Genomic DNA, 61,311 nt, shown 5'->3' on the forward strand with positions numbered 1-61,311 from the left:
TCCTATAAAAAGCAGGGTGCAATTATATTGTACACTATTTTACTCTATTTTTGCACAATCTACCTCTATAAAAAAACATTCTTGCTTTTGAAAGCTTTATATTTTATTCTTAATATAATAAGTGGCGAAGATGCAAATTAGGGCTTTTTTTGTTGCTTGTCTACATTCTTCGTGGGAAATGCAATTTAGAGCATCATATTAAGCAAGCCAATGTTAGCCTATGCCACTGACTAAGATGAAATCTCATAACCACCAAAATGATATCCTGGTGCTTTGTCGCTTTGATGGGCATGCTTTATTCACATTTAATCTCGTACCCTGAGAGGTGATTCCACCCACCTGTGCCTCTGATTCAGACTGCAATTTGGAAATGAGAAATGGACAGGTTATAATGTGAATAATGGTCATGTGCAAATAAAATAAATGATCAGATGGAAATTGCCTTGCCTAATGGCTTGGCAATTAGCAGCCCTATATAAAAAGGCCTTAATGTCATTTTGGGGAAAAATAAGAGAGAGAGAGAAACAGGCTTTTAAAACACTAAAAGTAAGGCATTTTTAAAGCTTTGAACAGATTATAAACAGTTGAATGTTCTTCTTTTAAATTAAACTGAATGTTAGAAACTGCAGTGTTTATATTATTAAGTATGTAGACTAACCATTTCATTACTACGAAAGCATTTTGATCAAACATCCAGCACACACCAAATGAAAACCAGTGTTAACTCAGCATTGTATTGCTCATCCTCGTTCGTTACTATTTGCTTGCTAACAGAACTAGGCTACATTCTCTCCCCCACACAGAGGAATAGGGAGAGGGTAATGCAGGGATTACATTCAACACCTCCTGTAGTTAAATACAAATAATAAGAAAATTGCATCTCATTGTCGATTCAATTATCAAACTCCCATTTAGATAAATTCAGCTTGCCACACATCCTTGACAGTCTGTTGAAGTGCTTCTGCACTAGGCCTTACTATGTACACTGTTTTAGCTTATGAGTAAAATGTCAATAATCATGTCACATTCTTCTGAAGCAGATACAGGCCAATTGCAGTGATAGAAACTTTTGCCTGAAGTACGCGGTAGAGTTAAATATTCCCTGTGCAGAAGATGAATTGCTTTGCAGTATTTACAGATATTTTTCTTCTACTATTAAACCCCTGTTTACTCATGGTGCAGAGCTGTTGGAGCTGACATTTTTACCTTCTTCACAGTGTGAGCTGACAGATACACGTGGTTGGCCCTCAGATGAGATTATGGTCAGTTTTGGTTGGAGATTTTGTACTTTGTCAAAGTATACGTGCATAGCCTTTTCTACATTGCCACAAATTATATGGTGACCTTTACAAAAGACTGTAAAAATTGTAGCACTTTGAATATGTGCTTGTGAGTACCTGCTTTCATTGAACAGGCACGAAAATGTATTGAATGAAAGGAGACGATCGTTCTGCTTTTGCAAAATGTTACATGTCTGACAGATTATTAACACCAGCACTGTATTATATCTGCATACTTCATGCAATTATCGCTTTTATTTTGTGGCTGTTGGATATGTTATGATAAATACTGAAGTGCTGGACTAACTGCAGCATTAGATATCTGAATCTGAAGGTATTCAATTCAAAGTTTACTGGGTATTTTCAATATTTAAATTGGTTCCACCTAGTATTATTGATAATGGAATTCTACAATTGAAATTCTGAGGTAAATGTTTTCACAGTTCTCTACTCTGCAATTTTATTGTTTAATTGAACCAATCCAATAGCCTTTTGGTTTTTGGAAACAGATCTGTATTCCCCAACCCTGAAGTGTGCAGTGTTGTAATCTGAAATTAAATTACGCTATTATGAGTGTAATGTCATGATTTCATTGTACTCTGTATCTGTCAGCTGTTTTATTTCACGAGACATTCTTTGAAATAAGTTGATTAATGGTGTGCAATTTATGTAACCATTGTTTCTTAAAAGATCATTTATGTGAATATAAAGTGTACTCTTCTACAGCGAATGCACGCAATTGCTTTACTTGCTGCATGTACTTACTGAAGTTGTCTCATCTAATTTGCACAACACTACAATCTTATTCTACCACTAAGACTTTATAACCACGGCCAGGGTTTGCTACTATTGCTGTCTTCAATAGCGTCAGTTTTAAATGTAAACTTCTCACACAGTTCAATACATCAATTTTTAGAAGCATTTTGATGTACAACATGTGATATTATATAATAGATTATATTTAATACTGAACTGACCTTGTTCTTTCTTTGGAATCTAAGAGGATTAAGCTAACTTCAAAGACTGCATTTAGGACAGTATTAATGGATGCATTTTACTAGGCGACCTTACTTGTGATAGTAATGTATGTTATGTGTCTGCCTCTGAATTGTTTCTCTTTATAATATTGCAAAGTGTTGTTAAAAACTAGTCCTCTTCATCCCCCTTGACAACTCAGCTTTGATCCAAGGGCACCAAACCCCACCCACACAATCACTTATTTTATTTCACCGTGCCCCTGCTTAACAAGGGTCAAGGTTGGCTTTACAAATTGGACAAACTTAGGCTTTCCTTTCTTCAGAAATGATTCCCCAATCCCCACTTTGGCAGTTTGAACCTTTCTGGATCAGGTAATCATCAAACTTTGTGCTACTCTTCTAACCCCTAATTAAAGGGTCTTGTCAAGGATTTGTTGGTATCTTGGAAGATCACTAACGTTCAATAAATCCTGGTACATAACAGTTCTCAAAAGAACATGTGACAGGTTTATGTTTAGGGGGAAAAAAGGAACAAAGCTTAATGTCCTAATTGTTTCAAAAGATCTCTTTAATCTGATCGCTGATACTCCTTGCTCTAGTACTGCTCATGTTATACCAAGAGCCTTCTGTCAAACTAAATTACTCACTTTCTTGTGGATCACAACAATGGACCAGCTTTACTGGAAGAGTCTAATGATTTACATATAGTTGCCCTTAGGTGCATTCCTGTCTTCAGGGATAAATATGATTTTGTTTATGACTGCACAAATATGACACCCATTAGAGATGCTGCTCATACATATCCTGTGCATACTTACCAGACGTTTCCAGGAATTAAAGTAGGTTCACCATGTATGAAAGCTGGCTTAAGTAAGTGGCTAGAGGTTATACAAAATCTTAGTTAAACACTTTTTACCTCTGGAGGCAAACACTAATCTGAATTATTACTGCAAAATGCCAGTAAGACCAATGTTAGGAAGATTTGTAGATTTTAGTTTTCTTCTCTGCGGGAAGTGGGTGGATTGCCATGGGGAAAGTCTCTGTACCGTCTGTCCTTGTATTATGACTGCACATAAAACAAACTTTTAAATGTTATTATTATTTTTTTTTTTATTTCTTGGCAGATGCCCTTATCCAGGGCAACTTACAACATAAGTGCAAACAAAGTGCAAAAATACAGTGAAGTACAAGGCATCAATCATTACAAATTCAATTTAGCTAAAACAGCAATTCAAAATAATACATTTTACAAATTCCAATTTACAATTTACACAAGTACAGTAAGTGAGGTCCTACATCCTGGACGGTGAAAGCTAAGTGCTGTCAAGATGTAGGGTCACAGTCAAGGGCTACGGGAAAGGGAGCAAGGAGGAAAACAATCAAGAACGCGAGAATCATAATAAAAACTGTGAAGTGCTATCTAGCAGGGATAGAGGACTAATATTACAAGTACTGTCAGAAAAGATGCGTCTTGAGTAAGCAACGGAATGGACTCTGCTGTTTTGACTTCAGTGGGCAGGTTGTTCCACCATTTAGGGTTCAGGGATGAGAAGGAGCGGCTCTGGAGGAAGGAGAGTGGAGAGGAGGCAGAGTTAGTCTTCTGGCACTGGAGGAACGCAGTGGTCTGGAGGGGATGTATGGAGAGACGTAATAATGTTATAATGATATAATGATGTTCAAATAGCCAGGCACGTGTTCAGGTGAGAGTGATGAGGATGTTAGCCTGATGGCCCTCACTCCCTAGTGATGCGTAGCCAGTGTTGAGGACAGTTCTGAGAAAGACACTGTACAGAGTGGCACAGTGCTGTGTAGTTGCTGTAATGCTTTGGTTTAGTGGTACCTCCCTATTGTTGTCATGGATATATGGACTGAACAAGCACCTTAGTTTAGGTTCAGTCTGAACAGTGTTTTCCATGTGTGTTTTGTCATATGTTTGGTATCTATATTCAACGATCAATTGATAGATATATACAGAACACAGTCCAGTTTGTATTTTCATTGCTCTCGTTGTCATTTTTAATCTTCACATTATATACAGCTCTGGAAAAAATTAAGAGACCACTGCATTTTTTTTTAATCAGCATCTCTACATGTATGGTGGCCATTCCATTCATAATTATATTTGGAATTTGGGAGAAATGTTGTCAGTAGTTTATAGAATAAAACAAAAATGTTCATTTTACCCAAACACATACATAGTAAAACAAGAGAAACTGATTTTGTCCAGAGCTGTATTCTCGTCAATTGTGTTTAGCAAATAAACATTTTACTGTCTTTAAAAAAAAAAACAATTGTAATCCACAAGTGTTTGTTTGCTTTGTCACCCTCCAATCTACTAGACTGTGAATTAATGTGGTTGTTGATACAACCCCTCTAAATTACATGGCAGGAAAGAAGACTGCTTATCCTCCGAAACATGCACCGTCAACCAGCCTGATTTTTTTCATACTAGAAGCAGTAGAGTTAAGTCATCTGACCTGAGGGACCAACACAGCTGCCAATGATTACACCTGGTAATCTACAGGGGTGCTGTTGATCAGAAAGTTGAGGATGCCCCAGCACACGTACTTTCATCTCGGACAAATGATATACCTCAAATTGGGGAATCCTGTCACAGTTTTAATGGCATAACTCAGAAGTGAACCAGTAATCGTTGAACTTTAAAGCTTTTTACTTCAAGATATTTTGCCCATTAAACTACCTGGGAGTCACTTGTTTTTAACCATCTCCAAATAAAAAGTTTAGTAAAAAGCTATTTTATTCAAAGCCCAGAATGCTAATGTCAAAAACCTGTATGTGGGTCACTGTTCTTGATAAGACTGTAAGAGGACGAGAATTATAATATACAGGTGAACATACATGGCAGTGTGGATTTTTCTGTGAGATTTCTGAATGAATTGGAACCTCTTAAGGTCACCTCAATGACTCAGTGATATTCTCCAAACATCTCTGCTTTTAACCCTTTCAGAGCTGGCCTCTTTCTGCCTCTGTTTGGTTATTTTTCTTTTTGAAATTTGGAAAGTCTTATAAATAATGCAATTTGTATTTTTAACTTACATTGTTAAAGGGGAACTCCACCAAAAATCCATAATTTCTCGGGTTATTTTGTAGGTAGAAACATTTTCTGTGGAGTGAGTTTTTCATGTCCATCTCATTCTATGTATCAGCAATCAGAGATCGAGAAATAGGTAATAAGTCATGGGGGTGCTAACTCTGGAGCTTCTTGCTGGAAGCCAATGGAGGAAATCAGAAAAGTCTCTAAAATCAGAAAATAACATTTTATTTTTAAATTATTTTCGTGACTTTTCTGATTTTCCCCATTGACTTCCAGCAAACCAGCTCCAGAGTTAGCACCCACGTGACGTCACAGCATATTTCTCAATATCTGATTTCTGCTACATAGAATGAGCTGGACATGGAAAACTCACTCCACATAATATGTTTCTACTTATAGAATAACCTGAGAAATTATGGATTTTTGGTGGATATCCCCTTTAAAGCTTAGAACATGACAAAAATTAATATCAAGATATTAAAAAAGTAAAAAAAAAACATGAACAATCTACTCAGCTGATGTAGAATTCTGACATTTAAGCAACTAAACAGTGATCCCAAGGACAAACGGGTTAATCGGGTAAACCTAGCTTGTGCACTTGAGACTTTTCAGACTTGGAGGTAGTGAATGATCACCGACACGTGGTAAGTGTGTAATGAGTAAACCGAACCTAGTAATTTCATAAAAAAAATTACAAGTTGTTTATGTCAGCTCTGCTAGTTAAATTATACTGCTGAATAAAACATTTTTAAAGTTAATTATGTTCAAGTCTAAAAGTCTTATCTGTACAGGTTTCCTAACTACCTCACTGAAAATCGTTGGTTCTGTAGCGTTATGTTGGGTGTATTTTGATAAGAGCATTTGGGCTCTGAGCTGAAGCACTGATCTAAAGAAGACCTCTCCCCCCCCAAAGTTATCAGATTTCCTTAGCTCATTTTATTGGAACTGATTTGCATCAAAGTGACAGTTTTGGGGAGGATGGCACCGAGAAGAGGCCAAATAGTTTGGAATTCTGCTATGAAATGTCTGGAGAAAGGGGCCTGTAGGTGATAAAAACTCTTTGAAGTGGACGAGAGCCGAAATCCCGACATAGAGCTACGAACCCAGGCCAACCGGCATTTCCAAAAGATGGCATGGATTGACATAGTCATAAATCAAGCCCCCCTCCAATAGGACACTGGGGGCTGAAACCAAAATCCAATCTCAAAAACTCAAGAACCAATCACCTATTGATCTGACAGACTATAAGGAACAGCGGACAGTCTTTATCTTTCTCTCTCTCTCACCTGAACCAGTAACTCGCTGCCACAGCTCAACCTGTAGCTCTGTTGCCAGAACCAGAACCAGAAACCAACCAAGTCTTTGCCGGCAACAGAAGAGTTAAACTGGGAGAAGGAGATTGAGCCGTACGAAGAATTCTTTTAAAGGACTTTATTAAATAAAGAACTTTACAGACTGCGCTGCCCGCCTGTGCCCACCTGATCAGTGGAGTTTTACAGCTGGACAATTGACTAAGTCGACTGTATATGAAAGTGTCAGTCATTTAAATAGCTATTGAGTCTTAAGAAACTTGACCCTTGGAACGAACAGGGCCCTGCTTTCCTCAAAGACTTTGTCTTCAAGTAACTATGGTGGAACCCTGCTTACAAAGAAGATTTTGGAGCCTTCAAACCAGTGGAAAATCTGTTTGGAAAGGACTCTACATTCGCGAAACCCCAACTTCCAGGTGCATCGACTGAGTGGAAGTTCTTGGACAAAGCCGAACCGGACTGCCTTTGTTCCAAACCACACGGACCTCGTGCCGTGTGCTGTTATCTGAGCCCGAAGACAGAGAGGCCTCTCTGTGACGAAGTTCAGATAAGTTTAACAGTTTGGAGTTCATGATTCATGACATTTGAGAAATCAATTAGAAATGTTAATCTGTGATTCATAACTCTAGAATGTGTAATATCATTTAGTTTTCTTAAATATAAATGTGTGTTGCATTAAACTGTTTTGTTGATAATTTTAGAAATAAAATCTGTGAACGCCGAGAAATATCTTCTCATTCCTGTGTAACTGTTTAGTCTGAAATTGACACAAGTTAATAGACATTAGATTATTGGTGGCCCTGCCTATCCTTAATCATTGAATAATAATCAGTTAAGGGAAATTGTGGTAACAAGTAATGATAGGATCTTTTTCGGCACCTAAATGTAAATGAGACTGATATATATGTAACGAGAAGTTACCAGACATAAATAATAACCTGCATAGTTATTTAATGTCTGACTAATAATACTAACGAGAGACTCACCTTCGTCTTACTAACCGGTATTGTAGTCAATGTGTTTATAACCTTTTTTGTTTAACGATTTGTGTGTTATCATATGCGATCCCATGGTCTTTGATTTGGTCACGGAAGTGATTTGTCTTTGATTTGTTGATCTAGAGTTGAATTTTAATTAGTTTTCCCCTTTTGTATAACTAGTGTAGTGCTACATTTAGTCTTTGTTTTTGAATAAATTTGACAATTTATATCTTTGGAATTGGTGTCTGCGTCCAATTATTACAGAAATTGAATTCTACAAGATTCCAGGATTCGTGGTAAGGTGATACTATAAATTCACTTCTTTAATTGAAATTTATAAGTGTACCTTACGCTACAGTTCTTTATCAGTTCCTACATCTCCCTTTATGGTAACACATTTTTAATAAAATAAAATAAAAATCTGAACAAATAAAGAATATGTATAATAAGTCAAAGTGGACAGTTTGGTGGAGAGACTGAATGTTAAAAACTAGAATATGTGCTTCTTGGATGTGTCATAATTGCAGTCTGCCTTGTCAGAAGTTGACAGCTCTATGCAGTGTAATTGCCCACTTTTCATTAACCATGCTATTGAAGATAGGGCCACACTATCTAAGGGCTACAATTATTTGTTTAATTTCAGGTTTAACTGCGTCACACCGTTACACAGGGCCAAGGATCAAGCATTTGAGTGGCTGAATGCTTCTGTTGCTGTCACTGTTAAAAGAAGAGATATGTGTCACTCTAATGGGTCTGGAGAGAAGGTAAAACTATTTTTGACTGGGTCTATATATTTGTAAAAACATGAAAAGAAACAAAACATATTAGGGTTAACGGACTAATATTTAAATTTGTGTTTAGGGTATATGAGTACAACACTTCACTGATTAATTTGAATGTACTCCAGATCCTATTTGGTATTAAAAACTTCTGCATACCACATAGATGTAATTGTTTCAAATTGTGAAGTAATTGTTTCATCAACATTTAAATGTATGTTTTCATAAGCAAAATAAATAAATAAATAAACTTAAAAGAGTCCCCAAAAGTAATTGGAATAATTTTCTAAAGATTTGTATGTTTTGGAAAATAGGCAATATGGGATCTGTCTGCACATGGGAAGTGAATGGTTCTCCTATAATCTTTTTAATTCATAATTAACAATTTCCAAACTAAATTCTCATGTTTTATTTCCTTTATGTACATAATTGCTCTGCTTCAGAAGGGATTTCACGTTAATCTGAATTTATCTTCAATTACGTTGGTATTCTACTCACATGAAATATGAGATTAAAACCAGATTAAATGCGATTCTTCATTTTATAAAACAGACTTTTCGTGATTGTATTGTTAATAATTTGACATTCTCACTTCCTCTATCTGAAATGTTGAAATTGCTTTCATGATCTCCCTCATGCTTCCATACAGACACAAGCAGTAGTTTGGTCATTAAGTGGGAACAGGTATATTTCTTAGACTCTGTTTGTTAAAGTGGTAGCAAAGAATAGCTTATTTCCACCAAGAGAAATGTTACTTTTTCCAGCATGAAGCACATCTCCCCGATGCAGACTGTCACCAGGGTGCCCAGTGAGTAATAAGCTCATACTGGGCGAAAGAAGAATTTAGACAGAGCTGAGAAACCAGGAGCATCTCTGTGCAGGTGTGAACTAATTTTAATGTCAGTCAAAAGGAGCTCTTATTCCCACTGTCACTCCTGTGTATGGACATGTTTTAGTTTGCGCAGGATAACAGGCTTTTGAAAGCTCCATAAAATCTAAGCATTGATTGACCTTTGGGGAAATGCATCTATAGAAATGGACAATTGATTGGTATCATTCATCTGGACTCTTGGAGCTTAAATTTTCAAGTAACTTCCAGCAAAACAATGGGGTCCCTTTATTATATAATAATTTTGAGCAAGCTTCACAAGTCTTATCAGATGTAAAAGGAATAGATGGTTTCAACAGATACTTAAATAATTTAAAATGCCTTAATGGAAGATTTCATCACTGATGAAAGCAGGATATAATATGAAATAATAACAGTATAACAATATAGGCTGATATATTGTGGTGCTGTGCTTGGAGGGGTGGAAAATGGATGCCTTAAAGGTCACTACACCCCCCAGAAGGCCTGGAGGATGAATCAACTGTGCGGAGCTCCTGACCAGAAGGTCTCCCCTAAACACACCATTGTTGTTGGGGGAATGGGAGCTGGGGAGTAGGAGAAGGAGTAAGAGAGAGAGAGAGAGTAAGTGAGATGAGAGTGTGAAAGAGAATGAAAGAGAACTGAGAAGAGAAGGATCTTGATTTTGACCCCTGCTTTTGGACATTGGTGTCTGTGTTAACCAAGATCCTTCTCTTCATCACAGTTCACTCTCCCTATATATATATCATCTTAATTAGCCCTATATCAGTGGCGGTTCTGAGGGGGGGCCAGGGGTGGCCAAAGCCCCCTGTGGCCCCCCTAACTATCACCGCGGACAAAACACCCTAACACCACCCCCTGGAACATCGCAGACAAAAAAACGTCAACACCCCCCTCCCCGGGAACATCACGGACAAAACACCATATATTTGAACTTGCTTCTAACTGGGGCTTGGGGTACAACATCTATTTAAAATAAACTGAAAATAGGACTGAAAGACAGCAGAGTAGATATTTTAGATATTTTTGTGTTTTACTTAAGGCACAGATGACCATCCTTCAGTGGATTAACAAATAGCTTCAAACCAACACTTCAGACAATGAGATATACACAAAATATTATAATAATTAATTAAGTGAAGACTTATTCTCATCCAAGAAGGGGGCACTTATTTATGCAAAGGAAAGGTGATATTTTTAAAATTGAAATTAAATCACAAATACATATATGAACTGATTCAAGCAAGCCAAATCTTGTTTTTCTGTATGTAAGATTATGAGTGAAACAAGTTCCTTGTTATTTTGATAACCTTATAATGACACGCCCAGTACACGGAAAGCCTGCTGTGTTCTTGGCTGGTTATGTCTGGAATGTTTGAATTACTCCTTTCAGTTTCTAAAACTCTTAATCTAGATTGGGCAGATATAGATTTTACAATTACTTGGAACATATACATTTCAAAGGGATTTTCTGCCTAAAGGCATTGTCAAGTTTAAACAAGTACACTTTCTTCAGAAACCTGGAGTTTTAATTTTTTTTGTTCCCAATTTGAAATGTGCTTTGTATCATTATGAGCTTTTCAGATGAGCCATCTGTTTGAGTTCAATTGGGTTTATGTTGCTTTTAACGAATTTTACATGTAAATTAAAGCTGTAGTTTTCTACAACATACTGTTCATATTTTACCTATTGTAGGTACAAGCATATAATAGCATGATTTATCTTTAAAAACAAACAAAAATATGTATTATATGAGTTCTATATCTTGGTGATACTATTTTTTTAAGCATTTGTGTAATTATTGTCAAACTATTTTTAGAAACATCCTCAGAGAACCTGTGCAAATTGAACCTGTTCCATGCAAAATAATATAGTACAAACAAAATTTGTGTTTTTCTTTTCTTTTTCCTTCTGGAGGCTGTGTGCCTTTCTTAAAAACTCATTTGGACAAGTGAGAAAGTCTAAAGATTGTGTCTTTGAAATGTCTTACCAGCATTCCTGGTGTTATCTTATAATGTGCTTAGGTGTTAGTGCTTAGTGAGTGATTCTGGGTTTTCCATTCTGTTACTTCAACAGCTTATTAGATTCATAGGGAGCAAGAGATTGCAGTGTTTCATCCCACAACTACAACCACACGCAGAGTATCAAAGCACTGAGTTATTTGCAGACGTTTTCCTTCGAGTTATAATAAGATAAATATTAACTTCTCTCAAGCCAAACTGGCTTGCAAATCCAGATCCTAAGGTTAAAACTGGAAAACAAATAAGACACAATCAAATGCATGTATTTGTTGATGAAATAATATCAGCTTTATAGCACACAAGCTTCAGAGGGATCATCAATCATTTAATTCAACACTTCAACTTCAACACCGTGTGGGGAATTTCACATCTCATTGCCTACCTAGAAAAATGCAACTTGATATGTAGCTCTAATTCTGTCCTCTTCAAGACATTGCTGCTTTACTGATGATTTACAGTAGGAAAACAATGGAGGGAAACTATAGAATAATTTGCATGGAGACAATATTTGTGTTGTTTCAATTAGACAGAATAATAAACAATAACATTGCACCACTATCAAAAAGATTAAAGGATTTATTTGAACTTTTGGAAGATAAAGGAAGATAATGCTTGTTTTCTGATTCTGTCAGCTTCCTCTGCACATAATCCCTGGACGTTCACTATACCTTCTCTCACTTCTCTGCTTATCCTCCTATGGCCATTGAACTGTAGCTTTCCCTCACTTGTACTTTAGGAACGTTAGGTTTGCGAAGTCTCTAGCAAATCTTGAAAACTCCCCTCAGCTCAGATCTACTCCTATAGCCCCAATGATTAATGGATTTTAAAGCCTGAACCTTGATATGTGATGTGTGCATGGAGGCAGTTTATAATTCATTTGTGTTTTTGGATTGGACTTGTATAAAAGCCAATCAATACAGCCAAATGAATATTACTACTATAATGTCCCATTAGGCTGGTATTATGTTAGTGTTATTATAATAAGGAGAGTTTACTCCTTTAGAGTAAAATTACTGATCTCTTCTTCAAGTTGTGCTCTCAGTATGGTTCTCTCTAGAGGTCAGAATCAAACCGCTTTAAACTATAGTGAGGAGCCAAAGAACAGTGACATCATTACTACAGAATCAAAGATCCTGCGACCAGGCAAGCCTCTAATCAGTCAGTTAGGTTACATGTTAATGGACATTACATAGGATTATGTCTGCAGATAACTGAGACATTCCACACTTATCTTATTTCATAATATTATATTTATACATTTAATCTGGTAATCAATGTTTTTGTTGTTGTAAAACAAATAATGGTTATGTGCTTTCCCTCGAGTCCTAAGAGACATACTCGATTAACTAGAACTACGATGAAGTCTTCCTAATAGCAGCATGATATCTACTAATGAATCCCATGTTTATTTCAGTGCTGAGTTTCTCTTTAAACAACACCAAGTGATGTGCTGTCCAAAGACATATCATCCCTTATGAAGTATTGTTTTAAGTTTGGCCAAGAGGGAGTGTGGTAATATAGAAGTTGGTCCCAAGGTATTTTCACTAGGCCTCTTTTGAAAAGCCTTTGGAAACTCAAAAGTGTTTACTGTTTTTTCCATGCTTTGACAGAGTATCCCTAATTGCAAAGTTAATGATGTATTTGTATTCTTAATATGTAGGTAGGCTACTTGCAGTTGAGTACAAAACCAGTTTCAGCACACACACACACACACATTACAGACACAAAATACATTTAAAGCCTCTTACATTTTAGCATGTACCTATTGAATTTGTGAGTTGGCAGATGCATTGTTAGAGACCTTAGAAAATGTCAGCCTCTAGATGTGTTGCAATGTGGACATATGTTTTATTTCTTTTCTTGAAAATCGTGGATAAACTGATGTATTCTGCCATTCCACATTGAAGAAATTCCTCAGTGTGCTTGGCTCCATGGGCAAGAGTAGTTAGCCGAGACGGGCACATGTTTATGACAATGGGTAAACAATAGTAGACACGTCTGTCTTCTGAGAGGATGCCAAACAATCTTTGTGTTATGTGAACTCTACATCAAAGGACTGTGTTTTCAGCCAGGGTCCTGCAGTTACTTCTATGCTCAAAGCTTATGGATGGAACGTTTAATCTCATTTTACTCAACCTGCTTTGAATACCTAACGACAAACAGTGCAACTCTAACGTGTACAAGATGTTAAGCATCAGCTCAGCACAATGTGTGTGTTGTTAAATTATTCAGAGTGTTTTCAGACATGCATTAGAAACTGTAACACAGGTTTTGCTCTTCATTGGGGGGGAAACTGTTGTATTGATTCATTTTATTTAAATGCTGGCATGCAAATTATTTATTTCCAAAATAGATTTTACCCTTTGAAAATGGAGATGGAGAGGAGAGATTTTCTCATGCTGTGGTTTTCTTTCAAGAGCTAGTGGACTTCTGTTACAGCTTTTTCTTCTTTTTACCATTACATAGCTATAAAAAAAACTCATTCATGGTGCAATCAATTTGAAAATCGAGTAGACAAAATTATTTCTGTATTTCTTGCAAATGATTCCAGCCTCTTATTTTCAAATTACCGTATTGGTATAAACATGCTGGAACATACAGCTGACGGTTTCATTTTTCTTTTTTCTTTTTTTTTGCATTTATGTTTCAGTTATTAAGCTAAGCATACTTAATAGATGATAGCATGGTAAATAGAAATTACCATGATAAACACTAATTGCACATCACTCCAGGATGCTTAATGGAGATGCATCTTTTCAGCTAGACAGGTGCTTTTCCTTGTCTTAGCAGAGTGCTCTGTGCATTGATGCAAAGCCTATTGAAATGTCTCAGTTTTCATTTAAAGCCACAAACACAAACTGACACAAAAACAACAACACTGGGATTTGTTCATTTGGTTGCCAGAATAGTTAACGTTACCGGCTCTCTGGCTATCATCTAATGCAACACAATCCACCAATACATTTTATCCCACATTCACACCAATTAATCCCTGCAGTTTAATCATGACTAGCGAACAACAAACCAAATTCACACCTCTGAGTCCTAGACAAAGATCCCTACCCAGACAAGCAAGACTACAGTACCAATGATACCATTATGCCCAACCAGCCTGTAACCTGTAACCTGTAAGCATGTACTTTAAGCCACTTTCGCTACTTTCTCCTCATCTTGGAACCACACAGCGGACTGTTCTGGTATTCCCAGCCAGGATTGGGCAGCCAGGAGAAGCATTTTTCTGAGCTCTTGGCCTATTCACCCCAGGACCTCCCCCATATGCCACGGCTCAGTCCGTTGGTGTGGCAGTTGTAATGAGGGGGTTGAGTCGGGCCTTCAGGATGTCAGTAGAGCCACCTTGCACCATGTGGCTATAGGTACACATGTTAAGCTACATGAGTTTCAACAGATGTAAAGGACTATTCAACAGCTGTTGGTCTGCTACATGAAATCAATCTTGGTTGTTTAGTTTACTTTACTGTGGAAGGTGATACTTTAATACCATCCATCATTTATCAGACTGTCGGGACACAGAACAGCATGTTATGTGTAATACCTCAGTCGTTTTGATTGCTATCACTTTCAGGGATCAGATCAGAAATATGTGAAAGATTCCCTTCAGAGCTGTGGCATTTTACATTTCCTTAACTTCTGTTAAAAACTTGTATCGATCTCTAAAAAGGCGCAATGAACAGAATGCAGTAATATATGTGTGCAAACTATCAGATAATGAGAATAGTGAATACAATCTAAAGCTAACATGCATTCATGTTTTTCATTTTTGGACCTAAAAGCACACAGGCCAGTAAATATATTAAATGAGACCCAGCCCTGGCATCTCCATTGTGCTTATCTTCAGACCATGAGATGTAGGTAACACTAAATGTCTTAATTTAGTCATCCAACTCATGAAGATGAGTGCCTGTGATTTGGTACAGCTGTAAAAAATAAAATATGAAATAAATTAATGTGATTAAACATTTATTGACTTTGAAATGTATTAATACAGCAAGACAGCAAATCCTGGTTTCCTGCCCGGTTATGAATCAGGCATCTGAGCATGGTAATTAAGAAAAGGTTTGCTTATTAGACTTCTTTCAATCTTCAGATAATGTAGATAGATAATGAGGAATTCTACTTTGTACTACTTAACATGAAAGCTTTGCTGAAAACATCATTCATGTTCCCAATCTTTTGAACAGGATTATATTTTCACTCCAAAGCTAGAGTGGATTACACAGTATTGCAGAGGTTTTAAATCTCACCCATTTCCACACTATTTACATTTGTAAATGTGTGAGTGAAGAAATACTATAACTGCTCTATTTGTATACAGGCTTATGCATGAAGTACAATTATACACCAGCTTTATACATATGTACAGTGTATTTACAAACTATTACTAGCAGTTATTATATTTAATAATATTACCCACTTTTAAGTAATCTGGAAGTTGTAACTAATAAACTAGTGACTACATCAAAATGACTACTTGCACTTTAAACTTTGTATTGTGCTTATATTTTGTAAATCGCCCTGGACAAGGGTATCTGCTAAGAAATAAATAATAATAATAATAATAATAATAATAATAATAATAATAATAATAATAATAATAATAATAATAATAATAATAATAATAATACATCAGAAGTTATTCCTGAAATGATTCCAATATAATTAGAAACAGTTTACAGGCACCTAAACTTTGTCAGCAGTACGGTAATTGCATTTATTTACATTCAAATCCTGATTAATATCGCACTATCTTGCCATTCAGTATATTTCCAAACCCAGTGGAACAGACCACATACCCTGACTAGGAACTAAAGTGGAATTAAAAATAGATTTGCTTCAATACATTGTAAGGAATTAATGTAATTAATTTAATTAACTTAATTTAATCAAATCAGCTGTGAATCTAACTAAAAACATTTGTATAATAGTGTTATTTTAAGCCCTGGTTAGTTTCCTTACAGTTTTAAATCACTGCTAACTACTCCAACAGAAACTTGGCCAGCTCTGTTATGTGTCTGTCACAACGAAGCACTTGTTTTGTTTTTATCTCAACAACATATTAAGTCATGTCAACGTTTTGCGACCCAGTCTAGGTAAGATGAATGTTTATTTGCTTTTCAAGCTATTTAATTACTTAATATGTTGTCTAAAGCATGAGCTTTTGTAACCTCAAAGCTAACAGACAATTGCATGTCACTCTTTCACCTCAGCATTATAGACTATGATATTCAAACTTTTGTGTAGAGATAAGTTACAAGAATTATGCAAATGTTTCACAGGAGAATACATATTCATATGTGGTGTTGTTGGAGTTTTTTTGGACTGAAAAATCTATATAAATTCGGAAGGGATATATTTTGCACAACAGTACAATATGTAAGCAGTGTTTAAATACTTGTAACACAAACATGAAATATAGGATATAGCAATATGTTTTTAAATTGCACTGCATTTATCTGTATATTTTAAAAAAATTCTTACATTTCTCTTTTATTCTTGGCTTGTCTTCATTTTTTTTTCTTCTTTTACCTATAGTATGATTCAACCCAACCTAATTCAATTTTCAAAAGAAGGGATATGTTTGCTAAGATTTTTTTCCTCCTTCAAAAAATACTCCATGTGACTCATGCTTAACTACATACTACCAGGAAAATATAAAGATTTTATATCTTTTTTTACATTAGTGCCCTTTCAGGATTTTCAGCTTTTTCTCTCAGCTTCTATAAATAGAAACAGTCATTTGAAAACACCCTTTAGACCATGCATCACGCACCTTTGGACAAATTGTTCCCAGGCTCAAAATACTCCTACTAAAGTACGCTTCTAGCCTCAAAACAGACTCGGTTGCTCTTATCGTCACTAATTGTCAAGGATGTCACATAACAGCAGCCTTGGAATGCAATATTTATGAGAAAAAGGTGTTATCACTTGTTTTCTAGTATTGGAGTGCCTGCTAGTCACTGTCAGAGATTGTGAATACACCTGGCAACATAATACGGAGGGAGATTACCTTGACTGTAACAAGGGGCACATACACTGAATTTTTCCATTCAAGCCATATATAAAACAAATCCACACATTTATTCCTTTGTGTGTGAGAGTGAAAAAGAAAAGTAAAAATGTTTCTATTACTTCTGGGGTCTGTCTTGAATCCTTTGGATTGATCATTAGATTTTAGACGCCAACATCTATCTTAAAATGTGGAAAGTATTTTTACTTATGGCTGTGGGGTGTTGCCTGGTTCTCTCTCAGCTTTGGATCATAGTGCGTTATGATGGTGGATGTACTCTCACTATATAATTTCCATCAATGTTGGCATTCTCAAAACATCTTAGTGTGAGATTTAGCATTCGTAATACAACTTAGTCAAGGCATATTAATCTCAATAAGATATATACAGTTAGGTCCATAAATATTTGGACAGTGACACAATTGTCATCATTTTGGCTCTGTACGCCACCACAATGGATTTGAAAGGAAACAATCAAAATTTTCTTAAAGTGTAGACTTTCATCTTTAATTTTAGGGCAGTTACATCCAAAATGGGTGAACAGTGTAGGAATTACACCATTTTTATATGTGGTCCCCCAATTTTAGGGGCTCAAAAGTATTTGGACAAGCTAACATAATCATTAATTAAATTGTGAGTTTCAATACATGGTTGCAAATTCTTTGCAGTCAATGACTGCCTGAAGTCTGGAACCCATAGACATCACCAGATGCTGGGTTTCTTCCCTGGTGATGCTCTGCCAGGCCTGCACTGCAGCTGTCTTTAGTTCCTGCTTGTTCTTGGGGTGTTTTGCCTTCAGGTTTGCCTTCAGCAAGTGAAATGCTGCTCAATTGGATTCAGGTCAGGTGATTGACTTGGCCATTGCAGAACATTCCACTTCTTCGCCTTAAAAAAGTCTTGTGTTGCTTTCGCAGTATGCTTCGTGTCATTGTCCATCTGCAATGTGAAGCGCCATCCAATGAGTTTTGAAGCATTTGACTGAATCTGAGCAGACAATATAGCCCTAAACACTTCAGAATTCATCCTGCTGCTTTTAAATACAAGGGAACCAGTTCCCTTGGCAGCCATACATGCCCATGATATAACACTACCTCCACCATGCTTCACAGATGAGGTGGTATGCTTTGGATCATGAGCAGTTCCATCCCTTCTCCATACTCTTCTCTTCCCATCATTCTGGTTCAAGTTGATCTTTGTCTCATCTGTCCATAGCATGTTGTTCCAGAACTGTACAGGGTTCTTTAGATGTTTTTTGGCAAACTCTAATCTGGTCTTCTTTTACATCTTGTGGTAAACCCTCTGTATTTACTCTGGTGAAGTCTTCTCTTGATTGTTGACTTTGACACAGATACACCTGCCTCCTGGAGGGTGTTCTTGATCTGGACAACTGTTGCGAAGGGGTTTTTATTCACCAGGGAAAGAATTCTTCTGTCATGCACCACAGTTGTTCTCTGTGGTCTTCCAGGCCTTTTGGTTTTCCTGAGCTCACCAGTGCGTTCTTTCTTTTTAAAAAGGTACCACATAGTTGATCTGGCCACACCTAATGTTATTGCCATCACCCTGATTGGTTTGTTTTGATTTCTAAGGCAAAACTGAAGGCAAAACACCCCAAGAACAAGCAGGCACTAAAGACAGCTGCAGTACAGGCAAGTATGCCTTTGGATACTTTGTAACTAGAGTAGAATAAAGGAAGAGTCGATAGCAATGCCAAATTACACAATTCTTTCACAGCTGGGTGGCGTTACAATTAATTAATATTTTTTTGTTGCTGGCACACTACAGTGGAAATGTGTAACTTAAATAAAAAAGTAGACCACATTATAAATGCCTCCACTGCATGAACCTCCTCTCAAGGCTGGGATTTACAAATTGCCCTGCCCTGCTGGTTTTTGTGAGCTCTTAATTACTTAACTGAACCATATATGGCATTGTTAGTTTAATTAACTATTCAATTAAGCAATTGAGAGCTCAGTTGGAACAAAAAACTCCAATTTCAAACAAATAAATATTAGTGCTAACTTAGAAGCAGATTCCTCAGTTGTTGGTATAATGTAAGTACAGTATTTTTACACTCAAAAACTTATAACAGCATATTTAAGCCAGACTGGTTGGCAGGAAAATAAGCGGTGGATTAAATCCAATCAACTCATCGTTTGTTTTCCAGTTTGCTAAATCATCTGCATCAGACATCCTTGTTTCAGCTCAGTTTTCAGCTGCAGGATGCCATTTCAGACCCTCAGCTGTATAATGTCAATCCTAGACAGCAGCTTAGGGAGATATTACTTTCAGTAGTGTGCTTTGTCATTGATTGCCTCTGGCTTTCAAATCATTAATCAATGCTAAGTGAATTTCACTTGAAAAGTATTTGGCAAGTGAATAAACAACCAAATGAAATCAAAAACAATGCCTGTGATAAATTAAAATGATATTCGTCTTGTTTTACTGTAAAGAGCTGAGCTGGTATTGGAGCCTTTATGTCATATCAGATCCAGACTGATAGAAGCTTATCAGATTAAATAGGCTTATAGGATGGTAAACTAGAATTGTTCTACTGTGTTTGACTAAATGAGTTTATATGTTTTATGTCTTACTAAGGTATTGTGCCAAATAAGCCTTTATTGTAGGAGGCTACAGTCTCTTATTTTTGTCATTGAGGTCACCAGAAAAAGAAAATGGTTACCCCGTACTGCAGTTTAATCAATATAAATACAAACTACTGTTAATAATAACATATTGATATATAAATCCTTTATGTCTTGAAGCAGACCAAAGAAGCTTGTAGACTGGCCTATTGGCCAAAGGCAGCTGTCTTAATGTAATAATTAATTGATGTATTTTAATCTAAATATTCAATTATCTATATAGTCCACTTTGTGACAATGATCAAAAATAAAGGAACTAATCGACTCTGACAGAATCAAATCTGGTACTTTATGTATTTTAAGTAAACAGTGTATTGATTGTGAATATGATATATCAGGAGTAAATATACATGTGTGTTTATAATATATATGAACCACAAAATCAATATTGCATATTTTCTTTATGACTAATACACCATACCAGAAATTAATCACCTTCCCTCTCTGCTCTGGCAAACATATTTATATGAAGCATATTTGTTGTATGTCTAAATTTGTGCGACAGACTTAAGATTACTATTTTTTATTATTCGTGTGCTTTTTCAAATAGAAGATTACCATATAATTTGTTTGAACAATTTTCTTGCACTTTCACCACATCCACAAATGTCATGCTGTTTCTTTGTGGGAAGGTCTCTGAAAAAATAAGTCACAGGTGACATTAATTTTACTATTGAAACAGTGGGTACTGCTTTTCAAATTTTAAAGCAAATGATTGCCTTTTACAACTCAACTAGAGGACATTCTCACAATGTAATATGAGAATAAGAATTAACATCAGATTTCAAGCAGTTGTTCTTAGGAAGCTTTTGTAATGACTAATTTTGGTGTGTTTGAACCTTTTGGCCGCAGAGTTTTTTTATTTCAAAGAAACCTCATACTACTGACAGTAGCTGTTATATAAGTGACCTTAGTTGTAAAGGAAATGGAGCCAGTGACTCACCAGAACATTCTCTTTTATTTAAAAAACTTGAGCTATACATATAGATAGATAGATATATACACTCTCTCTCTCTCACACACACACGCACACGCACACACACACACATATATATATATATATATATATATGAATGTGTTTCAAATGATTGTGTATTGGAAGTGTATCAAAAGATAAGATGGTCACTCTTGCAGGAGATTCATCACTACTTGAGATTTATACTCAGATGTCTTTCTGTCAAATCTTCATCTAAACATTGTACCACAGGGCTCCATTTAAAAACAACTATTTGAGACCAGTGACCCTGGTTTTCCTGTCTAGGCTTACCTGTGCTTAAACTATCACAGCACCATCCTTAGAGCCATTGCTTTCTTTACTGCCTGCTGTGTTCATCCTTCCCTTTCCTCCTCCCAGTTCAAATTACAGCTTACAGTAACACTGCTCCATGTTTGTGAGGAGGAAAGGACACAGACGAGACTCCCCTGCTCTCTGCAGCTGGCCTGGTCTGCTTAGTGGATGATGAGGCAGAGATTACGATGAACTGCTGTGTCCATTTCAAAAAACGTTAACATGAACTCTCAAGCCAGCTCCCTTATTTTCTACTACTTACATGATTCACAGGGTAGGAGAAGTAATAATGAAGTTCAAATAGTACAAATAATGTATCTGTGTGGTTGCAAAAAGTTCCTTCTGATCCAGGTCAAATGATCACAACACCTTTCTAAATTTAATTTGATGTGCAAGACTAGTCTTAACCCACAGTGCATTTGGGGACTGTGCTTTTATGACTCTTAAAGCCACCCTCAGGATAAATAAGTTGTCAACGCATGTAGGCAGTAATTAAGATGCTCCAATTAAGGGATAAATAAAATAAAGAACAAGGAATGTTGACATTAAAATAGGAACATTTATTAGTGCAGTGGAAAACTGTTCAGCATTTCTCTACCCTGGATCAATCCTGCTCCCATGCCAACCCCTTCCAATAATACATGGAGAAGAACTATTCCCAGTGTACCTAGCAACACGAATCAAACCCATATAATCTTCAATGGATGTCAAATATAGAAAAATAACTGGGTAACTCTGACCTAAAATGACACTCCGACAACACAAAGGGCCCCTGGGTCCCAGTCTCTCTCCATCCCTCATCCACGGCTGTTATTTACACCACCCCCATATCTATTAGCAGAAGAACTCTCACCCACGTTCCCCGGCACTGGTGGCATCAGACCTAATTGAGGAGGCTTATTTACTCTCCGCACCCACTTGGCTGCTGACATTTTTGTTTACTTTTTTACTGTTAATCTTTCAAGTATTATATGATTTCTCCAAAGACATTTAGTTACACTTGCCTGGATGAGCATTGGCTATGTCACACTGCAGGTCTGCTTTTCTTTCTATCCTCACCTGTGTTATAGCCATGCTGCACTGGCCTAGTGAGGTATTTTATATAATATTATATACTGTACTTTAACCAATTCTGATGTTTCACATATATTAGCTATCTGTTTTTCTACATAGAAATGATTGTATGAATTACAACTGCAAATATTACTGGTTACCTCTGGAAACAAACGCATAATGTGTTTTGTATTTGTTTCCTTTATTTAAACATCTGAGACTGATCTTTTGAAAGATGCAGTTTGTGAACTGCCGTTGGTTTATTTTTCAAATTATGATTCAATGGCAAAATAACAGGAACAATAAATCTAGAAAACCCAGCTTTGGATCTCTAATAAAGATCATATCTCATCCTATTACCACATTTTCTACAGTCAATATATAATTAAAAATATATCATTAAAATAGGCAACTAATACAAATATCCAAAGCAATTACACAGTACTTTTTCCAAACAGATTTTTATAGATAGATCTTGTATGGTGTACAAGCAAATTCATTTCTCTAAAAATACACTGATTTTTAATATTAACAGAAGAGTATACTGAGTGCTAGTGCTGAGGAAGTCCTTTGTCCTAAAGCAAGGGTAATGATGATAATGTTTTAGAGCTGATAACTGCACTTTCTAACTTTCAGCTGGCATGCCTTAAAATCCATGCAGCACCCTGCCTTTGAACCAGCGGCTGTAACTAACCAGCATATAACAAGCTTTCCCCAGCTCTACAGAGAGCAGCTTCCCAAACTTTTGAAAGGCAGTAGGCTACCGTTAGGTGAAACCTCTTAGGTAGAAGCATATTGTGTGTTGGGCAGGCACAGCATCCAAGAGGAACAAACACATTGACACATTTGGCAACAACAAAGCTATATTTGTTTCTATCAGAAATCTAATGGGTTTTGTCATTTCAAAATGATATTCCAAATTCCACCATTAAGATGATCCTATACATGAATTAGTGCCTAATTGTAACTTAAAAGTCCACGAATTGCTAGGGCAAGCCTCTAGCATCCGCAATTAAGCACGAATTGCCAGGTTGGATTCGATTACTTATCATATGAATAGGAAAAAGCAGTTAGAAGATGATTGCATAAATGTTAATGCAAAAGCTTTCTTTTGTCTTACTTTCTTACTGTGAGGAATATTCATTGATATATTATAACCAAGCTCTCTTCTTGTCAAACATTTATTTTCTCTTAAAGCACAAGAATTACAATAATAAAACATTCTGCTTTCAAATCTCATTGTGTTAATTTGTAGTAGCTCTGACAGCTCTTAATTGCATTGTTTTCTGAAGGCTGTGGAGCTTATACTCACTTATACTTGTGGACAACTGGATCTTGTTTCTGAATATACAGTATTGTTGGCAAGAGTCTTAAGGAATGGCGGTAGTTTTAATTTGCAGAAAGTGGAAAACAAAGTCTGATGTCTTAAGCACTCAGAAGTATTGGGCAGTTACATGAGCACATTTGGAGAAATAGTTTAGTGTGACAGGTTTGATTATAATATCAAATGCACATCTAATACATAAACCTTTAAAAATCAACAAAACTTTGTTTAAACCATAACATTAAAAAAAAAAACTGTAATCATAAAGTCAACTATACCCTTATTATTGGAATATCAATACTTTTTCATCCTACCAACAGAACAATTAACTCTTGGAAAGATGAAGACCTAACACCCTCCAAAACTGGGAGGACCAGGCCACATTAGGAGAATGGCATTCTATATTTAAATCAGGGATCTCCGGGCTAAAGAACTCATCCATGTCTTCAAGCGGATTTCTTTGTTTGTTTGTCTTTACTTTCTTCACTCTCCTCAGTGGGCTGTATAATTTAAGATATCAAGGAATGCCGGCGGTCTTTTCATTTTTCTTTCTCCATTTCTTTCAGCAGGGCCCCTTAGTGGTTTAATGATCTTGGAGATACACTGCCTCTGTGAAATATCTCCAAATTAAGAATATCATTTGGACAACTGCATTCAGGGCAGTGTAATGGGAGGCACTATCTTGAGAGGCAATTATTTGTATCATAGACCTTGACTGAATTGACATTAATAAGAAAGAGCTAGATCAGCAAATAGAATTCAAGAAAACACCCATAGAATCACACTCACACACATAAGTATATAATTGTTAATTGTTATAATAATATATATATATATATATATATATATATATATATATATACACTCACCTAAAGGATTATTAGGAACACCTGTTCAATTTCTCATTAATGCAATTATCTAATCAACCAATCACATGGCAGTTGCTTCAATGCATTTAGGGGTGTGGTCCTGGTCAAGACAATCTCCTGAACTCCAAACTGAATGTCTGAATGGGAAAGAAAGGTGATTTAAGCAATTTTGAGTGTGGCATGGTTGTTGGTGCCAGACGGGCCGGTCTGAGTATTTCACAATCTGCTCAGTTACTGGGATTTTCACGCACAACCATTTCTAGGGTTTACAAAGAATGGTGTGAAAAGGGAAAAACATCCAGTATGCGGCAGTCCTGTGGGCGAAAATGCCTTGTTGATGCTAGAGGTCAGAGGAGAATGGGCCGACTGATTCAAGCTGATAGAAGAGCAACTTTGACTGAAATAACCACTCGTTACAACCGAGGTATGCAGCAAAGCATTTGTGAAGCCACAACACGTACAACCTTGAGGCGGATGGGCTACAACAGCAGAAGACCCCACCGGGTACCACTCATCTCCACTACAAATAGGAAAAAGAGGCTACAATTTGCACAAGCTCACCAAAATTGGACAGTTGAAGACTGGAAAAATGTTGCCTGGTCTGATGAGTCTCGATTTCTGTTGAGACATTCAGATGGTAGAGTCAGAATTTGACGTAAACAGAATGAGAACATGGATCCATCATGCCTTGTTACCACTGTGCAGGCTGGTGGTGGTGGTGTAATGGTGTGGGGGATGTTTTCTTGGCACACTTTAGGCCCCTTAGTGCCAATTGGGCATCGTTTAAATGCCACGGCCTACCTGAGCATTGTTTCTGACCATGTCCATCCCTTTATGACCACCATGTACCCATCCTCTGATGGCGACTTCCAGCAGGATAATGCACCATGTCACAAAGGTCGAATCATTTCAAATTGGTTTCTTGAACATGACAATGAGTTCACTGTACTAAACTGGCCCCCACAGTCACCAGATCTCAACCCAATAGAGCATCTTTGGGATGTGGTGGAACGGGAGCTTCGTGCCCTGGATGTGCATCCAACAAATCTCCATCAACTGCAAGATGCTATCCTATCAATATGGGCCAACATTTCTAAAGAATGCTTTCAGCACCTTGTTGAATCAATGCCACGTAGAATTAAGGCAGTTCTGAAGGCGAAAGGGGGTCAAACACAGTATTAGTATGGTGTTCCTAATAATCCTTTAGGTGAGTGTATATATATATGTGTGTATATATATATATATATATATATATATAATCGTCACCATCCATATATATGCATGTATTTACACACAGACTTCATATGATTAGAACAGAGGTCCTCAAACTCTTACAATTGCGACCGCATTTTCAAATGTGGGGGGCTGGTAGCGCTGGCAAAGTGCGGTCCGGGAAGGCGCAAATGAAGTGCAGTCCGAGGGAGGGGAATGCTAGCGAGGTGCGGTAATTTGTTCATCCATTCTCTCACAACTCCATTTGCATGTCAGGAGACCCCAAGTTTGAGAATCACTGGATTTAGATATGATGCTGATAGCCTCAGGGTCTGGATTAAAAAAAAAAAAAAACATATTTGTAATTTAAAGCTATTCAACATAATTTTCTGAAGCATCCTTCCAAGTAATGTTTCATAGTCATGAATAATGCATAATGTTTCAGATATTGAGAGTATAGGCAAGGACATGGCGGCTTTATAGATTGATGTACAACTGAACACAGAACAGACCTTAGTTATGTGATTTATTAAGACCCACTGGAAGTCATACTGTAAGGTGAAATGGAACCCAGAGGAAGGGGGAATACACTGTCTTTTATGCTTTGCAGACACTTTGAAAAGTTCAGCACTTTCAGACTTGACAACTGTAAGATCAATCCCATGGTGTCCATGAAAGAACATCCTCAGACACTGCCCTAAGCACGGCCACACGTCATGCATCAATAACTTCCCCTCCCAAATTCTCTAGTCAATTAAAGTGAATCATCCCACCTACTTCATACACTTTACTCCCCCATGCACCCCTTTATAAAAAATAAATAGAAATCTATGTATTGTGGCACCATCACTTAAAAGTTCTATAAAACATTCTATGTGTCTGTTAACTATCCTCAAATTTACTTTAGATACTTGAATGGGATACGACTATTATATTATGTATTCCACTGCCTGTTGCAGTTTGCTAAACATAGGCCTGTCTTGTAATTTTTGACATTACTGGTTAGTATAACATTGTCATACTAATTAAGCAATTATTGCATTTGAATGTTAACCAGTCCATCAAACATACGTCTTTAGATGGTACCATTGGCCATTATGTATGTCAATCTTGCTGTATTAGTGCAGGAGGATTGCCCTAGTGCAGAATGCCTGATGCTTGTTGACTGACTTGAATAAGCTTGGTAGGGGTGGTGCTGAGCATCTTACTTGACTGGTATCAGTGAAGCCTGACATGTGAAGTAGAACTATCTGATGAAGTTCTATAATGGGCATCCAGTCTGTTAGTATGTAAAACAACATGGGACAGTGCTATTGCAGCTTCTTATGTGCAAAGTTACTTTATGAGGATGTCACTTGGAATAAGAGTTTGTAGAACAGGGAAGGTGGATCTCTGTTGATAACAGATATAGAGAGGATGTAAACTAATTCAATGGGAAGGCTTTGTGAGAAAGTAATGTCCCTGAGGTAGTTTAAAGTGCTTTATCACAAATGTACCTTCATTATACATGTGGATAGGACCGAATTGCATAATTAGCTAAGTGACATTAACTGGACATTGTGCCATTATCTTTTTCGTTCTTCCCTGTGTTTGTTTGTTTATTTATTTATTTAAAATTGTTTACCTTCAAAATACACCTTTCTCACATTTGTGGTTGAATTCTAATCCATTTAAGTTTCCACTTATCTGTTAGTGGCTTTAATTCCTCAGACAACAGTAATAGATGTGTAGCGCCTGGGACCTCGGCGGGGCGTTGTGGGACAGAGCAGCCAGACAGTCTCTTTCAAAATGCATTGTTTATTTAAAATGTACAGGTTTTTGATAATTAAAATCAATTAAAATACAAAGTTTAAAATGGATTAAAATACACAAAACACACAAACAACCAGTGAGCAGTGCAGGCGAGAGGATCAGCAGTGGGGATTATAAAACCAAAGCTTTTCTTCCGTCGCCCGCTCTCGCTCCCCACTGCCTCTGCTTCGCCCGTCCTCTCACCTGCACTGTCCTGGGAGTGGCCACCCTGTAACTGGCGACACAGGGGCTTTAAATACACCAATCAATCAATCAATGATTCAGTTAAAACAGCGCACTGCACGGGGACTGGAGGGGGAGAACACAAATTAAACGTGCAGATGTGAAATATGTGTTTTTAATTGAAATAAAGGTGCAAAACATGTAGTGGGCTGAGACCGCTACAGATGCATTTAAAATCAGTTTAAATATGAACACTTTATGGACATTATCTTGGATGGCCTTCACAGTGACTGGGGGTGGAATCCCTATAACAATTACACCTTCAGTTTTGGTCAACATGCTATAAAAAATATGTATTTCTGCCCTGGAAAGAGTTCAAAGAAGAGTAATTAACTTGAGTTCAATTACTAATTTCCTCTCTTAAAGGAGTGTCAAAGAAAGACAAATGTCAAGCAATGGAGGTGAATCTCTTTATTCTTGAACAGTAGAGATTATGGAGGCATTTTATTTGTATATTTAAAGGTACAGACAAAGTCATCCCATTGGGCTACTTCAAGCTCAACAATGATATGTGGAAATGAAGAATAGTTGTATTTACTACTGAAAATGAATATCACTTACCTATACACAAGGGCTGATTGAGACAATGAGCTGATTATCTGGGGTCTTTCAAGAAATGTCTGGATGAGGTTCTGGAATGCACTAACTAATACAAACCAAACAAGTAAAATTGGTCTAGTAGCTTCTTATCTGTATCCTTCTTGCACTTCATGATTCCACAGAACCCTTACTGCACTTTCAAAACAGAAAACAACATTAGTGCATCTGTAGCTCAAGATAGCCTCTCCAGGAAGATGGAAGTATGTTGTCATTTGTCAAATATAAAGAATTAGTGTGTGATGAAGATGTTTTTGTTGTGTTTTTCTGGGGTGTAGGAGGCAAGGTGGTCTGAACTGAAAGTGTACTGTTTCATTTAATTTATTTTTTGAGATGCAGATGTGGCCAGAGCCTTGGCAGCTGCTAGATTGTATACATTCAATGTACAATCCCAAGGGAATGATTTGCCTTCAGACGGGAAACCTCATTTTCCGTGAATTTTTCAGGAAACGAAAGAGCTCCAATGTAATTATCCGCTTCCTGCTCTCATTTCTCGTTGTGCTGTTGCTAAAATTCAAGGGTCCAGCCTACCATCTCAAATGCCGTCTGACAGTCAGTGTTGTCTGCTGGAGCTGCGTGGCTGATATTGGCTCCAATTCCAAAGGCTGGTTATCCTTAATCACAGTGTAGGATAGACAGATTTCCATGGTAACCATTAAAATGATTTAACTTAGTAAGGAGGACACCTGGGAAGTATGGCGAAGCTACTGCGTTCTGCAGGTCATAAACTCATCCCAGAATTCAGCTTTGTTTATTTTCATATATGTACCTGTATTATATATAGTATGATTTATTAGTGTCTAGCTACACCTTGTTTTTGAATTTCACAATCTTAAAATCCCAACATATTCTATCTACATTTTCTATCATCTACTCTTCTTATGAGTCTGACATTTCTGAAGTATTTTCTCTTTTCTTTTCTACTGCTTATATATTTATATAGCATGGCCTTGGTCTCCTAGGGTTTTGTCTCCTGATTTACTGCATTGCACTGTGCTTTTGCTGTGATATGCCACAATTGGACAGGGTGGAAAACTAAAATCATACATGCCATGGCAGTATATAGTGTTTGAAATACAACTTTGTGTCTTAGGTTGTTAAGGCAACAAACCAAACGATTCAGCCTGTCTGTTACTACTTTGCAATTGATTGATATGTCTGCTGCCACAGTTTTGAGTTCTGCCTTTGTCAGTAGAATTGGGGACTTTCAGGGATCTTTCTCTTACATTGCTGTTCAGAGAAACTTCGCCACACAGCTGATTGACAGCATGTAAAAAACTACCGTGCTGAACACAGAGCATCACACACAAACATTCATTTGTTCTGACATCGATATGCAGCGCTTGCTTACGCTGCATATGGAAGCTGAATTCGGAGAAGGATGAATTGAAAGCAAATAAGGGTAATAAGCAAAGACACATACCATAAGCACTCACTCACCGCACCTGCTGTCACGACATAGGGAGGCCAAATTCTGAGGAAGAAACCAAAGCAAAATACCATAATGGTGATCTCTTGTTTAATTTGCAGTTGGGTATAGGACGTCTCACACATTTTGCCGATAAGGAATATTGCATTTGCGGGACAAGCCATTATTTGACATTAAACTAAAAAAAAAAATCCAACTTTTGTATATTTCATATTGAATCAGCCAAGCTCTATTATGCTGCTATGCTCCAAAGAAGGTCCAGACTTTGTGCACCCAATGTAATGAGTATTGTATCTATGTTCACTTTTTGAAGCATGCCTGCCATTTTAAAGGATCTCTTCTTTGTATTTCATTTTGTCATTTGATACAATATATTCATTTAGAAGCCTTGTTCATGTTGAGATATATGGAATCTGAAGACAGATTTGGCCAACTTCTTCCATTTTAGAAATGTAGAGCTTGATGTTGCAGTTGGTTCTTGGGGTCTTCGACATGTTGGAAAAAAAACATGTGAAAAGATAAATAATCTGCACAATGTTTAATTTAATAATTATATTATTTTTGTGAGTAAAGGAATCTTCTAGTTCATTCTCTAGTTTTTCTGGAAGTGTTAACTTGCTTCCTGTTCACTCTCCAACAGTTTTCCATAATAGAACCTTTCCATAGCTAATGACATGTTTAGTATATGATTGTGTACTTGATTCTCTTGACTTTAAAGTGCAAAGAAACAAAACATTCCATGTGGATGGACAGTCAATAATGCCTTTGGTTTTTCTTTTGAATTCGCTCCAAATGTTTCTTTGTCTTTTTCTTCCAGTCTCTTTCACTCCCATCCTTATCGAGCCGTGGTACAATATATATCGAGCACCTGACCTGCAGGGCTCCTAGGAATGGCCCAACTCCTGCATAGAAGCAGACACTTCTTGGTTATTGGGGGGTAGGAGATGGGAGGTGTTTAAATTAGCAAGCAAACCAGAGAGCAAATTGAGGAATGCAAGAATGGGAAATTGCTGCCTTGGGCAGGAAGTTGACTCTTGGTAATTGATCTTTGTTTATGGCCTTGGACTGGTGGATTACAATTTGCATTGTTTGCTTTGTGTTTGTTGTTTAGTTTCAGTTTGTTATTCTTTTTGCTTATAGGGATTGACCAAAAACAAGTTTAGTTCAAGACTTAAAGAGGATCCAGGGTTTTATTTTTGGTGTCCTTTTGTGTTTTGTCCCACACTTTCTCCCCTGCACTGTGCCTAATAAATAATCATTATTATCCTCAAATAAATCACCATTTGTCAGTTTCCCTTGTGTATCTGTTGCCCTAAGACCTGCCTACCTCCACAACCCCGGTGTTACTATAGCACAGTATATATATACATTGGTTGTTTGAGCTCCGGGCAGCAGATTGTATTATTGCGCATCAGCAGCATGCAGTGAAACCCATGCACTCCTTAAAGGGCTGTAAACTGCTTAGACTACCACTGGGATATCTAGGTGTGTATTAATGTGTGATTGTCTTCTCTTTTTTTAGCCATCTCTTCTTAAACCTGATTTTGGTAAAGGAACATGAGAGGATTGGGAGAAAAACACTGTTGAAGTGCATTTGAATCTGTAGTGGTTTCCTTTGTTACCTGTACGTCTCATGGTATCAGTAGTATCCCAGTCAAACCTGAACGTCTCCTGAATAAATTACTGTTTGGTTTCTTGTCTTTGAAGAGTATGTGCCCCTGATAAATGCTGCTGGATTTCGGCATCCCATTTCTCAGGGGAGAACGCAAAGATGCCACAATACTCCTGCTGCGGCTCTTACAAGTAAATGTTCTCTTTAGATGACAGTGAAAAGTTCTCTAATAATGCAAGGCCATGGTAAGGCTAACTTAGGACTAAGGGTTGCATGGGATCACTGATCATGAGTGTGGAGGTTTGAATTAATTTAGATTGACAGGCAGACAGAAAGATAAATAGATAGATGGCTGCAGAAGGTTTGCTAGCTGAAGTAGACCTCTTTAACAGACACATTGCTTCTTGCAGTAGCTTTGACAGGATCCTCTGAATAATTAACTGTATCCTGTAATTTTACTAAGTGCAGCGTTTTGTAAAAGGTGTTGTCGATATCAAACATAAAACATGAAAAAATATCGATTTGGAATAAAATAAGTTATATCTAATACTACCAATTGTTACACTTGCAGCCAATATTTTAAGTAACATTTATTATGAAGTTATTATTGTAAATTAATAATACAAAATATGTTTTTAAATACATAGAATTTACAGGCCTTTTTAAAACCTATATTGGACTGGAAAATATGAAATATGAAATATGATTATGCCTTATAAACTAAAGGATGGATTTAGTGTTTGGAAAAAACAAACATTTTAGGATGTCTTGCCGTTTATTTCTAAAACCAATGTAATCCATTATATCCCAAGGATTAAAAGAAAATAATATGGTTAGAGTGAACTCATTTGTTATGCCTGCATAAAAAGCTTTCTCTATTATTTTATAGTATATTAGAACTAATATATCCTTCTGTCATCTGGAGTAAGTACCCAGTAATGCAGCATACGGATACTTAATTGCCTTGTGCTTTTTGTCTGGATCATTTGCAGTGATGTACTAGATTAGATCAACTGGTACTACAGGCTTCTGTTTTCAAACGACTGTAGAGGGTTGTCAAAAGCACTGGCAATTTTTATTTTTACTTTTATTGTCTTATATATTTATATTATTAATATTATACTGCATTAAATTATATATACACCAATTTAACACATGAGTAATGGACACTTACTCCCTAAAACAGAGAGTAGGCTTAGAGGACTAACTTTCAATACAAGATACAGACATCACACATAAGTCGTACTATACAATAAGGCATCCAGAATGAAAGCACAATATGTGTAGTTTTTTTACATTTTGCAAATGCACTGCCCTGGTATCCATTCACTTGTAACATCATACATAAGAGTATATTTCCAGTGTTTTTGATTTCCTTATGTTTTGGGAGTTGTTGCCCCCAAAGTTGGGGCCCCCCATTTGCCCCCAAAGAACTGCAAAAGGGAATGGCAATGTCAACTGAAACCTTGGTTTCAAACTCCACATTGAGACCAGCACTTCAGCACACACCCACCAACCCCCCCCCAAAACACACACACACACACACACACACACACACAAAGGGAAGTATACAAAAATAAAGGGCTGTGAGTAGGAGATAGACCTTTGAAAAAATCTAGTTGTGTATGTGTGGTACAATCTACTAACTGCTGTGGCAGGTTATACACTATACTCCTTTAAGAGGTTTGTCTTAATGTGTCTAGTCTACTAACAGCAGAAACACAGTGAACACATGTCACTCTAAGAAAACTTTGAAATAATCACTTCTCTTTTGCCTCTTAAAACTGTACCTGTCAATGAAATAGTATAATCAAATAATATCTGTAATGTTTTACAAATGCTTTTTCTTTCCTGAGATTTGTTTAGCTGTAGTAATTACAAATTGATACTGACCAACATTAAGAAAATATGTGCTTACATGTGAAAAAGGCCAGTTTTTCAATGGAATATGTTTTCAGGAGGACATTTCATTCATTATAAAGTCCTCTTCAGTCCTGCTAAATTGATTACACTGCCACTCACATTCTTATCTGTTCATTCACAGCTTAGTGGAAAGCTGAGAAAACCGCACTCAGAGATTCCTCAGTTCAGCCCAGTGTCTGTCTCCTGAACCAGACTGGTTGGGGCATGTTTATATTATTTTGTAGGGCAAATTAGAATAGTGCTCAGAATAGTGTGTATTTTGTGTCTCCCTGATGTCTGCCTCCGTGAGTGACAGATAAAGCATTACAGAGAGATGACCACAAAGCCACTGATTGAAAGCTGTAATGATCTCAGTGGCATATCTAGAGTGAACGTTATGTTAATATGTGTTACATGTTATAGCATTATGTTAATATAGCTGGTGACCAGTTAATTTTGTATACATAATGAATCTATTGCATGATATTGGACAGACAAAACCATTCCACTCATGATTCAGAGATTGTGTTAAAGACTGCTTTGTGCGTGCACAGATACGGCAAAAGTGTGTTTTCAACGCCTCGTGTCTATAAAATCCTTTCAGCAGCAGAGCTCTTGTAATTATGATTTTGACCTCATGTATGAACTCAGATTACCATTTTTGGGGAGTGCTAATTAAGTTCTAAAATTATATTATTATTGTTATTATTATTATTAAAACTTTGATTGTGAAGATTTTATGTTTTTCATTTTGCAAAGAAATATTATATTATTAGTAGTTTTACTTGAAAAAAATGTTTGATTATATTTTCTTACAGTTGCTATTGGTAGATATCATAGACCTTCCATAGTGATTTCCATAGTACATTTTATATCCATGCAATCTTACATATATTACACACTTTACTATTCACTTGCATGTATATCACATTATTATATTCAGTAGGTGGATCTATATACATTATAATAGCCAAGAAGAAGAGAATATTCCTAATCTTCTCAATTATAGTAACAAAAACTATCCCTGAAACATTTTTTGCAATCAATCAATCAATTAATATTGTCAGCCAATTTTTTTTGAGTGGGAAATTTAAATAAAATAAAAACAGGTTGTATGTACTTTTACATTTTGCTAATGAATTCTTGTGGAATCAAGTTGTACAAGAAGCCTAATGCGTAATTTGATGAGCATACAGTTCAAGCATTAATTTCCAAATTAGCACCCGACTGTTCTTCCTTAATGTGAAACACGTAAAATCATTACAAAGTATCCAGTCTGTCTTTTCAGAAAATTGTTTTGCTGTTATTACATAAGTATTATATATGACAGATATTATTTTAATGATACAAAAGTGAAGGAAATCAATGAATGGAAATCAAAAGGGAATGCAAAAATTAAGGCAAGTGAAAAGAGAAGTAAGAAGATCAGAAAGAAACACAAACAGAGGAGAATAAATAAGGAAGGATCACATCTTAACCTGCCAGAATTCATTACATCTAGTATATCTACTGGTCCTTTTAGTTATTTCACAGATATTCTCAGTAAAAACAGCTTCCAGACGGTTTCCAATGTTGTTAGAGAGCAATGTACCTCCAGCATTAAATCTCCTCTGCCTTGCCTTCTGTACCTAGTGTTTGTGACATCCCAGTTAGTGGGAGGTCTGACTAACTGAAAGAAGGCAGTCAGCAAGAAATCGCAAGCCTGCTAGAGTGAGAATTCCCTCTCTGAAGGTAGCTTACATTACTTGCAGTGAAAATGTTCCTCTGGCAGTTCGTGAAGATTGTTTCTAATAACATATTGTGCTTGAAAAAGACAGCGATCCAGCAACACAGTTTACTTGAAGATAAGTGCTGTACAAGGACTTGCTTTGCTGCCTGCAAATATTTAATTAGCCTTCCGTTGTAAAAGGCAACTCTACTCTACAGTATTTAAAGGATTGCTAAGGACCACATCAAGAGCCTGGAAGGCAAAGAGGTCAGACAACAACCACCTTGACGAACAGATTAATTTCTGACCTAGTTTTTTTATTTCTTTTTTAGTAATCAATTACTCTGGATAATGTTGCTTTTGTCTTGTTTTGAAGAAGCAGCTGAAGTGTAAGCCACTGTTTCCACGAGCCATGCAGCTACAAAAAGAAAGGAAGACTGTCACACAGAGCAGTGGCAGCTCTCAGAGACAGACTATGGACTTCATCCTTCTTGGAACCCTGCGTTTCCAGCAAGCGTACTAAATTGTTTCGATCCCTGGATCAGTTAGGATACACTGGAAAACAACAGAATTTCTGTGATTGATGCACAGTTCCCTCTTTTTCTGCAAGCAAAACAAAGTTATTTGGTTTCTGTTCAATGCAACTGGATTTTCATTTTGTGCAAAAAACGAGCAACGGTATATTTTAAAAAGGCAGAGAGAACATATATAGTTTTAGAACTGTTTATTTCTTGTTTTTTGTTTCATTTTTTTGACGTTCTGTGTTTGTGCATATTTGATGTATGTTTTTTTTGCCATTCAGAACCATGTTACACATACAGTGGAAAGATTACAAATATCTTCTGTGTGTAGGATTATGTTAATAAGATATTAAGAATCATGCCTTTTGGGGATATGTGGAACCCTTCAGTGTTCTCAGAGCTTTGCAGTGTGGCTTTTCATAGGGCTGTTGTCCGAGTCCTGTGAGAGAATGACCTAAACCAGCATCCATGGGCTTTTCCTTTTGTATTTCTTCATGGAATTCAGGAATAACTGCTTGAGTCTGGCTTTTGTCGGTGATAAAGGGGCAAAGATGGGCACACCAAGGCAAGCCAGGAAAGTACAGGTTCATGGTTCCTCCTTGTCCTTCTCGAGGTAACAAACTCTTGATTGGCCTCTTCTGTTAAGTCTGCATGAGAACTATCCAGTTCAGAAAAAAATGAACTTTTCCGAGGTGAGCAGGAACAGCTCTAACCTGACGGCCCTGTCTTTTGCCCCCCTGAACCTGGACCACAGGTTGCCCAAGTCAGAGGGCCTCCTGGGGAAAGCCAACACTTCCCACGCCTGCAACAGGAGCATGGGCACCGAGAACCTGTCGGAGCTGTCATGTACAGAGGGCCTGGCCCAGCAGTGCTTCTCCTCGGTCTCCCCCATGGACAAGAACTGGCCTGCTCTGCTCACCATCATCGTCATCATCCTTACCATCGCCGGGAACATCCTAGTCATCCTGGCGGTGTCCTTGGAGAAGAAGCTGCAGAATGCCACCAATTACTTCCTGATGTCTCTGGCCATCGCGGACATGCTGCTCGGTTTTCTGGTTATGCCCGTCTCCATGCTCACCATTCTTTACGGTAAGCCCGCCAAATTTAGCACCAGTCAGTACTGCCAGACACAGGTTACTGTTTTTGACCCTGAGCTTGAATGCAAAGACCCACATACATGAACCAGCAGGTCATGGCTATCTTAAAACATAGCTATAAATCTTGCTATATCTTAATGAAATATGTATGTGCAGGTCTTTACTCCGTAGGGGTATGGACTACCACAAACAAGAACATTAGGATGATTAGTGACTGCTTTAGACAGATGTTTTCTTTTAAAATATTAAAAAGCTGCTATATTTGTATTCTTATTTTGGTTGTATTTACAGCCATCCCTATCTCATGCTACTCAGTCTCATTTTGTGACGGGGACTGTAGAACTTGTTTGCCTTGTTATGTACATTCCTCGTCCTTTACCACTCTTAGTCTGACCCTGTGGTAATTATTGGTTATACCGTCAGTATTCTCTGCAGAATTCTAAATGTCAGACTGTGTTCCCTTTAATAGTAATCATCCTAGTATTAAGCAGCTAGGCTCATTTGCATGAAAGACAACCAGTGTAGAACATCAGTCTTAAGGTGATGTTCGTTATTTTAAGAAAGAAAAAACATATATATCAAAATATTTATATAAATATATGATTTTAACTATTAAACTGCTGTGCTGTTCAAAACATTCAAATCCCTCAAAGTTCCCAGCACATTCTATGTTCATTTTCTGTAGCATTTTGACAGATTACAGTTCCTTCATAAAATAATTTAAAATGTCTTATTTAAGGAAGGAATCTGGGATGATGTGTTCACATATTGAATGTTCATTAGGTTTGATGGTATATATAAAAAATACATACATTAATAAATGTACTCTCATAGAAAGTTATGAGGCAAGCTTTAAATCTTACTGAAATGGAAGAAACTGAAGAATAATTTGAGTAAACTCTTGATTTGTATAATGTATTCATTTTTTATGAAAATGGCATCTATAGTGTAACCTCATATTTGTGTCTAATACAAAATTCAATAGGTTGATTTTAATTTGTGAAACAATTGCATAAATTAACCTGATATACAGGAGGCAAATGCAATTGGTCCATTTAAATTAGCAATGTATGGTCAAAGACTGTGAATATTTTAATGTTTTCTAATACACGGCAGGGTTTTTTCAGGAACAACAGAGCTTATAATATGAGGTTGTGGCTTAAGTTTAATAGCTTTGTGAATTCAGATATACTTCTATTATAATACAAGTGTAAAAGCACACTTATGTGACATGTACAAACAAACTTAAATAACAGTGTGTTATGTGGTGTTCCTGCATAGAGTGGTGACACAGAAAAGGAAATTGGAAAGCTATTAGGCACAGGTAGTGTGTGAGAAACACAGAGACAAGTAAAGAGGTATTTAAGAGACAGATTAAAAGGCAACACAAAGAATCCTTATATGTGTATATTACACAGCAGCATATATAAATGTGTGGTTTAAAAAGTTGATCTTTGCATTATTCATCAAGGTTACATCATTTTTACGAAAGTCTCTTGTATCCAATTGTCAGTATGTTCTTCCAGCACCCTAGATATTTCTCCAGACACCTGTGTACAAAAAACATGTTGTCTTAATGGGAGCTGTGGTAGAGGGGTTTTAATAGGCAGCTCTGCAAACAACACAGAAGAGTGTTTGTGTAAGAGTTGTCGAGATTTACAGCAGCAGGCAGAGAGCAGACATGTAGGAGATAGCTCTGGATTTTATTATTATACTTACAATAAGATTATTATACAACTGTGTTTGTTGGAATATGAATTTGATTTCCTCAGAGATGGTTATTATAAGAAAGTGGTAATGTGGGGTTTAGCTTGGCACCCTTTTTTCTTGACTTATAGTGTACGCAATAGAGCAATACATATTTAAATTCCATTCCTGCCTCCTTACGATAACTCTAAAATACAATTTTCATCAGTGTACAAATCAAAGCAACTGTCTAGGAGAGTATGTGGGTTTAGTGTTAACGTATAGATTTTTTCTAAGTGTGTTTGTGTGCATTAGCTCTACAGTCCAAAATATCCCCTACTACAGTATCTCAATGGCTCTGGGAGGATCTGTGTATTCAACTCATGCTTTACCTCTCTCTCTCTGTCCGTGTAAACATGTTCTACATCTAACACCTTTCCACTTCTCATTACTGCCTTCTAATTCGTCACGTACGTTTCAATCACCAATGAATGTGACAGTTACGTGTTTATATGTTCATAATCAAGTACTATTGCTCTTTGCCTTCACTGAGGACGAGTGCACATCTTGGTACTCCGCTTTCAATTGTCCCCCCCACCCCCAACCATCATATACACGATTTCCCTCAAAGCCATCTACCACCAATTCAATATCCACAAATAGCTGCAAGTGATTGGACACTTTTAAGCTCGGGGGATGTGGCCCATGTATGGTCAACAGCAGCCCTAGCCCCCTTGACTGAGCTGTCTGAGCTCTCCCCTGTCTTGCACTTGCTTTGCACACCACTTCACTGAAGGGCTAGTTAACAGAGTTTTCCAATTCTTTTAATGAATTTGTGATGCGCAAGGCCAGTAAGTTGTTTCTCATGCTCAATTGCTTTGATCTCGAGCTGCTCAACAAGCTGGCATCATTCACAAATGAAGTCCCCCTGGATGGCATCATTTTTCAAACCACGCTCTGCACTAGCCTCATTTTATGATTTTAGTTTGGTTGTTTTCCAAACTAAATTGGACCACAGCCCAAGAATATCAGGGCAAAAAAATGAATAATATGCTAAAGCTTATTGAAAAACTGCAAAACTGAACTAATAATTTAAGTGGCTTATATAAGCTCCTGGTGGAAATATTACATATTTTTTCCTGCTTCTAAGGGTCCCCACTTATTTTGTAATGCCTTGTTTTTGTGTTTTAGTTTTTTAATTTCAATTGCAGTTTAATGTTTAATCACACATAGTCAAAAAGTTTTCTTGTGCTGGTGTCCAAGCCCTGCAGTACACACATTAGCTTCATAGGAACACAGAAGACATTCTGTTGGTACCGAAAACACTGACACCTGTTGACAACACATCATTGTTTTCACATTTCACACTGTGATGTATACATATCATAGGCATATTAAAACAAGTGGTGATCTTTATAAGATGGTGGTATTATTTTGAAATTACAATAGGAACTTATAGAAGCCCTTAAATAGAAGACAAAGTGAGCATCAAAGTAAAACAAACTGCTTTTAATGTTGTTAATTTAAACATCCCTGTCCTACAGAAAAGAGAAAAAAAAGGCACTGACAGTTTGTGTGGGTGTCATGTGTACCTCATGTTTATGCCTGTGCGCCTTGCGTGTGAGGGTTTGTGTGTAATGAATTACAGTTTCAGCTTGGCACAACATTTATTTTCTCTCCGATTTCTGATGTTTTTGTCTCTAGTAAAAATGCCAGGTTTTGCAGGTCAATATTTACGTTTTGTATGTTGTGGAAATAGATAAGCAAAAAAGCACTTCCCTGGTTAAACAGATAGCATGGTGCTGTCAAATGGACATATCCATTGAAAAGTCAGTTTTTATTACACAACACGGGAAGGGTGCTACACTTAAGTCTGACAGATCGCTTGTTTATTCTGAAACTACACATATCTGGAACAAAGATTCTCTTTAAAATCAATGAAATCGTAATACTCTTATTTAAAAGGACACATTTAAATGGTAATACTTATATGGTTTAGTAAGGATGGGACTCCATCCTCAATAGACAGGCAAAAATCTGTGAGTTTGACCATTGCTGAAATATATGTTTATCCCATGAAGATTCTAGTACATTCTTTCAATATTGCAATGAAACACAAGTGATTATTTATTTGCCTTACCAACAATTGCAAAACGATGCTGTATGGAAGCTGTGTAATTACAAAGCTAATACAGGCACATACGGTGTATTCATACGGTGTAACTTAAGTATGCAAAAATGCACTTATGTTTACAAATAACAAAAGTAGGACAAAACAAACTGTACAAAAGCAGATATCTTTCTTAGACCTTTTACAGCAAAAGAGATAATTAACCAGTAGTGAAACATCCTACATTTTTAATTGAAGGCACTGTGGCTTTTGTATTCCAGTGTATTGCATAAATTAGTTATATTACATTTATAAATATTATCCCCTTTGTAAACATAACATTTATATCTGATAGAAGTGCCATAAACCACTTTACATACAATGACCAAAGGAGTATTTTCCTTTTTAATATAACACCAGTTATGTCTTCCAAATCATATAGTCATAATGCATAGAAATACATTAGTCCCAGACTTTGTATGCTGTTGGCAACCATAAGTCTATGCAGATTTTTTTCATGCACTAGTAAGCAATACTCTTCTTAATGCAAAATGTATTTGTATTAATGTTGCCTTTTAAATAAAAACTTCCAGCAAGAACTTTGGGTTGATTTCAGAAAAGGTATTTGGTTGAATAGATTCTCCATAAGTAAGACAGAAAAGAATTTAAGCCCTTTATTTATCATGCTGTTTTGCTTTCCAAAATTATTTGAAATGTTATGATGGATCTGAGCCCTGATAAAGTAAGTGTTCCTAGGCTGGTTAGAGGCTTTTAATGTAAATGCAAAAAGATACCTTGATCTGTATGAGACAAACGTATTCACCCATGTAAATCAATGCATTGTTATCACTGAGAACTGCATTAGTCCTGTTTACAACATAAAATAGTTTATTTTAATCTGTAATGATCTAATCTGTAGGATATACGAAGAAACATTTGCATCCTTAAAATATACAGAGCCCAATATATTATGAAAACTTGTACATAACTAGCCATACAACATATAAATATAGTGTTCATGTTGATGTTAATAATCTTAAAACTACATACTCTTGATTTCCCCTGGTTTTAGTTTATATCACCCAGTATCACATATGCCAGGCTTCCTTTAAGCAAATACATAACTTCCATACTTGGAATCATTCATTGAAAATGCAGTTTTAGAATGTAGCTTATCAAATAAATCTAACATTTAAATTTACTTTTAGCTATGAAATTGAGGTGGGGAGGGGCCATAGCAATACTCAGTTTTCAGTAAAGTTGACACAGCTTGTAATAGACAGTGTCCTGACAGATGCCCAGTGACACCCATGCTGTTTTCACGTGCGTCTCACAGCCCAGGGATATGGAGGTCTGTCTGAAGAGGCTATGAAAGAGCAACTGTAGTGTGATTCCATCAAAAATTTGAAAAAAACTTTCTAAAAACATCTGAATGTAAGCAAATTAACATAACTGGACAGATGGACATAACCACTTGCTTCAATCTACAGCTTCTAATATTGTATATGTAAAAACATGCAAAACCACAAACAATCTAACATTTGGTTATAGTTAGAAAAATACATTCCTCAGGGGTTAGCCAGTGTAGAATATGGACGCTTCTTGAGAGTTTCAAGCTCTGACACGTTGCTTAAATTGGCAGCTCTGAAAGCTAGTCTGTGCTCAGCTGTATACACTGTAGTGGAGATAAATGAGGCATGTGACCGAATGGTTGGTATCACAATAGGAGGTAGGGAAATGTTTTGTGTGAGTGTGTGTTTGCCCATTAAATGTGACGGCTATCTATCTTTAGAGCATTTACCAGGGAGTTCCATGTCACACCTGTCACTGTGCTTAATCTCTGGAGGAATTACTAGCCCTCATAGGGGACAGTGGTAGATTATCATAAACAATACTCCCCTGTTTGTATATACATATGTGTGCTCTCAAGTGGTGTCCAGTTCAATCTAAATGTGTAACCCAGTGCCCCACTCAAAATACTATTTCACACATTCATTGGAGTGGCTTGATTGGCAGCTGGAGATTTGGTGCAGAAAATCAGGCAGTTGAGCAAATTGAAGTTGCCCATGAATTCTGCAAGGCCTCACTCACGAGGGGCCTGATCTTATATACAAAGTCTCACAGGCAGGCGAGGGGGGCTGTACTAAGCTTTGGAAAGAGTAGGTCGGGAGCGATTGCAGGTTTCTGAAGCAGAACATGTCTTAATTATTTCCTCCTTCTCAGAAACTGTTAACTACCCCAGATTTAGCAACATTTAATGAGCCATTTAACAGTGCTATGAATTCTCTTTTATAGGGGTCGTTCGTGAAGCAATTAAATGATCCCCTGGGGGAAATGAAAAAGTAAAAGTAGATGAGCCAGAGTCAACGGAATGGCTTTTTCATCACCAAATCATAGATCACAGCCAGCGATGAGATCACCTGGCTGGCTCAATGCATAATGCAAGTGCCTGGTCTTTTTTACAGGGACTCATTTTCACTGAAGGGACTATTGTTTTATAGGGTCTACTGATTTTATATATGGTTGATAAGATATCTTTGGTTACCAAACTGTTCATTATCTGTGAATACCTATGCATAAAGATGCTGGGAGTTTCAATGCATAATTTATGAATCCAGGTGATATCGGATTACATTTGTGACAGACTTCATTACAGAAGCAGGTGGGAAATGTGGGAATTAGCTGTATAAATGAATCTTAATCATCTATCAACAGGACAAGTGTTTGTTATTCTTGTTATTAAAACACTTTGGGAGTTGATTGTGTTTCTTTTGTTAATTTGGTTTTGCTTTAATTCACTTTTTTTGCCTGATTTAAAACCATTTATTGTTGTTTTTCATGGATGTGATTTTAGTTTTTGGAAGAGTGATTGCTATTCCTACAGTGGATATCTTTACTAGCTAGAATCTTTTGACTCTGTAAAAGGCAAGAAGAAGAATCTTATAACTGTAACAATGCTGTGGATGTCAAAAATACAAAAATATACATCCACATAAAAGAGTCCCTCTAAATGAAGGAAATTAATAAAACACTTTCCATTCATTAGAGTTCCCACAAAATAGAAAAATACATTACAGTTAGTACAGTTAGGAAATAATACTGAATCTGAAATTCCAGATGAGCTTTATTAACTAGGGAACACTTTACTTGTCAGAGGACTATCTTGCTTTGTCTTTTTCAAAACAAATGTTTTTAGTTTTTTGGTGATATTTGGTGCCTCTGAGGGGTTCTCCTTACTTGCCACCTTTCTTTTAAGAGACATTAGTATTCGTTAATTAGTATGTTTGTGCTTTCATTTCTAGCTTGTAGGTTTTTCCCGCCTAGTGAAACTGAAAGAATATTTTATGTGGAAACACTATCACATGAGGAATCTTTGCCTGTAGGGAAATTCCTTTGCTACAAAACCAAACTTTTCAAACTTTTTTGTGCAAACTTTTGACACTAGGATGAATTGAGTGTAGGATTCATGGATATATGCTTTTCATCTCTATACCACTTTTGAACTAGAGCTTTTGAGCTGAGAGGTCTCAAATTATATTTATTTCTACTATATTTTCAAATATGTGCTTTAGAAATTAAAACTTACTGTTACATACATATATGAGTGTTACTTAATCAAAAACATACATACTACACATACATACATACACACATTTCTGATGTATTTACAGGCAGGGTGTTACAAACCCAAAATCTACTTTTTACAGACAATTTCAGATACATCAGCAATTTTGTTTTCTATGGTTCTGCATATGAATCTGAAATTTTCCACTGCTAGATTTAAATATTCAAAAAATGTGAAAATGAAACAATAAATGAGTGTCACCATAGTTTCAATGTTCCCTCAATCAACCTGCATTTAATGCCTTTTCTGATTTTCTGTTTTACACAGATTCACATTTTTCTGAGAAAAACATTCTGCTGTTGTTCTTGAAATCCCACTTAGAGCCAGTGTAAATCAGTGTGAACCCACTGAGATTAATAGGTTGTAAAAGCAGCCTGCACTTCAAAATGTTTTGTGTGAAAACTTACATACTGAACCAAACCTGCAAATATGTACCACATTAACTAGAGCTTTAGGTTCCCATTGGGTTTCTCCTAATCAAGAAACCTCTTCTTCCTTCAATTGAGAAGCCAAGGTTGCCTGTTGTAAACAAATTAGCAGACCATTATCAGTTCCACGTGAGGCCCAATTGGTGATTTTCATGCAGAGAGAGGATATAAGAAGACTGAGAGGATATAAGCCTATGTGGCATTTTATTATGACCTTGAGGAGGAAAACATTTGTCTGTTTGTCTGTAAATTTTTATAGGAGATGTTCGGTTGCAGAGGAGCCTTGCCCCCACACAATAAAATAATAGTCACCACATTGAGTTTGTCTCTATCATACTAGGGATAGTAAACAACTAAATTATAAAATAAAATAAAAATTCACAAAATAATCACATTTGACTAAAAGGTTGAATAAACAATTAGTCGTATTACTGTGATTCTGACGAGAATGTCTCTCTCCCCATTTTCCTGTACAATATAGACAAATCAATTTCAATTACCTCTCGGCACTAAACCTCTAATGTTAGAAAGGATTATTGGTAATCACCGAGAGTCCAATCAATGTCCAATCTAGTCAGATGTAGTCTAGATCAATGTTGTACCTAAACACAAGCTGGAACTCCACACAGGGGTGGATTTAGACTGGGTTCATGTGGACCAGTCAGGAAATTAAAATCCATTGAGAGTTGGAAGGTTTTTGTTAAATTAAGCCACATTTTGCTGCTGTTTTCATTTGTGAATGATGATCACACAGGTGCACATTTTCTAGGAACTGAAAGAATTCAGTGAACCCGTCCACCTATATACGGCTCTGTGCACCCCTGCCTCAGGGTCAAAGCAAAGTCTGCCAACTGAACTACATCACTTTATCTTTAAAAGTATATATTTTTTTCCATAAGAACTGGACTCTCCAACTAAACCTTCAAAACACCTGTTAAATTGTTTACTTTGTTTACTGTATGATTAAACATATTTTCAATTATTACCTTATTTCTACCTAAATAAAGATGAGTTTTTTGGGATGTTTTGACGCAGTATTTTAGGTACCAGTATTCCAATCACAAACTCCTAACAATACTGATTTTGTATTCTACAGAAGCTATTTTACTTCATGATTATAACGTATAAATAGAACAGGTTTCATCCAGATGTAATTGTGAAGTTAAAGAATATCCCTTCACCCTCAGAAACACACAATTAAATATAGTTTGTGTCTGACTACAGCCTTCACTGTGAAGGAGGAGAATCAATGAATTTCAAACCGTAATGGCAATGACGATCATTTGTTTTGATTTCCCATTACAATTACCATGCTAAAGCAACCCTGGTAGCCCTATAACGAGGAGCACACATTGTTTTTTCTGAATGGTTTTATTGTTTCTCACCATTCTGTTTACACGTAAAGATACTAATAAGAGCTGCGGTGACTGGCTTGTTAGAGGACATGCAGGTCTCACTCAGATCCCTGAGTTGTGCCAGCAGCCCAGGTGACATCATTTCTCTGTACACTCTGTCGCCAGGCTGGGGGCCTTTATTTGTCACACTGAAACAAAACCAATATGACTTCTGTCTCTCTGACTGAAAACTCTGACCTTTCTGTTAAAAATAATTCTAAATATACCTTTCCTGTAATACAGCAAGTGGCATTTTTATTAGGTGGGCTAACATATGTTGCTAGTATTTAGCCAGCCATTAGTAACCAGGATTACATTAGGACATGAACTGCTATCCGTTTTTATAACCGTTATAACAATATATCTTAAAACAATAATCCATAAGCAGCCCCAGGAGAAATCTTTATCTTGTCATTGCTTCCTAGTAAAATCCATAAAATGGCAGTTTAACCCAGATGTGGAATTTATTGGACAATTTGACGGGACCCGAACAGTCACCTAACTCTCATGGGTAATTAGCCCACAAATTCTTGATTATTTAATACACACCATATGAAAAGATTATTAAACATCTTGTCACTCTCCTGAGCTATGCAAAGCATCTAATTTTCCAGTTCAATGTTTTTGTCATTGGCCATAGACGATCAATATCAAATTATTTTTACTTCTTTTGATAAAATTATATTCTGCTTAATGAAGCAGGGTCTGTAGTTGCAAAATATGTATTAATAAGTGGTTATAGTTCTGACATTAGTGGTGTTTATTGCCCTTACTGCATTTTGTTTTATAAACTGTGTGAGGTTAGCTGTGTTTTGCACAATATTTCTGAGAGATGTGAAATCTTACGTATATTGGCTTGATTTAAATTAATTTACTTGGTTAGTTATAACCAGGTTTGTTTTGTCTTGATGCAGAAATTTAGTAAATAGTTTGACTTTGGTAGATAATATAATTGCTCCTTCAGGGACATTAGGTAATATAATTACCTAATAACAACTCGGCAGAAAACATATTTTCTAAACATTTTGCTATATTTATTTTCTTCTGGGAACACTTAATAGTAATGATTTTCATTAGGTGTAAGGGATAGTCTTAAATCGTATAGTGATATTTATGTGACAACAATGCAACTGGTATACTTAAATCCTCTATACTTACTGATCAAATACAAAGGGAGTGAATACCTTGTCCAACTTTGTCTAATTTTCTTTGAAAGATAGAATATCTCTCCATATCCAAGAATAAATAGAAACGTTACGTTGTTCTGAAATCAGATCATTTGAAACAAGCAAAGCAAAATATTCCTAATACCCCCCCGCCCCCCATTGTGTTATAAAAGGTGTTTTTCAGAGTCGACTATCAAGGCATGCGTCAGCAATTTGAATGTCATGGTATATTGGTCCATAACAGGAAAACCTTAGTCCTCCTTTATTAGATTGTCATGATTCCACAGACCCCTGTGTGATATTTCATCTCCCAACCCTGACAAACTTTTTATCCCCTTAACAGCATTTAACTGTTTCTGTGATGTACCTGTTCTGTAATTATGATGCTGATCTTCAAAGTGCTTTTATACTTATGCAAAACTAATTTATAATAAGCATGAGATTTCTTCTTGCTCTGGGCCGTGCAGTGTATAAGAAACTACTTAGCTGAAGATATTTATCTGCATTGTACATAGACTGTAGAGTTAAGGACTTCGGGATTAAGATAAATGAAGGATTTGTGTTTTACCTGCTGTTATTGTTTTTAAGTTGTGTAACACTAATCGAAGGTAAAGATTTGCATAAAGGGATTGTGGTTAATAACAACACCCAACATGGTGTTCTTCAGAATCCTTTACAAATTGCTTATAGTCTAGCCCTCTGTGTTTTGAGTTTTAAATGTGTTTATCCTACAAAGTATATACTTATACCTGATCCTTTAAAATGAATGGGTGGAATCGACAATAGTGAGTTTTGAAGATGCATAAATACACTTCTGGGTTAACTACCTTTCCGGAAACCTGAAAGGGATTCCATAGACATATGATGTACACAAACCATCACATAGAGTGTATGAGTGAACACATACAGCATGAAACTCGATGCTGTTTTGGGGGGATTTTCCATGTCTGCTTTTTAATGTCTGGTACCAAACAATGCATAGTGATTAAAATGTGATTACCATGACAACACGTTCTCAAAACAAGGTTCTTGCAGTCCTTAGAAACTGCTTAGCAAGTCCTTAAGCAGACGCAATCTGAGTTTTCATTAAAACAATCTGCTTCAAGGTTGTTGAGGTGAAGAGATTGTGTATGATCTACATTAATTCGTTTCCTGAGTAATATTTTAAATGTTGAGTGAATGAGTGATGAGTGAAACCACAAGAGTTTACAATGTGCCTGTGGCCTACCTTCTCTTTCTCCTTTTGGCTTCTCAGCACCTTTATAAAGATAAACCAAAAGAAGACTAAATCAAACCTGTCTACCATCTGAGAGCATGAGGTCCTTTACAGCCCTTTTGGCCTTATTCACAACATTTCCTATGATTTAAACTGTTCTTTCTTTCTGTCTCTTCAGGGGAGGGACTAATTCAATACAATTTCTCATCAGTCTTATCCAACAATAGCTGTCAATGTATTACAGTTTTTCATCAGATGACTCACAATACAAGTGACCCATGAATGTTTAGATCTGAATTTCTCTTAATTCACATTGGATTTGATGAGAGAATTCTTCAGTCACTCTCTCTGAAGTAATCTGAAGCATGTGAAGTATAGTTAAATGAAGAACAGATTTTAAAGGGTGGTTATTTCCCCAATTCTGGAATACACAAAATGATTTAAATAAACAGTATGGGTAACAACCAGTGGAATATTAAAACAATGTCAATAAAAATGCATAGAATATAAAATAACAGATAAAAGAACTGCTAGGATGGGGCAATACATTAGGACCATCATCTTAAATATGAGTGACACGGATTACTGTTCACGAGTCTATATTATTAATGCAGAGAGCATTTAAAGTTTTAAAATAGATACAAACTGATTCTTGCTACACACTGAAGCATTATACACACTGGCTCATAGACCATGCTGGCAGTCTTCCATTTTCAAAATCCATTTTCAAATTTAATGAAAATATGAAAGGAAACAATCATAAATAGACTTGCGGGAGATACACGGTTAGTAAAAATCCACACTTGGTATAGAGACTTGTATAATAGAGACTTAGTAACCATATTTGATTGGTTTAGGATTCTTGACATTAATATAGTGTAATACACTTTAGCCTTCATTCATATGGGCAAGTGAAAGCCAGGGAGCACACTATAAGAATAATTGGTTTCTTAGTCAGAAATGGACAGGCTTCTGGTAGTCAGCATGTTTTTACAAAACATTTTATTTCTCTCCAGCTTTGAGATTAATGCACTTGCCAGTATTCACTGTGAAATGTATATAGTTTATCCTATCATGCATTCCTACATTTCTGCTTTGCTAGGTCTGCACTGACCTGTGCTGTCCTGTTAAAGAAAGTTGCCCAAGACAGTTCAATTAAATGGAACCTACCACATACAGCAACTTTTTATTTCATTTAAATGACATCACACACACAGTTTCAGTCTCAGTGATTGGTTGCAGCATACCAGATACAGTTACATAACTTTAGTTTCAGAAGTGGGGGGGGGGTGCATTCAATGTGAATCCGATGGTGCTGGTGGGGGATGCTGCCGAGTTGTAAAGCGACGGGGGTGCTGTGATTCTCATAGACTAGTTATGGAGATTGTGTAGATTCAGTGAAAGTGTTAAATGTAATCATTGCTATAGTTGGACCAGCTTTTTGATCAGGGTATCTTCATAAAGTGTATCATAATGTATGAGAGATTTGACTTACAGGTGCAGACTCACTGCTGATGTTCAACCAACACTCTCCCAGTGTGTCTTACTTATCTAGGACAGAACATTTTTTGCCTGCAGCCTAGGAAGAGCTGGGATACTAGTAATAACTGAATTAAGGATTCTTCTCATTGTGTCTTGCTGTTGAACATTTATCTTTCATTCAAAGGAAAGGGGGAAGGATTGTTTGATGATAATGGGCATTTTTTAAGTCATATTAATGCATATCTGTCTACAAACTGTTCTCATTACTGTCACCACCACGTTTTGAAGAACCCTCTGACAGCTTGAGTTAATTCTCTATTAGATATTTATTAATATGTACTCCTTTATTTCTTTAATACTTAATCAAGTATTTTGTCATCTTCATAACCTTGTATATAGAGCATTCAGATGCCTTCATTGTCAAAATTCTATAAACATGCGGTGACTAAAAAGGTCTAACTTTTTAATATCACAGTTTATGAAATATTTACACTCTCAATATCGTTAATCTCAAACTCCTAAATTACATTTTTGGTTCCATTATCAGCTGTTTTCAATGTTTTCATTATGTATGTACACTAATGTGGATTGAAGGACAGATCCTCTCCTTGCTGCTTCTCTGAGATGCAAAGACCTTTTTGCAGCAGGGTGTGTCAGAGAACAATTACCACGTGTTCACCTTTCTGCTTTGCCTCCAGTGCTCACAGTGAAAAACAGGTTGAAGGTCTGTTTACTGTTTTCTCCTACATGTCATTGTGTTACAGGTGAATGTCTAAAACTATGTCACCATCTGGCAGCTCAAAAAATGCAACAGGTTCATAGGTTGTGAGCATAAGTTTGAATTCTTTTCTTTTGCAGATCATAATTTTTCCTTTTATAGAGCTAGTGCTGTTTTTAGAATTGTTGTATACATGGGTACCTGGCTGTGAGTGTTACTTTGGATGAAAGCATCAGTCAAATAACTTTTAATAATTAGACAATTTTGTTGATGCATTAAAGAACAGTTCAGAATAAATGTTTCCATAATGTGAATTCCACTACTGTGACAGACATCAGTCTAGCTGGGTCTTAGGCATCACAGGCTTCATTACTTGAGGGATTTGTAATCTTTGCATTGTGCCCTTTGTTTGCTGTGTGCTCCTGGTATGTTTGTGACCTTAGGCAGGCCTTTGAGACTGGAAAAGACGGCATGCTGGGATAGCTGGTGTCCCTCTCCTGACAATTGGCCCGAACTGTAGGAGACAACTGGGTGACCAATAATGTTACCTGTTCATATCGGGGCAAAGATACCGATGTCAGCTTATATTCGGACAGCATATATCTGCCATTGTAGCACTTGCATCTGTCAAAAAATGAAAGAAGAGGAACTATTTGATTTGGTTCCTTTGTCGACTGACCGATGATAGTGAGACTATTGTGTTTCTGCTGACCTCAGCATGTCACCATGATCCATTGTACATATTCATTAGATTTTTCTTTTTTAAATTAGTAACGGCTATAAATATCCGTAATGGAGTAATCCAATCCATTTTCAGTTACATATTTCCATTTTAAAAGCAAATTGCTTCGATTGTCTGTCACTGCTCGTCTTGTAATTGCAATGTGCAATATTTTTGGTTACAAAAGCTTTAAAAAGGCGATTCACACATTTAATGGAAATGGAAAATCTGTTAGTAATGCTTTGAAAACCGATTCCTGCACAGCACTGATAAAGATAGATGTAGAATCATCATTCAAATACAGTAAGCCTATTTAATATGAGATAGTACAGGTAAGAACTGAACTACTTGGGGAATGCAGATTATAGTGCTTTATGGGGGTGAGATATAAAGAAAAGTAAATTACAGTATATTAACTTTGTACTATAGTGTGCATTGTACATGTGTACAGTTTTAATTCTTTTGCACTTTCACAAGCACACACTTATTACATTTAATGTAAGCCTCTGAGTGAAGTGCAAAACACTAGTACCACTTCAAGAGTAGAGTATTTACTATTATGTGGTTTTGTTATACAAAAAATAAAATGGTGTAACGACCATTAACTTGCAGTACTATTTAAACATCATTAACACCGAACTAAAATGTCCCTAGACAAAAACCATAAAGAGGATAATCTGATCACTTTTTCTCAGTAGCCTTGGAATTGTATTTAAATAAAGAAAATCCAAGAACGTCAGATGTGTATTATTTGCATGTTCTGTAGTTTCTTCCAATGTATTTTTTATTTATTTATTTTTTAGCAGATTTAGTAATTGCCTCTTCTTGTCTGGCAGGATATATCTGGCCATTGCCTTCTATACTGTGTCCAATCTGGATTTACCTGGATGTGCTCTTTTCAACGGCATCCATCATGCACCTGTGCGCGATCTCTCTGGATCGTTACATTGCCATCCGGAACCCCATCCATCACAGCCGCTTCAACTCCAGAACAAAAGCCTTCATGAAGATAATTGCAGTGTGGACCATATCTGTCGGTAAGAATGCCTAATATTTCACGCGCCAGTGTGAACCCCTTAGAAAAAAAAACACTCAATTTCAGTGTTACGAAAACCCATGTCATTAAGAATAAAAATGGAACGTTAGGCCAGACTCAAAGGTTATTTTCTGATAAAGGCAGATGCAACACTGCCAATTCGCATATAAAATGGCAAAGTAAGTGGAAAGATAACAAGCCTGCATCGCCTAAAAGGTTACACAAGCACGTTCATGACAACATTTTTTTTTTTTTTTTGGAGCTTTACAACCATCTCCTGTGCAACTGACAAAAGGGATCAGAGCTTGGAGGTCTCATCCCCTGCCCACCTCTGTGTGACAAAGAGGCCATTTGTATGCCTCTCTCCTGTTTTCAGACTGTTAGAAGAAAAAATAAATGTTGAAAAAAATATTTATATATAAATTAAATGTGAAATAAAACTTTTCTGAATTATGTTTTGATTGATTGTTTGTTTTGCTAAATTAAACCAACAATGATAATACCAGTAAAATAGATTTTTCCTGGACAAGTAGCTTTCCATCTGAAAGTGAGAGTATTGTGACAGGCTTTAGTAAAGTGACCAAAAGCTTTCTGGATGGTATGAAAGGAGATCTGCAGACTGGAGATATCGATGACAAACATTACGTGCACGGCAGTAATTGCTTCTCAGAATTGGGACGGGTTTTAAAAGCATGCTTTGCTGTCTTTTCCATAATGTAGGCAGAACAATGAAACCATGAAAAGGCCCAAGTGCCGATCGCTGAGCTGGATTCCAGCTGATAATGTCAACAGTACTCGATGAAGGCAAAGTGACTGTGCCGCTAATGCAGTACAATCTGTTAGCACACAATGCTGGAGTGCAGACCAAGAGGTCACCCCTTTTAACTCTATAATGCGTATATAACCTGACTATCTCCAGTCAAGGGGGTTCTTCTTTCAAATACATGACTCATCACTGGTTTCAGGCACGCTTTTTGGCCTCTCCTGCGAGCAGCACAATCAAATTAAAAGCATTACTCACTTCGCAGTATTTCTGTCTTAGTCACTAACTCATTGTTTTCACCTGAAACCGTGAAATGTAGACTTTGTGTTGGAAGTGATTGCATGAGCCAGAGGTATAGATAAACTGACCCTGGTATTTCTACTTGGCAGGCAAATGGCCAAATACACAAATTCAGCATCCGTGGTACTGACTGACTTATCTTAATATGAAATAGCCGAGTCATAAACTATACACTGTTTGAGTAATAAAGACCTGAAGAGCGGCATCATTGTTTACAACAATTACAATACAATATCTGTATTTCAGAGTGTGATCTTTGTTTGTGTGGGTGATACAAATATGCTGGTAATACAAGAAGTAATATTACAAGCAAAATATTGTAGTGAACTGGGTATTTCGATTTGATTGAAAAGATGAAACAAAGAAACAAACTGAATTGCCTGCATTCTATTTGATTTTGATGTAATGGAACTTTCTATAACCCCATTTGTACTGTAACAGGCTCTTTTCATTTTCATTATTGTGGCTAGTGAAATAATATTCTGAAATGAATGGATTTCACAATCGCAGGAAATATGTCCTAAGTAAATACAGCTGAAGGGTTCAACTGAGAGTTCAGCTGGACCAAACACTGTCCGGCTCTACATTACATGACAAATCAATGACACTCAATCATATGGTAGTGATAGAATAGTATATATATGCTTCACTCCAAGGGGGTGGAAATTTCAAGACATTTTAATCAATATCAGAACTGTTTATTCCTGCCAGATGTATGTTTTGAGCACAACATGTTTATCTCATGAAAGCAGTCTTAACGGTATTGTTTTTTTTTTTGTGGCAGAATCACCTCATTTTCTACATTTCTTCCTAGCAATCACAGGAATCACAGCTGCAGTGCAATGTGCTTAAAAAAGACTAAACTAAAAATAAAAATAAAAAGGGTGGTTAAGGATGATAAGACACCAGAGGACATGAAAGATGGCCGAGCGTAACTCCCTGCTGCTCTGCTTCTGTAGAGTTTAATTGGATAAATAGGAGAGATTAAAGAAAGCTCAATTTTTCTGCATACATAATTGATCTGTTCCCCTGGAGCACTATCATTACTACAGAGCAGACCTTAGGATATGGAGGCTGCTGTCCCATTGAGAGTTGCAGGCGAGTTCAGATGGGCTGTTTACTCCTGTTACTCTGAGCCCTACTGGAGGACTGCGGTGCCTTGCTCAGAACAAAAGAGTACCCAGATATCTCTTACGTTGACTTTTCGTTGAGCATTTATAATTTAATAACTATAACTTTATGGCAGTTGATGTTTTCTGCACTATAATGATGGCAGCGAGTCCCTGACAATCAGATTGCACAGCACAACTTGATCGCTGTAAATTACTTCAACTATTAATTAGAACTACTTTTTATTTTTCTGTTTATTTAATTTCTCTCAGTTAACAGCTGTTAAAGTTGTGTTCATACCTAAATATACCCTGATTATTTTTTTTCATACTTTTAACTTAGAACTGAAGGAATTAATGTCATTTTGACAGCCTAATTCACATAGAAGAAATAAAACATAAGGCAACTGTACAATAAATTCAAATATAAAGCATATAACTTTCACATTACAACACCATATAATGTACATACTTTAATGATATATGCTTCTCATGTGATGTACATCAGTGTCAGGATGCTAAAAAAAGACCTTGTAATTAGGCAATAAAAAGAGGGATTTATCTGTAATCTCAATTTAAAACCATGAAATCCACTAACCCTGAGAGATGAATCCATTTTAAATACAGCACTGGATGTGCACATAGACCTGGCAGAAAGATTAAAGGAGGCATTTTCCACCTTTCTTTTTTTTCATCCACAATGAAGACTGTCATGTTAACACATCAAAATAAATAGCAAAATTAAAAATAACTTTGAAAAGAACACAGTGCTGTGAATGCTTAACAGGTCTGCTGCTGTGTGGGTGTACAACGTTAGAGCAATATTTATACTGTGTGCTTGACAAGGTGGTGCTACTTAGCTTTTTTAATTTGTCAGGAAAAAAATGACTTCCATCTCTCTTTTCCTGGGCACACGATGAATGAGTGATGAGTGAATGATGAGTGCAGTGTGTTAGAAGGAAGGCCTGAGCTGATTGGAGGGGAATGAAATCTGTTGTGTAGAAATGGAGGATTGCCAGTTTCACCTGGCTATGTATAAACACCTGGACTGGTTTCCTAGGTTGTCAGTTTTTTCACAAGGAAGATTCATGTACAGCCATAGACGCTATTTAGTGCTTCACAGTTTTTTTTATCATTCTGTAATGACAGGGACTTTTAGTGTATTGTGTGAGATATAACATTAAGGCAAACTCAATAGAAACCAAAACACTGCAGACAGTTCACCTTGTTAGTATCTGTAGCTTAGTGATAAGCCATCTGCCCTTATAACATGCTTATAACTGCTTATATGCCCTCTACTTATATATCTTTAAAAAACAATTGTCCACTATATCAAATCCAGTAAAATGCACTAATTATCCCCAAATCCCCAGACAAAATATATTAAACTCTTTATTAAAAACTAAACATGTTCTGTTCCTTATTTACAGGGATATCCATGCCTGTCCCAGTGTTTGGCCTTCAGGATCCCTCCAAGGTTTTCAAGGATGGCAGCTGCTTCCTGACAGATGACAAATTTGTTCTCGTGGGCTCATTTGTGGCCTTCTTCATCCCCTTGACCATCATGGTGGTCACCTACTTCCTTACAATCCACGCCCTTCAGAACGAGGCCACCATGTGCTTGGATGAACTGGTTCCCAAGACCAGGTGGACGTCTTTCAGTTTTTTGCAGCAGAGCTCTCTGTCCTCCGAAAAACTGTTCCGCCGCTCGCTGAGTCGAGAGACAGGCCTGTATGGGAGGAGGTCAATGCAATCTATCAGCAATGAGCAGAAGGCCTCCAAGGTCCTGGGGATTGTGTTCTTCTTGTTCGTGGTCATGTGGTGCCCGTTCTTCATCACCAATGTGCTGGCTGTCATCTGCAAGGACACGTGTGACCCAGACATCATCGGAGGGCTCCTCAACGTGTTCGTATGGATTGGCTATTTGTCTTCTGCAGTCAACCCTCTTGTTTATACGTTGTTCAACAAGACGTACCGCTCTGCTTTCTCACGCTACATCCATTGTCAGTACAAGGAGGAGAAGAAGCCACTGCAGCTCATACTGGTGAACACTCTGCCTCCATTGGCTTACAACTCCACACAACTTCAGCTGGGAGACATGGGCCCCTTGAAGAACGGCAGGCGAATGGGAGGAAAAGACTACTCTTTGGTTGCCATAGGAATTAATAATTTTAATACTTCAAAACCCAGTGCAGGGCAGGCCAATGAAAAGGTGAGCTGTGTATAACTGTGAGCTTTTTCCCCCTTATAATAAAGACAGAAACCATGGCAACTACTAGCGTTTCTCATAAATTATACTTAACATTCATCAAGGAGAGGGCCTGGATAACAGTGCTCTGAGAGGAGCTTTGGCAGCACAGCCAGCAGAGAGCACTTGAAGAACTCTTTTATACTGTTAAGAAATCATAATTGGATGAAAAGATGCAGAAAAACACTTGGAAATGTGGTCAGGATTTTTAGCTCAGTGAAAATATAAGAATATATAAATATATATATATATATATATATATATATATATATATATATATATATATATATGTATACATACACACTCTCACACATATTTGTATGTGTGTGTTTTGTAGAATCAACATTTTCATGCCAGAAGAGATTTTACACATTCATCTATTTTGATGTTGTTGGTTGCATGTATTTTATTTATGTAACGTTTGCTTCAGGGGCTGTATTAAAAATGTTCCAGTGGAAAAACAAACAGGAATCTAGCTGTTTAAGAGAGAGAATGTTTCAGACATTATCAAATAATATTGGATCAGGACATGATTTGCACTGATGCTGTATTTCTAATGTGTTTTAAGAGTTACAAACATGTAAGGCTACTTATTTCAGTACACCCATTTAAGGCATTGGAATAGACCCACTCTGTATCTGGAGTCTTTGGTGTAGAACCTTCAATTGATCAAATAGAAATGATTCATCCTGGTATTCTGAGATGAACAAAAATCCCTTAAAAGTACAATTGAATATACATTAATGGCTGTATGTGAAGTTTTCTGGTCCTCCCTTTTCTTGGTGGTTAAGAGAAGTTGAATGTAATATTGTTTTAATGCTTTAACACAACCTCAGTCTATACTATGATGTTTAATTATGATTCCAACGAACCTTTAACTTATTGTGTGTGCAATAGCAATCCTGCTCCTTTGCCAAACTGATTGAAAGATTTGTTTGGGTCGACTTTCAACACAACAACTTTCATCTATGAAACCCTGTGATTTTATTCATTGTATTTTTATATAATGATATATATTGTGGAAGGGTGAGCTCCCCTGCCACTGAGGCACTTATTATATATATATATATATACACTCACCTAAAGGATTATTAGGAACACCATACTAATACTGTGTTTGACCCCCTTTCGCCATCAGAACTGCCTTAATTCTACGTGGCATTGATTCAACAAGGTGCTGAAAGCATTCTTTAGAAATGTTGGCCCATATTGATAGGATAGCATCTTGCAGTTGATGGAGATTTGTGGGATGCACATCCAGGGCACGAAGCTCCCGTTCCACCACATCCCAAAGATGCTCTATTGGGTTGAGATCTGGTGACTGTGGGGGCCAGTTTAGTACAGTGAACTCATTGTCATGTTCAAGAAACCAATTTGAAATGATTCGACCTTTGTGACATGGTGCATTATCCTGCTGGAAGTAGCCATCAGAGGATGGGTACATGGTGGTCATAAAGGGATGGACATGGTCAGAAACAATGCTCAGGTAGGCCGTGGCATTTAAACGATGCCCAATTGGCACTTAGGGGCCTAAAGTGTGCCAAGAAAACATCCCCCACACCATTACACCACCACCACCAGCCTGCACAGTGGTAACAAGGCATGATGGATCCATGTTCTCATTCTGTTTACGCCAAATTCTGACTCTACCATCTGAATGTCTCAACAGAAATTAAGACTCATCAGACCAGGCAACATTTTTCCAGTCTTCAACTGTCCAATTTTGGTGAGCTTGTGCAAATTGTAGCCTCTTTTTCCTATTTGTAGTGGAGATGAGTGGTACCCGGTGGGGTCTTCTGCTGTTGTAGCCCATCCGCCTCAAGGTTGTACGTGTTGTGGCTTCACAAATGCTTTGCTGCATACCTCGGTTGTAACGAGTGGTTATTTCAGTCAAAGTTGCTCTTCTATCAGCTTGAATCAGTCGGCCCATTCTCCTCTGACCTCTAGCATCAACAAGGCATTTTCGCCCACAGGACTGCCACATACTGGATGTTTTTCCCTTTTCACACCATTCTTTGTAAACCCTAGAAATGGTTGTGTGTGAAAATCCCAGTAACTGAGCAGATTGTGAAATACTCAGACCGGCCCGTCTGGCACCAACAACCATGCCACGCTCAAAATTGCTTAAATCACCTTTCTTTCCCATTCAGACATTCAGTTTGGAGTTCAGGAGATTGTCTTGACCAGGACCACACCCCTAAATGCATTGAAGCAACTGCCATGTGATTGGTTGGTTAGATAATTGCATTAATGAGAAATTGAACAGGTGTTCCTAATAATCTTTTAGGTGAGTGTATATATATATATATATATATATTGAACTGTGGTGGGTGGCTGCCCAGAGGCTTAATTGACTGTTTGGCCAGGTATAAGAAAGAAAGCTTCTTCTGTCTCCTCACTAGCTGGCCAATCAGTCAGTTGGCCTGTATGTTTTATTTGTATGTGTAGAGAACGAGAGCACAAGGAGATAACCAGAGGGCTGTCTAGGTGGCATTGTTTTGTTATTTTAGCTCCCTGGTTTAGATTTTTGGGGATTACTTAATAAAGGTAATTTATTTTAAGCTAAAATTCTGTGTTTGCTTTCTGTCTCCTTCCTGCTGGGTGCAAGTTCTCAGTATATATATGTATATATACACTCACCTAAAGGATTATTAGGAACACCTGTTCAATTTCTCATGAATGCAATTATCTAACCAACCAATCACATGGCAGTTGCTTCAATGCATTTAGGGGTGTGGTCCTGGTCAAGACAATCTCCTGAACTCCAAACTGAATGTCTGAATGGGAAAGAAAGGTGATTTAAGCAATTTTGAGCGTGGCATGGTTGTTGGTGCCAGACGGGCCGGTCTGAGTATTTCACAATCTGCTCAGTTACTGGGATTTTCACGCACAACCATTTCTAGGGTTTACAAAGAATGGTGTGAAAAGGGAAAAACATCCAGTATGCGGCAGTCCTGTGGGCGAAAATGCCTTGTTGATGCTAGAGGTCAGAGGAGAATGGGCCGACTGATTCAAGCTGATAGAAGAGCAACTTTGACTGAAATAACCAGTCGTTACAACCGAGGTATGCAGCAAAGCATTTGTGAAGCCACAACACGTACAACCTTGAGGCGGATGGGCTACAACAGCAGAAGACCCCACCAGGTACCACTCATCTCCACTACAAATAGGAAAAAGAGGCTACAATTTGCACAAGCTCACCAAAATTGGACAGTTGAAGACTGGAAAAATGTTGCCTGGTCTGATGAGTCTCGATTTCTGTTGAGACATTCAGATGGTAGAGTCAGAATTTGGCGTAAACAGAATGAGAACATGGATCCATCATGCCTTGTTACCACTGTGCAGGCTGGTGGTGGTGGTGTAATGGTGTGGGGGATGTTTTCTTGGCACACTTTAGGCCCCTTAGTGCCACTTGGGCATCGTTTAAATGCCACGGCCTACCTGAGCATTGTTTCTGACCATGTCCATCCCTTTATGACCACCATGTACCCATCCTCTGATGGCTACTTCCAGCAGGATAATGCACCATGTCACAAAGGTCGAATCATTTCAAATTGGTTTCTTGAACATGACAATGAGTTCACTGTACTAAACTGGCCCCCACAGTCACCAGATCTCAACCCAATAGAGCATCTTTGGGATGTGGTGGAACGGGAGCTTCGTGCCCTGGATGTGCATCCCACAAATCTCCATCAACTGCAAGATGCTATCCTATCAATATGGGCCAACATTTCTAAAGAATGCTTTCAGCACCTTGTTGAATCAATGCCACGTAGAATTAAGGCAGTTCTGAAGGCGAAAGGGGGTCAAACACAGTATTAGTATGGTGTTCCTAATAATCCTTTAGGTGAGTGTATGTATGTATGTATATACTACTTAGTTTTTTGTTTTTTGTTCTTAGTGGTGAATTGCTATGGAAAAGGAGCAAGCCTGTGTATAAGTAATCTAAACCTGATTGGGGTTGCTGTTGCACACAGACCCGTGAGACCTTTCTGCAGTCACTGACCCACAACTTCAAACAACCTGCCAACTGCAAACTCTTAACCCAACACTCCAGAGCTGCTCTCCATTGGCTAGTCTGTGCAAGACTCTGACGAACTGAATTCCATCATGAAGTATCATGTTTGAAATTTGGGAGTGGCAACAGAACTGGTGCTAATAACACTTTTATGGCCATTAAGTTCTCAAACAATAGGTCACTGGAATCTATCATTCATGTTCTGCTCTGTCAGCTGATTATATGTTCTGCTTAAAGTTGCACCAGGAATGCTGGACAAAGCACAACCAAGTTGTCACGACTGCTAATTAATTCATTAGTCACACATATATCAAGGTCTTTGGGAAAACTTCATCCAGTTCCTTAAAGCATATTCTTCTTTAAGTATGCATTAGATACAGCATTTCACCTACTAATGGCCTCTTTCAAAATGGATAGCTTACCTAGATTACTAATGTATTATTGCCTTTTAATGTATGTATTTACAGAAAAGGGTCAAGTATAAAATTAATTAACTGACAGCCTGTCAATTCTCTGTCTGTTGCCAACCCTGGGTGGGAATGCATCAAGTGGAAGCCCCTTGTTAGTGGTGTTGTGCCTTTTCAGTTGTGAATTCCCACTGAATTAATTAAGTGTAGGGAAATTGAATTACAAATGCTTTGATGTACTTTACATACCAGCACAGGGAGTGTATTTAATGTTGAATGAGTCCACAAAGGGAGAAACAGA

General features: G+C 37.1%; 1 protein-coding gene across 1 annotated transcript; it reads left to right on the forward strand.

Annotated features, from left to right (window-relative positions):
- The first annotated feature begins 34,967 nt into the window (after positions 1 to 34,967).
- On the forward strand, positions 34,968 to 56,796 carry LOC136751102 (5-hydroxytryptamine receptor 2A-like). The gene is made up of 3 exons (XM_066706404.1): positions 34,968 to 36,575; positions 51,966 to 52,166; positions 55,768 to 56,796. Exons 1-3 carry the CDS (start codon positions 36,164 to 36,166, stop codon positions 56,562 to 56,564), a joined length of 1,410 nt encoding a protein of 469 aa, XP_066562501.1. The 5' UTR covers positions 34,968 to 36,163; the 3' UTR covers positions 56,565 to 56,796.
- The last annotated feature ends 4,515 nt before the right edge of the window (positions 56,797 to 61,311 follow it).

This window comes from Amia ocellicauda, chromosome 6, assembly GCF_036373705.1.
Source record: "Amia ocellicauda isolate fAmiCal2 chromosome 6, fAmiCal2.hap1, whole genome shotgun sequence".
Lineage (NCBI taxonomy): Eukaryota > Metazoa > Chordata > Actinopteri > Amiiformes > Amiidae > Amia > Amia ocellicauda.

What these genes read in the sequence shown, in the direction of transcription:
- LOC136751102 (XM_066706404.1), top strand. Translation starts at nt 36,164, where the DNA reads ATGAACTTTTCCGAGGTGAGCAGGAACAGCTCTAACCTGACGGCCCTG. An exon ending in CATGCTCACCATTCTTTACG is followed by an intron (nt 36,576 to 51,965) that starts GTAAGCCCGCCA and finishes CTTGTCTGGCAG; the next exon opens with GATATATCTGGCCATTGCCT. An exon ending in AGTGTGGACCATATCTGTCG is followed by an intron (nt 52,167 to 55,767) that starts GTAAGAATGCCT and finishes CCTTATTTACAG; the next exon opens with GGATATCCATGCCTGTCCCA.